This window comes from Cryptomeria japonica, chromosome 7 (assembly GCF_030272615.1).
Source record: "Cryptomeria japonica chromosome 7, Sugi_1.0, whole genome shotgun sequence".
NCBI classification, from domain to species: Eukaryota; Viridiplantae; Streptophyta; class Pinopsida; order Cupressales; family Cupressaceae; genus Cryptomeria; species Cryptomeria japonica.
This window is the reverse complement of record NC_081411.1, coordinates 379,161,561-379,233,649: the sequence shown is the minus strand read 5'-3', so window position 1 is coordinate 379,233,649 and position 72,089 is coordinate 379,161,561.

Below are 72,089 nucleotides of genomic sequence, written 5' to 3'. Positions count from 1 at the left end.
ACCCTAAGAGGGGGGTGAATCAGTGTTCTACAATTCTTAACTTTATTAACTTGTTCTTTCAACCACTTAATTCAAATGAATAAAGGAAAGATACAAAAACACAAAGCAATTAGCAACAACGCCATAACACCAAGATTTTTATACGTGGAAAAGCTGGTAGGGAAAAAATATTGGCATTAGGTTGTCATTGATGTCAACCAGTATGAAGGATGGAGTGTGTAAGTAGACAAATAAGGTATGTTACTAGTACACATGAAGTGCAACATCTACTAATAAAGGACCATGGAAAAGCAAGCAAAGAAGGAAACAAGAATGAATGGATGTGATCACCAGTAGATAAAGAGAAGTATAATACAATTGGTAAATGGACTCAATGGATGGACCAACATGTTTGATGGAAGTCTAAGTTGATCCACTAACAAAGAAGAGGTCAGTAGGTATGAAGATTCACTGGTGAAGTTAGGTTATACCGGTAAGGTAATTTGAATTGGTACTAAGTCTTGGTCGGTGAAGGATGTCAAACTGACTTTGCAGTTTGAGCATAGGTGGATATCGATAAGGATGATTGGCAAACACTAGGTGGCAAGCACATAGAGGTCGGTGAAGTGCTCATTGACGTGGTAGTTGACAAGCAGGTCGACATTAATGAAGAACCCGCAGATCATGGGATGATGGTAGGATGTTGTGGCTCAAGGAAGATAGAGAGACAAGATGATTGACCTAATTCTGTAGGACAATCCAATCCTTGTGGTCACTGGTCAAAGGAAACAACTAAAGCATTAATGGTGATGTACAAAGAAAGGCGGTGATGTACAGAGAAAGGCTGAAAAACAAGCCACAGAAATCTAAAAATAGAAAACATGCATTTGAAGGCAAGGATATGGTGGTGCTAATTGATATGATTTAGATGATCATTCTAGAAAAGAAGATCTGATTAGATTTGATACGGATTGAGTTGGTAGAGGAAAACCCTAGCACGCTAGTGTTTGAATTTTGCTTTTGGTGGGAACCCTCAAATATAGATAAGTGAACCCAAGACTGAAGATGGTGATGCTGAATGCTAGTGTGAGGAGAGAGTGTGTTTGAGAAAGCAGAGAAAAGTCAATTTGAGAAATATGTCACTGAAAATCAAAGTGTCTGAGTGTTAGCAAGATGAATCAGTGAGAGGTTCTAATTGACAGAGATAGAGTAACCGGTGAACTGTTATAGTCTAAATAGTCAAGCATACCAGTAGGGATTGAAAGGTCAGGAAGGAATCCAATTGTGGTATTGCATAGGGTGAGGTTTAGAGAAAGAGAAGAAAGGAAGAGAGTAATCGGTAAGTGATGAGAGAGAGAAATTTGATAACTAGTAGTGGAAGAACCAGTGAAATAGAGGAGGTTGGTAACCGGTAGATATCAGTTGATCAAGTGTTGCAAAACTCATTTGTAACAAAGTGCTATTATTGCATTAAATTGTATTTCATTGTATTACATCGAGTTGGCACTTGGTGTAGGGGTTGGTACCCTAAATTAGTAGGGGTTGGTGCTCCTTGGTCGGTGCCCTAAATCATTGTAATCTATTATTTTATTGTGAGATTGGATTGGAGCAGTAGACTCCAGCAGCATTTCTCACTGAGGTTTTTCCTATATTGGGTTTTCCTCATACATCTAGTGTTGTGAGTTGTGCTTTTGTGTGTTTTCCTTTTTGATATGCTCTCATATCTTACCGGTTTGATTTCTTAGTGCTTAGGGTGTTAATCGGTACTCAAAGCTTAGTTTAAAAGGTAAAGATTTATTAGGAACCACTAATTCACCCCCCTCTTAGTGGTACATTATGTTAAAAAATTGGTATCAAAGCCTAGGTTCCTAGTTGATCAAATATTTCTCTAGCTTGGGTAGATTCTGGTCAAAGAGCACAATGGCAAGAAATGAATCTGCCTCCTTAAAAGCCCCCATGTTTGATGGAACTAACTATATCTTCTAGAGCAAAAGAATGGAGACCTATCTCTCCTCTCTTGGTTTTGATGTGTGGATGTCTATCAAGAATGGGTATACTATCCCTAGTGTTCCTCTCATAGATCCGGATGCTAAGAAGGAGTATGAGATCAATACAAAGGCTAAGCATGCTATTCTAAGTGGGCTATCAGATAATGAGTTTGTTAAGGTTATGCACTACTCATCTGCTAAGGAAACTTGAGATAAAATGTATAGATTATTTGAAGGAGATGCCAAAGTCAAAGAGGCTAAGCTACAATCACTAAGAGGTCAGCTTGAAGGCTTGAAGATGAAAGATGAAGAAAATATTGCAGACTACCTTCACAGAGTTGATGAAAATGTGAACACCATCAGAGGACTTGGAAAGGAAATTTCTGATGAAGTTATTGTCAAAAAGGTACTTAGATCTCTCACATCTAAGTATGATAGTAAGTTTTCTTCCATAGAGGAAGCCAAGGATCTGAAAACCTTCACAATGGATGAGTTATTTGGCTATGTAATAGCCTATGAAATGAGGACAACCAGTGAAGCATCTTCAAGGAAAGAGGCAGCTTTCAACTCCATCAAAAAGGGCAAGGAAGAGGTTGCTCATAAAGGATCCATTGAAGACTCACTTGTAGAGGTAGAAAACTTTGTTAGAAAGCTCAAGAGAGGATCCAGTAAGTATAAAGGAAAGTTACCACTCAAATGCTTCAAATATGGTAAAGTTGCACACTTTGCTACAAAATATCCCTTTAATAAAAATGGTGGAGATGAGCAAAGAAGTTTTAGCAGATCTTCTGATAAAGATAGAAAGGAAAGTCAACCAGCAAGGAAGAAGAAGCTACCAGAAGAAGAACAATGTATATACCATTGAGGATGATGCCACATATGAAGAAAGTGCATCAGAAGATGACTACCATGAGGATGCAAGAGAAGTTAATCTCTTTATGGCACTCGATGAACCAGTTGGTGAAGATGAGGAAGAAGAAGATATTGAAGTTGAAGTGGATCTAGAAGGTGAGATCATAAGTTCTCTTGAGGAGTTAAGTAAGAAAAGAAGAGAACTCAAGAAGGTCAAACTTGTTGCATCAGAAGAACAAGATCTCTTGAAGCAATCCTTGGATGAGTCCAATCAAGTTATCTCTGACTTGAAACTCTAGTTAGAAGAAGCCAAGAGGATATATGAAGTTACATCCTTTGATTTGATGAATAAGGAAAGGGAGCATCAAGACTGGGAAGAAGAAATAGTGAAGCTTAGAATTGAGCTTGAAAAGAGTAAGGATGAACTAAAAATGAGGAGCCAATATGAGGGTAGTACAAAGGCCTTGGACAAGATGTTGAGCAAACAGAAGTAATATAAATATATTGGTGGCTTAGTATTTGAAGAAGGACAAAGTTCAAACAACAAAGATACATCCAGTAAGGAGATACAATTCACTTCTTTAATTGAAGGTGAAGAGAAGAATGATGAATACTAAGAGGGGGGGGGTGAATTAGTATGCCAAAACACACTACACTAGAACACTTAAATAGTCTAAAGATAAACTAGTAAAACAGTTTAATAGACAGACCGGTTATCACACATGCAAACCAAAATGCAAATAAAGCATTCACCCACAAAATAAATACAACCATAACACAAGATATTTGACATGGAAACCCAAATGGGAAAAACCATGGTGAGATGGAACTCACAAGTCACTACCTACAAAATAGAAACCAGACTAGTTAAGGTCAGACCGGTTAAGGTCTTACAATGTTCTTCACCAGAACAGATCCTATTAGGAATCTCAATCTCTGTTAGGAGATAAGTCCGATCAAGGATTACCTTGCTAGAGGATTTTAGATTCACAGAGGTGAACCACCTTGTTAGAGGATTTTACAAAAGGCTTTTGGGCCTACTTGGTTAAGGGCTACAGACTTGTCAAAGATGTGAGTAATCAACAAGTGTTTGATCTATCTAATAGCATAGACTACCCGGTTAGATCCTTGATAGCTCATTCTTAATACACTCCTGCATTACTTCAGTCTTCTATACATTCATATTCTTTCCAACTCCTCAACCTCCTTAAACCCTAGCCGCAACATTGACTATCGCAACAACAATAACAACAACACCCTAAAACCCTAGACATGATGTCCTTATAAAGGAAACTGATTTCATGTCAGTCCAATGGGATTGCATTACAATTTCCTTGGTTCAATGAACCTGGACATACTAGGTAGTACATCACAAAAAGAATCACTATAGTGTCGGCATCGTGAAACAATCTGTGGATTGGTAACACATCACAAAATGCCAGTTGGTAACTCATCACAGAGTATTACCAGTTCATACAAAATACCGGTTGCCGGTTTATCAAAAATGAAGACTGGTAGAAATGTGTTATGTCTCTTTGATCCCTCATACAGCTTGAGGTCAACATGCTGCTTTAGACCAGTAAACACATTGTGCAAAACATCAATAGTCTAATGACTATAATACAACATACTTGCAACATATCGGTTGGAACAAATACCAGTTGTGCTCTAACTCATACATATAAAGAGGATCTTAATGCAAGTGTGTGTCCATCAATGACAATCACAACATGAACATCAATAATGCCAACAATATCCCCCTGTGGCATTGATGGCAACACTTGGGAAAATAAAATTTTGACATCTAAGTGTTTTATAACAAAATTACGCCATTAGCAAAATTGCTCCCCCTAAGCATATACACTATCCCTTTAACAATACAATGAATAGCAATTTTGCATACAAAGCATAAACATTGAGATATTAGAGCAGATAGCATATATCAAAGCATATAGAAAATTTTTTAAATACCAGATACTGCTCCCCTTTACTTCTCCAAAAATAGAATACCAAATACTGCTCCCCTTTACTTCTCCAAAATAGAATACTTCTCCCCCTTTGCCAACAATGACAAAGTACCACTAAGCAACCCTGTGTCCATTTGATATATATAAATAATAAAAGTTTATGACAATAAGGAATAGTACTTGTCAAAAACATATTTACAGTCCTACAAGAATTGCTTCATTGATAGAGTATAGGACTCAAGTAGGGAGGAGGCCACTTCTTTCTTTGTTTGTAGCTGGGAGACCTGTTCTTCCATGGCATCAACTATTCTCATCTCCTGTGTAACTGTCAAGGCATCCAGGTTTAGATAACACTTCTGAAGAATTTGCAGACATGGAAGTAAAACCAGTTGTAGCTCTTGCAAATCTCTAGACCATGTGCTGATCTCTTGCTCCATTTTGGTTGACTGGATCTGAAACTGATGAACGGTTTGCCCATAAGTTGCAAAGGAATCATAAGGCAGCTTGAATGTGCTCAAGTAAGACTATAAGTTTGTTTGAAGCTTTTTCTTCTGAGCTAGCACATCATCATAAAATAGATGGGGTTGACAAATTTTTCTAAGTAGCATATTCCCCTCATCTAGAGCGTCCCTTATATCCTTTTGTTCTTTCTTCAGTTCAGACCGGAGCTCATTCAACTTTTTCACCAGAGCTATATTAAGAGCCTTTTGATGCTCCTTCTTGACAATAGCCTCTACTGCCTCTTCAAGACTCTGCACTTGATCATCTACTACTGTGCATAGGAGCTTTAGTCTAGCTAATGAAGAATAAGTGTTTGGAAGATTTGTACCAGGTATCAAACCGGTAAGTGTGTCCATAGCCGCTTGAATTATATCCTGCTCCTTCTTCCTTTGAATGATTTCAAGGTTCTCTTGAGCAACCTTGATGCTCTGCATTAGCTCTAATTCACTTGTAGACTAGAGATCGATAGGACTGGTTATCAGCCAGTTTGGCTTGACTCCCGGTTGCCTTCGGAGTATCCATCTGTGTGCTCTTCTCCGCTTCTCCTATCTTGTCCTTTTCTGCTTTCTTTTCTTCTTCCTTCTTCTTTTTCTCTGCTTCCTTCTTCTTTTCCTGTTCCTTGTCTTCTTCTTCCTTCTTCTTCCTTCTTCTTCCTCTCAGCTTCCTTCCTCTTTTCCTCTTCTTTCTTTTCCTCTTCCTTCTTCTTCTTTTCTTCTTCCTTCAACTTTTCCTCTTCTTTATCTTCCTCTTCCTCTTCCTTCTTCTTCTTTTCCTCATCCTTCCATTTCTTCTCCTCTTTATCCTCTTCTTCTTTCTTTTTCCTCTCATCTTCTTGCCTCTTCTTCTCTTCACCTTTTCTTTTCTCCTCTTCCTCTTTTCTCTTCTCTTCCTCTTTTCTCTTCTCTTCCTCTTTTTTCTTTACCTCATCTTCATCCCTCTTCTTCTTCTCTACCTATTCCCTAGCTGCTTCCTTTCTATCCTCGGCTTGCACATTGCCCTGTTCGGCCTATTGCTCTTGGCCTGTTCCCTCAGAAGGTATGTCTTGAGTGACATCTTCTACGTCCAAGGCATCGACATCAATAGTGTCGATTGGTTCTACAACTAGATTTCCTTCATCATCAACTGCTTCATCCGGTTTGGATATAACTGATTCTTCTTCTGCTTGTCGATTGGGCAGATGTGCTTTGTGAGTCTAGACAATGATTTACATAAACAGATGGGTGTCTTTTTTGACATCAGCAACTCTACCTTCTAACAGCCAGAGTCTTCTTTTTCTAGTGAAGAAGAGTCCTTTATTTAGATCAATAACATCATATAATTCAGAATTTGACAGGTCAGGAAAGTACTGTACAAAAACTTTCTCCCTAATTTCCTATTCTTTCTCTATAACAATGCACCATCTATTATCTAATGACATATATAAAGAATCTGGTGTCTGAGACTTAATCTCTGAGGGTGACTGGTCATTACTACACAGATACTGAATTATTTCCTTTTCAACCACTTCCTTTTCATCCTCATTGAAGTGATCAAAACACTCAAGTAAATCATTTAACACTTTTCTCCTAATATTATTTATTGTTCTTTGACAATGTGTCAAAGGTTTATAGGAGGAGATATCTATATTTACCGATGCAGAAGATGTCGGTTCATTCTTGGTCTTCTTCTTTGCTTGACATGTTTTCTTTGGCTTTTCCTCAGACAAGGTTTCTTCTGAGTCCGGAGAGTTGCTTCTCGTCTTCCTCTTTCTCTGGAACACTTTAGCTGGTGTAGCTTTCGGTTTCTTCTTAGTTGGTGACTGCTTGGTCACTTTTGGAGTTGCAGTAGTAACTGGTGCGGATGCTGTAGGCACTGCCTTTGCCTTCTTCTTTTCTGGTTCCTTTTCTTTCATTGCTGGTGGTTCCTCAGTCGGTGCTATCCTCTCTAGGTAGGTGCCAATTCTCTTTGCCTTAGGATCAACCGGTGAGGCAATAAGGGTATAGGCATACCCTTCCAGCATGTCATACATCACCTCATAGCCCATTGGCTCCACTTCTTCCATTCTAGGCTCAACAGCCTCCATTATGCATTTGTCCACCTGGATGGTGAAACAGATGTCATCTTCATATTTCTTGATGATGTCAACCGAGATCCTCACTCTTTGGCTCATCTTTCTTCTAAACTCATCAAAATACTTGTTCAAAATATCAGGGTAACTGGTTCCAAGTGCTTCAATGCTTTCCTTGATTTGCTTGGTTACCGGTTGGTCACTAGACCACTGAACATCTCCTACTCCTAGGAAGTATCCTTGAAAGTAAAAGAACAACCCAACCAATAGTTTTCCAAACTTGAACCTCAGTGCATTATCTTGTTTGATTGATTTTAGGTTCAATAGGAGTTGCCTCTGCATACCGATGAACAGATCAAATGATGCATCCTCCTTTATCATTCGGTAAGCGACATTTACTACTGCAGCAGATACAGAGTTGATTCTGCTGACTGAGAACGATTGGTGGCCTATCACCATCTAGGCATAATTAACTAGATCATCCTTGATTGAATTTACAATCATGCCCCGTGAGTCACTCATTGAAACGGTGAGCTTGGACATCTCAGTTTTGCTAGTTGTCCTTAGGGCTGGCACATCCCCTGTATTGCAGAAACCACTGACAGCATTAATTGCCTATGGCGTAATATCATGTGTTCTCTCCAAGTACATCTTGTCACCATGGACCCTGCTCAGAATAATCCTTATATGATCTTCTGTGAAATCCTCCAGGAAGTAAATAGCATTATGGAGTTTCTTCTTCTCCAGAATACTATACTCTGGTTTGATCATCTTATCTTGTCCACAAAACAAACCTAGCTGAGTATGGATAGCTAGACACCCTAGGTCTTCGAGTTTACAATCAATATAATCTGAGATTCCCTCTTCTACTATCACTCCAGTCGGAACTTGTGATAGGGCATTATATTTTGACTTCCATTGAATAAAACTTTCAGACTCAATAGATGCACTAGAACTGGTATGAGATGCGGAAGCCATTGTAGAGATTTTAAGAACTTGATAAATACCTTTCAAAACATGCAAATTTAGGGCTTTCTAATTCTCCTTCACTCCTCACTTCGTCAGTAGCTAAATCATTGCTTTGTGTTCTCCACTTGACCGATTGCTATTTGAATTTGAATCTCCTTCACGGTTTCTTAGTTTCTCCAAATCTCTGCTCAAATCACCTTTTCATCGCTCTCTTCTTTGAAAACCTCTTCTTTTCTCAGAAACTGATAGTGAGAAATGATTTCAAAAATGCTTTAAAACATAGTCCTCACCTACCGTCATTAATGCTCCTCCATTAGGGTATAAACTCTAATTTTCCTTTTTACCATTTTCAATCTACTGCCAAGTAACAGGTATCATATACCAGTTAAGGTCTTTTGCTAGTATAAACTAGGGGTTCGAAAACATTTTGCCATTTGCTCCCCCTAAGCCTTTTGAGGCTTAGTTTGCCAGTTCCAATATTTCCACACTAGGTGCAGATACCGGTTCCTCTTCCAACATTACTAGTTTCCTCCTCTGAGTTTTGTTCATGTCAGCTTGAACTATTTCAACATCAATTCCTCCTTCCTCAGTGACTGGTATATCATCAGATATACTCTTTCTGCTTCTCCAGAATCTTGCAATGTGACCCAGTTTGTTGCAGTGATAGCAAACCAATCCAGGTGCTCTCCAAGGTCCATTGTTCATGTTTCCATTCTTCCTTCTGCATGTTGCAGCAGTGTGACCATGACCATCATAGATCATACAATTTTCTCTCCATCCAGTTGCCGCTTGATGGCCACCACTTCTTGGCTGATGATTGAAGACATTAAATCGGTTGTGGTTCCGGTTCACAAAAGGTTCAGGACCAACTCCTTGGGTCCTTTGAGGATATCTTCCAATGTTATTCATCACGGACCTGCATTCAAATGCTCTATGCCCAAACTTGTTGCATGCATAACAATGACCATTGAACTTATTGGATCTAGGTACATTGTTAATAAAGTAAGGAAAATTATTGTAGGCTTTGCTCCTACATACATTGGCAGTGTGTCCATCTTTAAGACAGTTAAAGCAAACATGTTTGAATTTTTGCTTACCTTTTCCTTTGAATGTTGGTTGCTTCTTTGATGCATCAGTATTTGTTCCTAAGGATTCTCCTTCCTCATGTCCAGAGAAACCAAGTCCATTGGTATCCTTTACCGGTCTAGCCGACTCAAGCTTTTGCTCTAGCTTGATAGTACTTTTGCTGAACTTAGCAAGTATTTCCTTTGACTCAGAGAGTTCTTTGGAAATAGCAGCATTTGTTTCCAATAGGTTTTCATTCTCAGAGATGGCAGTGTTTAGTTCTCCTTGCATGTCTTCCTTTTCCACCTTGCTTGCATGGAGTTGAGCATTTAGGGCACTCATCTCTTGTTTCAACTTGGAAATCTCACAATCTCTTTCTTTCACTAGGTCTTCATTTTTTCTCTAGTTCTCAAGCTCTTGACACATCCGGATATTCAATCCTTCCAACTCCTTTCTCAGGTTGGAGTTTGATTCATTCAACTTATTTACTTTTGCAATTAGGGCTTCCATGTCTGCTTCATCAGTAGAACTATTTTTAGATAGCTCCATCAGCTTTTTTGCATGTTCTATCATTTTTGCTTGAGATGCCTTGTATTTGACCATAAGATCATCATAGGCTTGCTCAAACTAAGTGAGCCATTGAGTAAGTTCCCTCAAGGTGTATTCCCCCATATCTCTTTCCAAGTGGTTAAACTTATAGAAAGGTAGGCTCTGATACCAATTGATGAATACGAAGAAGGGGGGGGTGAATTAGTATGCCAAAACACACTGCACTGAAACACTAAAATAGTCTAAAGATAAACTGGTAAAACAGTTTAACAGACAGACTAGTTATCACACATGCAAACTAAAATGCAAATAAAGCATTCACCCACAAAAGCAATACAACCATAACACAAGATATTTGATGTGGAAACCCAAATGGGAAAAACCACGGTGAGATGGAACTCACAAGTCACTATCTGCAGAATAGAAACTAGACCGGTTAAGGTCTTACAATGTTCTTCACCAAAATAGATCCTGTTAGGAATCTCAATCTCTATTAGGAGATAAGTCCGATCAAGGAATTTCTTGCTAGAGGATTTTAGATTCACAGACATGAACCACCTTGTTAGAGGATTTTACAAAAGGCTTTTGGACCTACCCGGTTAAGGGCTACAAACTTGTCAAAGATGTGAGTAATCAACAAGTGTTTGATCTATCTAATAGCACAAACTGCTCAGTTAGATCCTTGATAGCTCATTCTTAATGCACTCTTGCATTACTTCAGTCTTCTATGCATTCATATTCTTTCCAACTCCTCAACCTCCTTAAACGCTATCCGCAACATCGACTATCGCAACAACAATAATGACAACACCCTAAAACCCTAGACATGATGTCCTTATAAAGGAAACTGATTTCATGTCGGTCCAATGGGATTGCATTACAATTTCCTAGGTTCAATGAACCTAGACATACTAGGTAGTACGTCACAAAAAGCATCGCTATAGTGTCGGCACCATCAAACAATCGGTGGATTGGTAACTCATCACAAAATGCCAGTTGGTAACTCATCACAGAGTATTACCGGTTCATACAAAATATTGGTTGCTGGTTTATCAAAAATGAAGACTGGTAGACATGTGTTATGCCACTTTGATCCCTCATACCACTTGAGGTCAACATGCCACTTTAGACCAGTAAACACATTGTGCAAAACATCAATAGTCTAATGACTATAATACAACATACTTGCAACATATCGGTTGGAACAAATACCAGTTGTGCTCTAACTCATACATATAAAGAGGATCTTAATGCAAGTGTGTGTCCATCAATGACAATCACAACATGAACATCAAGAATGCCAACAAAGAAAACATTCACAATAAGAAAGGATACTAACAAGAAGACTTATGCAAAAGTTGTTAGAAACCACCCCACAAACTGATATGCACAACTAATGAATCGGAGGGCACACTCAATGTACCAGAACACAGATCTTATGAGAAAAGAAAGGTTGATCATGAAGGGCTCACTAGAGTGAACAACATGAAAGGAAAACCCCCGGTGAGATAGATGTTTGTAGGACCAAGGAAACCAAACCGGTATGTACCAAAATTTCATGGCTATTGTTATCGGTGTAACAAGTTTGGTCATAGAATTGGTGATTGTAGATTGATGAACAAACCCCCTATTAGTTTTGCAAGTAGAAATCCATTTAATGCACTCTCGGATATGAATGTTGTCTATTATCAGTGCAATGGATTTAGTCATAGGAGTTTTGAATGTAGGAAAAGTAAACCAGTGTCCTACAATAGTTTTAAAGATTCATCTTTTAATGTAAATGTGAAATGCTATAACTATCAAGAGTTTGGACAAATTGCAAAGAATTGCAGGCATAGGAAAATCAAGTAGAAGAGGAGAACCCTTGATTAGGAACCGATAGCCAAACTGAAGCATAAGACTGCAGTTGACAAGAAGAAGGAAACTCAAGTGGTTTGGGTTGAGAAAGAAAAGGACAAAGAACAATCAAGTCTGATAGTGCAGACTTCCCTACATGCAGAAAGAAGAAACTTGTGGGTTGTAGACAATGGCTATTCTAACCACATGACCAGTGATAAAAAGAAATTTATCAAGCTTGAAGATTGGAATGGTGGCTCAGTGAGGTTTGGAGATAACTCCTTCATCAAGATAAAGGAAAAAGGTACTCTAAATATTGATGGCAAAATGAAAGAACATGATGTATATTATGTGGAAGGATTGGAGCACAATTTTATGAGTGTGAGTGAGATGTGTGACAAAGGTTATAAATTTACCTTTGACTCTACCGGTTGCCAGATAAAGAAGGAGAGTATCGGTCAAGTTGTAGCTGAAGGTAAGAGGATAGATGGAACAATATACAATTTGACATAATGTTTTGAATCCCAATGCATGTTGGGACAAGTGGATGAAAGCTGGTTGTGGCACAAAAGATTTGGCCACATAAATTTTGATAATCTAGTTTTGGTAAGCAAAAAGGGGTCTATGAGAACTATACCACTAATCGTCAAACCGGTAAGCATATTTTATGATGAATTTGTAAGAGGAAAGAAAGCTAAGGTTAGCTTCAAGACTAAGGAACATAACACCTCAAGACCACTTGAACTGGTACATACAGATTTGTGTGGTCCAACTAGGACAAGAGCTCTTGTTGGTGAGAGATACTTTATGCTCTTTACTAATGACCATTCAAAAATGACATGGGCCACCTTCTTATAGGATAAATCACAAGCATTTGACAGATTCAAGATCTTCTAGAAGATGGTAGAGAAGGAAAGTGGATGCAACCTGAAATGCCTAAGATCAGACTGGGGTGGTGAGTTCACATCAAATAAGTTTGAGGACTACTATAAAATCATGGAATCAGAAGACAATATTCAGCCCCCAGGACACCACAACAAAATGGTGTGGTAGAAAGGAAGAACATGATAGTCAAGGAGATAGATAGAACTATGTTGAATGAGGAAAGTTTACCGGATTTGTATTGGAAGGAAGCGGTTCATACTACAACATATACTTTGAACTGGGTTCAACTAAGAACAAACAACAAAATGACAACTTATGAGTTGTGGTATGACCGGAAACCATCAGTCAAGTACTTCAAGGTGTTTGGAAGAAAATGTTTTATCAAGAGAGACATGGATGGTTTAGGTAGTTTTGACTCCATGAGTGATGAAGGGATCTTCCTTGGTTACTCAACTAGCAGTAGAGCCTACAAATGCTACAAAAAAAGACTAAGAAGAGTCATCGAGAGTGTGCATGTAAGATTTGATGAGGATATGCATAAAGGAAGACAAGCACAAGTGAACTGGTACAATGATTCTAGTGATGAAGGTGATCAAGCTTAGTCAAACAATGAACCAAAAGAAGCATCCAATAAGGTCCCTAACTGGTATGTGAAGAAAAACCACCCAAAAGAGAAGATTTTAGGTAATAAGAGTGATGGTGTGTAGACTAGAAGAAGACTTACCCAGAATGACGAACAAGTCAATTTCTACCTCATGAATGAAATAGAACCTAAGACATTCAATGAGGCCAAGAAAAGTCAGAAATGGATGGATGCAATGGAAGAAGAGTTGCAGTAGATTGAGAAGAACAAGACTTGGGAATTAGTCCCTAGACCAGAAGACAAGAACATTATTGGCACCAAATGGGTCTACCGGAACAAGATGAATGAAGAAGGTAAAATTGTTAGGCATAAATCTAGACTTGTGTGCAACAGTTACTATCAAGTAGAGGGAATTGATTTTGAAGAAACATTTGCATCGGTAGCTAGACTAGAAGCAATTAGGATGTTTCTAGCTTTTTCAGCCTACAAGGGTTATAAGTTATATCAAATGGATGTAAAATCTGCCTTCCTCAATGGAAATTTGGAAGAATAAGTGTACATGGAGAAATCGGAAGGGTTTCTATTAAATGATGATGAAAATTTTGTGTGCCAGTTGAAGAAAGCCCTGTATGGTTTAAAGAAGTCTCCTAGAGCATGGTATTCAAGGATGGATAAGTTCCTGAAGGAGTAAGGATTCAAAAAGGGGAGTGCTGACAATAATCTATACATCAAGGAAAATGGAAACCACATGATCACTGTGGTTGTGTATGTAGATGACATCATATTTGGAGGCAAAAAGGACACTCTTTGTAAAGATTTTGCTGATCAGATATAGTAAGAGTTTGAGATGTCAATGCTTGGAGAGTTGACATACTTCTTGGTTTGTAGATATCTCAACTAGATAAGGGAATATTCATCTCACAAACCAAGTATGCAAAGGACATGCTAAAGAAGTTTCAAATGTAGGACTGCAAACCAGTGAGCACTCCCATGGTGACTGGAAGCAAATTGAGCAAGAATAATGAGTCATCGGTAGTGGATCAAACCTTGTATAGATCCTTGATTGGTAGCTTATTGTATCTAACTACCTCTAGATTGGATATAGTGCAGGAAGTATGCATGGTAGCTATATTTCAAGTAGTACCTAAGCAATCACATATGAATACAGTTAGCAGAATATTCAAGTATCTATAAGGGACACTCAATTATGGACCATGGTACCCTAAACAAGGGGAATTTACCTTGGAAGAATACATAGATGTTGATTGAGAAGTATGAATTGATGACTCGAAGAGTACAAGTGGTGGCGCATTCTTCCCAGGTGACTGGTTGGTCTCATGGCATAGCAAGAAGTAGGATTCAATCTCCCTATCAACTGCTGAAGAAAAATACATTGCTGCTATGACATGCTTCTCTCAAGTGCTTTGGATGAAGCAGACCCTTAAGGACATACAGGTGGATACCTATGATCCTCTTTCCATCTAATGTGATAACTCAAGTGCCATCAACATATCAAAGAACCCAATGATGCATTCAAGGACAAAGCATATAGCTATCAAGTATCATTTTCTCAGAGAGAAAGTTGAAGGACGGGAAGTAAAGATGGAATATGTCCCTACAGGAGAACAAGTGGTAGACATATTCATCAAACCATTACCGGTAAGCACTTTTGAGTACTTAAGACACAAGTTGGGAGTTGTGTCACCTTCCTCATGTACTTAAGTTTGTAAGGAGATATATGGTTCAGGGGAAGTTCATAGCAGTATCTATATCTCTTGAGCCACATGCTGATCTCATGGAGAGTTCAAGATTTTATTTCTCAGTATCGGTCGTAATCACAAAGAGGAGATTTGACTAAGGGGGAGTACGCATAGTCAAACCGGTTATGTATGAATCAAAGGGGGAGAATAAACCAGATAATGAAGTACCTTGACCCTTTGTCATTGTGTCAAATGGGGAGAAATCTACCAGTATGGAGACTTGCAAGTGTGTTGACATCAATGCCAAAGGGGAAGATTGTTTGCATTAGGTTTTCATTGATGTCAATTGGTATGAAGGATGGTATGGGTAAAGTAAGTGGTGATGTCAACTAGTATGAAGGATGGAGTGTGTAAGTAGACATAAAAGGTATGTTACCGATACACATGAAGTGCAACATCTATCGGTAAAGCAGGACCACCGACAAGCAAGCAAAGAAGAAAAGAAGAATGAAGGGATATGATCACTGGTAGACAAAGAGAAGTATAATACAATTGGTAAATGTACTCAGTGGATGAACCAACAGGTTTGATAGAAGGATAAGTTGATCCACCGACAAAGAAGAGGTCAGCAAGTATGAAGGTTCACCAGTGAAGTTAGGTTATACCATTAAGGTGAGTTGAACCGATAGTAAGTCTTGGTTAGTGAAGGATGTCAAACCAACTTTGTAGTCTAAGCATAGGTGGATGTCAACAAGGATGACAGGTGGACACCAGGTGGCGAGCACACAGAGGTTGGTGAAGTGTTGATTAATGTAATAGTCAACGAGCAAGTCAAATTTAATGAAGAACCCAGAAATCACGGGATGATGGCAGGATGTTGTGGATCGAGGAAGACAGAGAGGAAAGATGATTGATCTGATTTTGCAGGACAATCCGATCCTTGTGGTTGTTGGTCAAAGAAAATAACTGAAGCATTAATGGTAATGTACAGAGAAAGGCGGTGATGTATAGAGAAAGGCCAAAAAGCATGCTGCAAATATCTAAAAATAGAAAACATGCATTTGAAGGCAAGGATATGGCAGTGTTGATTGAGATGATGTAGATGATCATTCCAAAAAAGAAGATCTGATCAGATTTGATACAGATTGAGTTGGTAGAGGAAAACCCTAGCACACCACCATTTGAATATTGCTCTTGATAGGAACCCTCAAACATAAATATGTGAACTCGAGACTAAAGATGGTGATGATAAATGCGAGTGTGAGGAGAGTGAATGTCTGAGAAAGCAGAGAGAAGTCAATTTGAGAAATATCTCACTGAAAATCAAAGTGTTTGAGTGTTAGCAAGATGAATCGATGAGAGGTTCTAACCGAAAGAGACAGAGTAACCGGTGAACTATTAAAGTCTTAATAGTCAAGCGTACCGATTAGGATTGAAAGGTCAGGAAGGAATCCAAGTGTGGTATTGTGTAGGGTGAGGTTTAGAGAAAGAGAAGAAAGGCAGAGAGTAATCGGTAAGTGATTAGAGAGAGCAATCTGAGAACCGATAGTGGAAGAACCGGTGAAACAAAAGAGGATGGTAATTGACAGTCATCAGTTGATCAAGTGTTGTAAAACACATTTGCAACAAGGTTCTATTATTGTATTAATTTGTATTTCATTATATTACACTGAGTTGGTGTTGTGCCCTAAATCAGTAGGGGCCCTAAATCATTGTAATCCATTATTTTATTGTGAGGTTGGATTGGAGGAGAAGACTCCAACAACATTTCTCATAGAGGTTTTTCCCATATACGGTTTTCCTCATACATCTAGTGTTGTGAGTTGTGCTTTTGTATGTTTTCCTTTTTGATATCCTCTCATATCTTACCGGTTTGATTGCTTAGTGATTAGGTTGTTAACCGGTACTCAAATCTTAGTTTAAAAGGTAAAGATTTATTAGGAACCACTAAATCACCCCCCTCTCAGAGGTACATTATGTTCAACAAAAACCATAGTGGGGATGAGACCCACAATATAAATATATGCTACAGAAGTATAGAAATATTGCATTGGGAATGCACATGAATTCAGGAACACTTCCTAGAGCTCAATGCTTTAAATATCAAAGGCTACAACCCTAGGAAGAATCACTGTCTTACAATATCTTTTACAAAGGTATTTGGAATGTCTAAACTAAAAAAAAACATCTACAAATGCCAAAGTATAGTTCTGATTAAGCACAAAACACTTAATCTCACATGGTTCTGTTCCCCTGTTCTGCAATATTTTGGAGCACAAATCCTTTACTTGTGCATGTGAAACTGCACACAATCAATCCCAAAAAATTTCCACACATCCACCCATATATAAAATGAATATATCCATTGGTCTTATATATCCACAACATGAAATTAGATCTTCTACATGTTAGCTTTAAGAACACTATACAAATAATGAAACGTGCATACATAGTCAGTTCAATCTGAACTCCAATGCATATGAGGACCAAAAATAATTGTCCACACACTTCCCTAATGTTGGCTAAACATCTTTAATCACAAAAACAATCATCAACATTACTCCATCAATTCTGCACAATGATCAATTATCTAAGGCGTCCATACCACACTGTTCAACTCAAAAACTTGTACATTAGTTCTCCTAACATGCACATGAATTATCACCAGAGATTAAAATAATAGAATAAGGTAGTCCATACATCTAACTATCTTCCTCTAGCTCCACACACAAAATATTCAACCGAAATGAAATTCCAACCAAAATACTACACTCTGTCGGATGCACTGTTCTAACTCACCGGACTTAACCAAATCTTCATTCTGACTTTCGATTGGATCAAATCACACACTACAAATGGAATAACTGAATTGGGTTGCCATCAATGACAACACTAGATGACCTATATAGTGTCTCTTGCCAAAAATATCCCCCTTTGGCATTGATGGCAACACTTAGTGAAAAATGACTATGTCAAAGTTAGTCCTAACATATATACATTGAAAAAGTCAAAGTCTTAAAATTCCAAAATTTTGGAACTCCCCCTAAGATGAATACAACATTTTTCACTTCCCTACACTCCCCCTTTAGTATCAATAGAAAAGGTAGGGATCTGCATGCCAAAATGTTTCACAAAATTCTATATACAATGGCATATATACACACAAACCTTACTAACTTACATAAGCATGAAAATATCTGCAAAAGTGTTTTTCAATGAGCTCAATTGGTTGTCCCAACCCTTCTTGAGACACTCTAGAACTGATATAAGGCCACTAAAGAGATATGCTTGCATCTCTAGTGACTTAAGATTAGAGGGGTCACTTGTGGCCATGACATCCTGAGCATCCTTTAATGCACTGAGCATTGTTTCCATCTTGGGAGTGATGTTACTCTGAAGTTCACCAACTTTTCCAACAATATTCTCCTTGTCATGGATTAAGCTCTTGATTTTATCAAGTAAAGATATTACTTGGTCTTCTTGACTGGCCACAGAGACTGACAAGGGGTCAAATGACTAAGATATACCAGCTAATTTATTTTCAAGCTTCATGGACTGCTTCTCAATATTCTTAGTGAACTTTGATGGTGATAGACATGATTTGTAAATAATAAGTCCTTCAGATAATGCATCTTGAATTATCTTGACACAGGTTATTACAAGTCTTGTTATTGCACCAAAAGATTGACCTATTAATGCTTGATACAACCACTAGACTTATAGAATCCACAGGAGGTGGTTAAGCCATGCCACAAACCCAAGAATTGCACTCCACAAAACAAGGAGACCAAGGGAAAACACCTCACAGAAATCCCCCCTAGTGCAAGCGAGGGGCTTGAACCTGTGACCAATCTCTAATACCACTTGTTTGTCAACATATTCCTACGTCTTGGTGTTGTTGAGAGTTGTTTGGTGTTCTGGTGATTGCATTGAGTTGATATGGCTGGTTTATCTATTTGGGATACTATAATACCTCATTCTATATTGGTTTCAATGATCCAAAAGTTTACTTGATCATACTATTTGATCCAGATTGTAGTTCAGTCTTTCTGTGTAGTGGTTGGCAGAGTTTGGTATTTGATCCGATGACCTCCAATATGATCATATGTTTGGTTGTAGATTTGGGAGAATGTTTTGGATTTTCATTTGTATCTTTAGTTCAGATGGTTCATGATTTGGCACTCTACAAGCTATCCTTCTAGTCTGAATTGCTGTTGTTGAGTGTTCCTATGAGTTAGAGTGTCGATCAATGAAGATTTGAATAAGTGGTGTTAGTGCAGCTATTGCAGTTGGTTCTAATGTGCTTGTTGGCATTTCCTAATCATGTCCTATTTGTCTTCATGATCTACATTGATCTTTGTGTGCGTTCTTGGTGATTTTTCTGATCCGGTGATATTCTTCATGTTATGAAGTATTCTTGGTGTTATAGCATGTTGCGGTTGATCTTGGAAATATTTCCGGTGGTGATGCATATTTGGTGATTTGGTTTGGGTCCATGCTATGTCATATATGTTATTAGATTGGTATGGTGGTTGATTTATGTATCATGTGGTGTAATTGAGAGCTAAGGGTTTGGCCAACCTTGTCATCAAGGTTGATGAATTGTATAAATAGGTGGTATAGTCATGTCATTTATGTGTCAATGTTGTGTCTGCATTATCAGAGAGTGGTCTATATGTGCATCAGATAATTTATCCTTCGATGTGGTGTATTGAGAAGAGATTGTAGTAGGATAGATAAATGTGCTTAACCAGAACTATCATCAGGCATAAGGAGATACTATATTTGCAGTTCATGTAATCTAGATTGGAGTCTGAATCTTATTGTAAGGAAGTGAGGCTTCTCTAAGGGTTAGAGCCTTTTGGGTCATCTTATTTTGAGAAGTGAGCTCTACGAAGTGTGCCTAAATGCATGTGCATTCCCCATTGCAATATTTACACATACTACTGCAGAGTATCATCTTATTGTGGGTAGCTTCCCACCGTGGTTTTTTCCTTAATCGAGTTTTTAAAGTAATCACCAGTGAGGAGGGACCTCAAAGAGATGAATCCAAACTGGTTAGCAAGAGTAACACAATGGAAACACAAATATATGATGGAGGCAATGTAGAACAAATTGTTTTATTTCTTGAAAATTGATTACAACCAACCATTAACAACCAAGTTACAAAATAATCGACTCATAGGCCTGGTAGAACATACATAATAGGTAACAACCGGGACCTTGAATCTTAAGATCTATCTTCTACACATAGTCTCTCTATTTGATTCTTCTATTGATTATATTCTAATGTGCAATTACAATTATATATATTGATGCAAAGGATCCAGTCGGCCCAAAAGTGATCAAAACCTGAAGAACAAGACCTAACGTGTAAAATAACAAGGTCGACCTCTGCCAAGAGATTCCTCTGGAAAATCCAAAGGATGAAATATAGATCACTAGAAAAGGTCAGCCATACACCAAGGAACATCGAAATAAATGCTCAAGACTCTGCAAGATTGAGAAGGGGTTCCTGTAGATCACCAAAATAGGTCCAGGAAATCGGTAACAAGAACTATCAATCAGTAATAGTAATCTGTTAAGGAAACCGATAGCGATATCTTGTTGGAAAATGATCCAAATGCGATGCGGTCTAGAAATAAGAAAGATGATAAAGTATTCAATTAGAATCCAACTCCACAAGATCAGGTGAGCCAAAACCAGGACACATAGAAAGAAAAGATGAAATTGTAAACAAAAAGCAAAACATAAAGAAAATGCTTTTGGTTGATGCAAGATTGCTATGATTCGAGGATGCTCCTGCATCAGACATTCGATGTTATTAAAAAAATGAGCCTCTCACTTTTTTGGGGTCAGAGGAAAACCAAGGTGGTCTAACTGTTCCTGAGAAATCCAAGATGAATCTTCAATAGGTCTATCCTTCCACTTCAATATATACTCCTTAACTACGTCCAATCCTACTATCCAAAATTTCTTCAATCTGATTCAGTTCCTTCCAAGGCAACTATTTATCCAAGTTTGCAATATTGTCATCACTAAACTTTGGTTCATGATACTCATGAAGATCTGCAATGTTAAACATAGGTGAAATACTCAGACTATTGGGTCACTCCACTTCATATGCATTTCTAGAACTGAACTTCCTGAAAATCCTACAAGGTCCAAACTTCTTCACCTGCAACTTGTTATAAGTTCCAACTGGGAATCTCTCTTTTCTCAGATATACCATCACTTCATGGCCAACTTCAAATTCCTTATGTCTCCTCTTCTCATATTACTTCTCCTTATACTTGCTGTTCATGTCTTCCAAATGCTGCTTAACCTGAATATGCAAGGCTGCCATGTGATTTGCAAAGTTTTCTAATTCTGAACTTCTTCGATCTTCACTGCTAATATCTCTCAATTCTGATATACCTCTAGGATGCACTCTGGTAACAATCTCAAAAGGTGTTCTTTCAGCACTTCTATTCACTAAATTGTTGTAGGCAAACTCTTCTTATGCAAGGTGTCATGCCCAACTCTTGGGCACGAACGGAAATTTTTTTTTTAAAAATACTTAACTAATTATCGACTAACTAATATAAAATAATGCAACTTAATGCGATTAACTTAGATGAATAATTAATATCCCAAAATGGCGAATTAATCTCGACCATATACTTGTTAAAATTTAACTTATTTATCTATCTTAATCCACTAGGATTCCTAATTTAGTTATCCTGGTAATTTAAAACACCTTAATTAATTGAAGCCCCCATAGTCTAAAATCACTTTACTAAAATAAAGAACCTCTTGGAAGATTATACTTTATTAAATTTAGACCCCCATAATTTTAAACTGCGTTATAATCATTTACTTAATTTGGTCCTCTTTGGCCCTACAAAAATTTAGTGGCCACACCCCTATATTATTCTTTCTTTTTTAAAAATCTAATCCACCTAGGTATTTAAATCATTTTATATCGTTCCTCCTTCTTATGCCCAATATTAACAAGTGTACAAAACTTATCTTCACTTTTTATCAATTTTAATTCAGGTTAATTATCAATACAATTCTATTTACATATATATATATATATATGTGTGTGTGTGTGTGTGTGTGTGTGTGTGTGTGTATATATAAATATATATACATTTTATATACATTTTTACATAGTTATCTATTTAAATACCCTGATTATGGATGTATTCCCAAAAGAAGTGGGGGTTTAAATCCCACTTTTAAATTTCCCCTTTTTAAAACAATTTTTATTTTATTTTACGACTACTTATATATCTATATATATATGCATATATATGTATATATATCTAATTATATATACATGTATGCACATTTATATATATAAGTTTATATATAATCATCTATGCACATAGTTTATATATATATATATATATATATATATATATATATATATATATATATATATATATATATATATATATATATATATATATATATAACTATTTTTATATTATACTATTTAATAACTTGTTATAAACCCCATATAACAAAATACCTCACGTGCTTATTTGATTTGAGAGTGTTGCCCTAACCCGAAAATTAGGGTTAGGGCGAACACGTTAATGCCCCATTCTTATTCTTATTATTATTTTTTTTTATGTGCGGGTTGTGAGTAGGGGAAGGGGATCGGCGGCCGAGAGGAAGCGCGCGGGGCGACCGAATGCCAACCCCTCCCTCATTTCATTTCCCTGCAGTTTTTTTTTTTTTGTTGCGTTACACATGGTGTAAGGGGAAGACGGTGGTGCGGGGAAGCGCCGCACCGCCGGCTGCGGACGGCGCCGCTCGCGGGCTGCGGTTCCCACAGCCTGCGGACGTCGCCGCCCGCAGCCTGCGGGTGCCGCAGGCTGCGGCCGCCGCCGCCCGAGTACGGCGCCCCCTGCGAGTAACACTCTGCCCGTTCCCTTATCGTGCAGCATTCGTTTTATTTTGCTATGAAGTTTTTAACAGGGTTTAAACCCCCCCCCGAACACTTAGGGTTCGGTTACAAGGATTTTCTCGGGGTTTTTGTTTTATGCGAAAATTCTGTTGTTTTTATTTTTTAATAAATTTTTTTTTTATAAATATGAATATCTATATATAAATATATATATATATATATATGTATATATATATATATTTATATATGTATATATATATATATATTTTGTATATATATATATATATTTTGTATATATATATATATATATATATGTTCATTGGTAAGATAAAATGCATAATGGTTTTCTGTAACAAAACAGGCAGTTTTCTTATACAGGGTTATATATATATTTATATATATATATATTAAGGATATATATATATATATTTATATATATATATATGTATATATGAATGTGATTTGGTAAACTAACATGCTCAATGTTTACTGTATAAAAACAGGCAGATTTCTCTTTTTATATATATATATATATATATATATATATATATATATAAGTTTTTGAATAACCTGATTAATAAATCTACCAGGCCTGTTTTGTTTCTTTTTCCTTTTATTTAATATCATCAGAACTGTAAATAATCCCTTTTTTTAAAAAAAATCCTAAAGAACCATTCATTTATTCATAGCAGATTGTTTAATGAGAAAAGAACCTATATGCATCTATATTTTTTTTTTGTGTAATTCAGTTTGTTCAAACAACACTAAAACAAAATAAACATTGAAAGCTAAATGTTTTTCCCCTTTTTCTTTTGCAAGGAATAAACTAATTTAGTGAACTTCTTTTTCTGCAATAACCAAAAAAAAAAAGAGACTGTTTTCATTTAAATTTACAGCAACTTAGTTTTCATCTATTTGCAGAATACATGTGAAATAAAATCCATCTACTTTTCCTTTGTAACATAACAATTTTCATAAAATCTAATACATTACTTTTTCATTTGCAACTACTAGAAATAGGGATAGAAAACAACAAATATTTCATTATCAAGTAGATATCAAGTAATTTTATGGATATAAAATAATCATGAATACAAATGGGTTGAACACCCTACAATGTATTTTTCTACATAGTTACTTAAAAATAATACATCCCTTTCTCTTACTAGAAAGCAAATACTAGAATTTCTCACATTCTCCTTTTAGACACTACAACATTGAATCCTTCCATTTCTTCCCTATATTTTTTTTTAAAACATTTCTTTTTCTGCAACACAAAAAAAACAGCAACATAACCCTTTGATTCTTCTTTTCCCCTTCCTCATGCAACCTACAATGAAACATATTTTTGACCATGGGAAGCTCACCTCCCAGCCTAGGCTTACTAGAAGCCACCCCTGAGCTTGGAGAATCAAGCACTAGACGGGATACAAACATACAAACCCCACAACAAACATAGAAACACATTTACATACGAATATCCCTTCCCAAGCTACACATTCACCACTTTCATGGTGACTCTTCCATGGGTGGAAGTGGACCAAGTACCAATGGGGAGAATGCATGCCAAAAACATTACTACATTAGCCACCTCATGGCAACACAAATGCAACCCAAATACTTTCACAACCTTATGCCCCCCCAAAAAGGCTCAAGGCCATATATGCTCCCCTTATGACCCCCAAATGCATACACAAGGCTATGCATCAAGGGCCACCAAGGACTCCCTTGAGAACACTCTCCATAAGGAGAGCCTCTCATCCATGGCTGTCAAACTCCTTCCACCCCAAGATCTTCCTACCCTCCCAAGGATAGGAGATCTTGGACACTCCCAAAAACCACAAGAAACACAAACAAATACATAGAAAGGAAAACTACACATATTAACTTCAACCAAAAACTTCATAAGAACAATCTTACAAACAACTCTTTCATTTCACAAAACAACACAAATTATCATTTACAACATAATAAGAGAAAGAAGGGAGTAACCAACCTTATTCTGCCAAAAGGTTTGCTAACTTTAGTTGGGGATGAGCTGCCCAATTCCACACTAACTTTCTCCAAAATTCCACTAAAAAAATGCCAACTCCTACTAACTTTTTCCAAAACAAGCAAAATCTCCTAGAAAGGAGAGTGGGTGATTACTCACTAAGTTTCCAAAATCTTGCCTAAGAAGGCCTCTCACACACTTCCCAACCCCTTGGGTGAGGTGTGAGTTCCCATTGGTTGCCCTTCCCAAACTCTTGCACATTACTCAAATTGGAAAGGGAAAAGGTGGAAGAGGATGGGGAAGAGAGTTTAACTCCTAAAGGGAAGGTTCTCTATCCTAGGGAGAACTTTCTAAGTTCAATTTTCGTGCATCTTGGAATTACCACTTTTTGAAGTGACTTCATAGTCACATGGGAGAAGCCACATGTTGCAAAACACCCCTAACCCATAGGTATACCCTTAGGACCTTTGGAAAAGCCTAAAAACTTACCTTAGGAGTCCTTTAAACCCTTTGGAAACTCCACTGAAGTTTACCTACGGGTTAAACATGAGTTGACCACTCCCATGACTCCCTACCCAAGACAAATTTGGGACCACACTCATGTTTTTTGAATTGGCTTTGGTAGAAACAAAACTCCCTCCAAGAGACAAGTCAACATCAATGACACTTAATCAGCACATGTGTCAAGTGACACAACAAAATATAATATAAAAATCACACATGGAAAATTGGTCTCTTGGAGGATTACATAATTACATATAAATTAAATTTTACACTCAAGCATTATACACATCACAAATAAAATACATTACAAGGGGAGGGGTGTTGTCTCTCCAAATAGACAACTCCCGGCTTAACAAACGCACATTGGTCTAGGCTTGGTTCTCCATTAAATTCCATGGTCACATGGATAATTTTCCTGCGCATCTCAATTAACACATTAGTAACTCCAATTAATCACAATTATACATAATCAAATACATGGATTCCATTGCAAATCAAACACTCATACATTAGGCAACAATAATTCAATATCTCATTTGTTTTCAAATTCAATTTCACATAAACAATTAACATAATTTCCCAAAATTGAACCATTCATAAATATGCATCATTTTTCTTTCATCAAAATAAAACCCTGCAAATTTCCAATAATGACATTCACCATCATAATGTAATTCTATTCTAGAATCATATCTAAAGTTCCATAATCATCGTGCATGAAATAAAACATCAACAAATGTCAGTGTGATGAAATCACATAAGTTCTAAGTCCATAATGCATAAAATAAAGCATCCATAATAGTCTCAATATGCAAATAACTAAGAATGTCAAACTGAATCGGGGTAGGGCCTCACACAAGGATCAAATCCCAACTTCCGGTTTTATCTCCCACTAAACATCTCAATAAATTTCCCAAGCTCTGGTTAACTACTTCTGTTTGTCCATCAGTCTATGGATGAAAAGTAGAATTGAACTTCAAATCTATCTTCATATTTTTCCAAAGTGTTCTCCGAAAATAGCCAACAAACTTAGTATCTCTATTTGAAACTATGCTCTTAGGTAATCCATGCAATCTCACCACTTCCTTGAAAAATAGGTCTGCTACATGCAATGTATCTGATGTCTTCTTACAAGGTATGAAATGATCCATCTTCAAGAATCTATCCACTATCACAAATATAGAATCATTCCCTCTTAGTGTCTTAGGCAATCCAAGTACAAAATCAATGCTTATATCCTCCCAAGGTCTTATTGGTACTGTCAAAGGTTTATACAATCCCACATTCTGACTACTACCCTTTGCAACTTGACAAACTCTACAACTTTGCACATATCTCTTAACATCCTTATGAATTTGGGGCCAAAAGTACTACTCACTCACCAATGCTACTATTTTGTCAATACCAAAATGTCTAGCCAAACCTACACTATGTTTCTCCTTTATCATATTCTCCCTCAAAGAACTCTTAGGTATGCACAACTAAACTCCTCTGAATAACATCCCATCCTGAATGAAGTAATCCAACCACTTGCCTCTATCTACCACAATTGGTTCTCTACTTGCTTTCCAAGGTTCTACAAAATCCGAGTCATCATCATACAAGGTCTTCAAATCTTCAAATCCTAATATTGTCACTCTCATCTTTGTCAGAAAATTCCTTCTCCTACTCAATGCATCAACAACTTTGTTAGATTTCCCATTTCTATGCTTCAATACAAAGGTGTAACTCTAGAAGAATTCTACCCATCTCATATGTCTAATTCAACTTACTTTGACTGTTCAAATACTACAAAGCTTGATGATCTGTTTACAACACAAACTCCTTAGGCAACAAGTAATATCTCCACTTCTTCAAGGCTTGAACTATGGCATAAAACTTTTGATCATACATCGAATATCTCCTCTGGGAATCATTCAATTTCTCACTAAAATAAGCTATTGCTCTCCCATCGTGATTCAAGACTACTCCTATTGCTGTTCCACTTGCATCACAATCTACTTGAAATACTTTATTGAAATCAAGTAAAGCCAACACAGGCTTCTTAATCACTTTCTGATTCAACAATTCAAAACTTTTGTTTTCTTTGATGGTCCACTTGAATTCCTTTCGATCTCCTGTCATGGTCTTAGTCATAGGGTTACAAACTGAACGAAAATTTCTAATAAACTTCTAGTAAAAACTAGTGAATCCATGAAGTGATCTTACCTCTCCAATGCTTTTTGGTGTAGGCCACTCAACAATTGCTTTCACTTTCTCAGGGTCCATCTTCAAACCATTCTTATAAATCACAAATCCCAAATAGACTAACTCATCCTTCATGAAAGTACGCTTCTTGATATTTATAAACAAATTTTATTCTCTCAACCTCTACAAAACTTGTCTCAACTACAACAAATGTTCCTCTTTTGTCTTACTGAAAATTACAATGTAATCCAAATATGCAATAACAAACTTACCCAATAATTTCTTCAATACCTCATTCATTAGCCTCATGAAGGCACTCGGTGCATTAGTCAATCCAAAAGGCATCACCAACCATTCATACAGTCCTTCATTTGTCTTAAATGTTGTCTTCCACTCATCTCCTTCGTTGATCCTGATATGATGATATCCACTCTTCAAATCTATCTTTGTAAAGTATTTTGCTAAACAATCCATTATGTCATCCATCCTAGGCAAAGGAAACCAATATTTCACTGTGATCTTGTTTATTTCTCTTGAATCAATACACATTCTCCACTCCATTCTTCTTAGGTGCCAATAGTGCTCGTACTACACAAGGGCTTAGACTCTCCCTAATCAAACCTTTCTTCAATAGCTCATGCACTTGTCTATTCAGTTCTTCATTCTCTGTCGGTGTCAACCTATGTGCAACTTTGTTAGGCAAACTAGCTCTAGGAACCAAGTCCATACAATGAATAATACTTCTCATAGGTGGAAATCCATCAGGTACATTATCTGAAATGATGTCTTCATATTATATCAACAAATCTTTTATCTCTTCTGGTTGTTCTCCTCCTGGTTTTGGTTTCTCAGTCTTCTTAGGAATTAAGGCAAAACACACATTCTCATGTCTCAATCCATCCAGGATTTTCATTCCATCTACCAAATAGATTTTAGCATTCATATAGACTTCATTCTTCAAATGTTCCTCCAAAGGAAACAAGGTTTTCTTCATCCCATTGGCCACAATAGTGTATGTATTCTTCCTTCCATCATGTATTGCCTGCCTATCAAACTACGAAGGTCTACCCAACAAAAGATGACAAATATCCATAGGCATAATATCACACAAGACTTCATCATGATAATTACCAATTTTCAATTTCACCAAACACTGCTCACTTACTAACAACTTATGTTCATCCTAAATCCATGCTATTTGGTAAGGCTTAGGGTGTTTCAATCTTTTCAAATTCAACTTATTCACCATCTCTTCTAAAACAAGATTATCTAAACTACCACTATCAATAACAACTTTTCAATACTTACCAGATACCTTACACCTGGTCTTGAACAAATTCTTCCTCTGCAAGGGCTCTTCATCTCCTCCGGTATGACACAAAGCTCTCCTCATCACCAACAATTCTCCATCTTTTTGTTTATTGTTTGATCTAGTGGGGTTTTCTTCCACCACTGCTACTCTTCTGGTAGTTTCTATTGGCATATGATGAACTGATATGATGATATGATGATAATGTATGTTGCCATTGATGTCAATAAGTCCAAGTGAACTAGTATGAAGATTGGAAGAAGTTGGAGAACTGGTATGAAGTGAACCAGCGTCAGGGTTTCACTAAGTGCAACTACCGGTTGGTAGTCTCAACTCTAGGGTTTCTAGTTTGGCAATCTAGCTTGTGCGATGCAACCAGTGACATTCTGTGATGAGTTAGCTAAGAGATAAGGATGAGATTGAGATGCCACGTCATTTTGTGCATGTGAAGGATTTCCTTGAGGATCTTGCATGTGAAGATCAACTGCATTAAATGTCTACCTTGGGAATGAACATTTTTCTTATCCGTATGTGAAGAGAGCGTGATGGGTTACAGATTCTGATACGCGGTGGAGAATGAATGATGCAGAATGACTTGTGATATGTTTGAGATTGTTTTATTTTATGCAAAGTTTTTGGATGGTCAGGACTGGATTGCTTGTAATTGTAAACCTAAAATGCTTAGGGTTTAGGGTTTATGTTACCAACCTAATTGTTGTCTATAAGGTCTATGATGTTTGTTATTGTAAGTTGTTGTAAAATTTTGTGTTTGTATCAGAGTGATGAGATACTTTCCAGACTAGTGAGTGGAAAATTGTAGAGTGTGATTGCAGAGTAGAGGAGCTAAAAAGGATCTGCATTAGCATGTAGTGTTGTTATCATATCAGAGCTTTACTTGTTGTCTTCTAACCATTTCAATAGTAGGAAAATCCCTTTGTTGGGTAGCTTTAATAGGCTTATTGTAAAAAATCTAACTAGGTGACTCAAGTTCATTGAGTTCTTCAAATCATCTAGCAAGGTAACCTTTAACATGGTTTCAACCTTTAACAGGGTATATAGCCATCCCTTAATCGGGTGATCTTTAATAGGATCAGTTCCTAGCAGAACCTTATTGTAAAGTCTTTAATCGGACTAGGCTACTAATAGAATGAGCTTCAAAAGGGTTTAAAAATAACCTTATTGTGCATTTTTCATGTGATGATTGTGCAGTCTTTGTTTAAGTGATTATGCATGCAAAGATAATGGTTATGGTATTACTGATACAACACATGCATATGTGTATTGGTGAATTAGTTATCAAGTGTTGAATGATATTTCAAGTATTCTGTTTTACTAGTTTAAGCTATCTGAAGTCTTACTATATTTAACTGGTATTGCCATGGTTAAGTTTAGTGATGAAGACAATCAGTTAGCATTGTTTTAACTTGATAAGTTGTGGAGAATTTTTTGTATGTACTGATTCACCCCCCCTCTTAGTACCAATTAGGCTATTTTTTGTTCATCATTATTCATCAATTTCTATCTTCTTACACTCAAATGCATGATGTCCTTCTCCTCAACATTTAAAGCATGTTCCTTTGAATGTCCTCTTGTCTTGTCTTCCAAAATTTTCATTCTGGTAGCCATCTGGTTCTCTCCTCCGATAGAAATTTATATCAATCTTCCGATATGAATTACCTTATTTGTTCACTTTCTTGTTCTTGTTCTAATCTGTACTGGTTCCTCTACCTCCAATATATCATCTTCCTCCTTGAAATATTCCTCTGGTAAACCTTCCACCTCTGCCTCTTCTCATGTCTTTTGTTTAAGTTCTCTTCTGTATTTAGGTCTTAGTAAGCCTCTCCAACACTCTCCAATTTGATCAAACTAAGTTCATCTTGTATAGACATCCGCAATCCATTCAAATATCTTGCAACTTATTCAACTTCATCATCAACATGTCCAGATCTGATGTTCAACTTGTCAAATGCTTTGATGTACTCCTGCACACTAGATTCCTTCTATCTCAAATTTTGCAACTTCTGAAATAGATTCACTTGATAATCAGCTGGCTTAAACTTCAATTTCAACTTAGCAATCATCTGATCCCATGTCTTAATCTTCTCTTTACCTCTTCTTTGTCTATCAACTTGAAAATTCTCCCACCAAAGAGATGCATGACCTTTCAACTGGGTACATACATATTTCACCTTCATCTCTTCTGCAGTGCTTTCAAAATCGAAATACTTCTCCATCTCTGAGATCCAATCCATCAATTCATCTGAATCTAACTCCCCATCATATTACGGTGGGGTAAAATAATGTTTAGTATTCACCCTACTCAAAACCCTCAAAAGCCTTTCCTCATCCGGATCAACCACCAGTGGGTTTTCTTGTTATGTCAGGGCTTCTTCTCCTTCATCTTCACTTACATCTTCAATATGCCAGCCTCTTCTCTAGGCCGTCTCCATGGATTCCAACTGGGTTGCTATACCTCACAACATCTCCATCACAATAGGGTCTGCATTCCCATGAGCTCCAACATTCCTATCTCCTCTTCATGCCATCATTCATGTTGGTCCTCTGCAGATGCAGGTCGGATCTGCAATCTGCCACCCTACAACAAAATTTTAGGACATAGAATCTCCAACTTGAAACTTTGCTCTGATACCACTTTAAGCAATCACTAGTGAGAAGGGACCTCAAAGAGATCAATCTAGACCAGTCAACAAGAATAACACAACATAAATACAAAGATATGATGGAGGCAATGCAAAACAATTTTTTTTATTTCATGAAAATCGATTACAACCAACCGGTAACAACTGAGTTACATCATAACCGGCTTAGAGGCCCGGTAGAATATACAGAATAGGTCACAACTCTGACCTTGAATCTTAAGATATATCTTCTACACATAGTCTTGCTACTTGATTCTTCTATTGATTACATTCTAATACACAATTACAATTGTATATATTGATCCAAAGGTTCCAGTTTGCCCAAAAGGGATCAAAACTCAAAGAACAAAACCTAACATGTAAACTAACAAGGTCAGTCTCTGCCAAGAGATTCCTCTAGATAATACAAAGGATGAAACATAGATTGTGGAAAAAGGTCAGCCACATGCCAAGGAACATCGGAATCAATGCCCAAGGCTCTTTAAGCTTCGAAAGTGGTTCTGGTAGATCACCAAAAATAGGAAACTGCCAAGGAAACCGATAGCGATATCTTGCTAGAAAATGATCCAAATGCGATGTGGTCTGAAAATAAGAAAGATGATTAGGTCTTGAAGTAGAATCCAACTCCATAGGATCCGGTGACCCAAAACCGAGACACACAGAAAGAAAAGATGAAATTACAAATAGAAAGAAAAACAAAATGGAAATGTTTTTGGTTGATGCAAGATTGTTATGAATCGAGGATTCTCCCGCATCAGTTTTCCACGTCAAAAAATATTGGTTTTATATGTGTTGGTGCTATTATACTTATTTTTATTCTTGATGCAGTTGTTTAGATCTGAGATTGTGCTTAAATTGTATAATCTGGTGAAAACTGATTCACCCCCCCTCTCTATTTTCCTTCTTGATTGCTTCTAACAATTGGTGATAGAACTAGATCCTACGGAAGAAGCTTGGCCACTTAAGGAGATCCAGGATGAAAACTTATGTGTTCAAGATGGAGAGTCCTAGATTTGATGGAAGCAATTATACTATTTGGAAGGACCGGATGGAAGTTCACTTGAAATGTCTTGGAGATGAGTATTGGAAGATTACAAAGAATATGTACATGTTGGCAATATGCTGGATTTGGTTAAGTGTTGTCATTGATGTCAACATTATACCCTAGTTGGAGACTATCCTGGTTAGTCCTGGTGATCATCTTGGTTTTGGTTATGATTGTGATCTGGTATGCTCAGATCTCTGGAATAAGTTTTGGATCCTTACTCTAGATGGTTATTTGTTTGCCATATTATATTGGTTCATGATTTGGTGCTTTGGTTGTTATCACTTTTGGTATTTACCGGTACCAGCTAGCTTCTAGCTTTCCCAATTAGCTTTACCAATAAGTGATATTTGGTGTTTTGGTCAGGTGATTTTGGTTTGGCTTATGGAATCGGTATCTATCATGTTGAAGGTTCTACTTGATCATAATCCGAGTGTTCGGTGACTTTGCATTGGCTCGCGTGTTGTTATGGTGGTCCTATTTGGATTCAGTTAGACTTTCTATGTTACTTCACTAAGGGTTTCTACCGGTTGGTGAAGCATGTTGGATTTTAGTCTTAGTAGAATTTATGGTGGATGAAATTGTTTGGTTACTTGATATAGGTCCATGCTATGTAACGTAAATCATAATATTGGTCCGGTGATACCGTGTAATGTAATTTTTGTTATTTTGGGTTTATGGGTTTAGGGTTTAGCCGATCTTGTCAATAAGGTTGATGATCTGTATTTATAGGTGACTTATTCATGTAATTTGAATATGGATGGTTATGTCTACATTATCAAAGGAAGGTTTATGTGTGAATAAGTGATATATCATTCAGTGAAGGTTTTTGTATTGTAGGATAGACATCTGTGCTTAACAGGAATTGTATCAAGCATTAGGAGATGCTACTTTCATAGTTTATTCTTTCTGGATTGTAGTCTGATCCTTTTGTAAGTCAGTGAGATTTCTTTTTGTGATGAATAGTGTGCTCTAGGCTATTGGCCTTTCTGCAAGTGCAAGATCCCATTGTAATTGTTCACAATACTACTGCAGAGTATTATCTGATTGTGGCTAGGGTTTTCCACCGTAGTTTTTCCCTTTACCGAGTTTTCCACATCAAAATATTGGTGTTGTGTGTACTGAGCTTTGACGTTCTATTCTTCATTGTATTGGTTCCTTTGTGATCCAGTTTAATGGTTTTGATATGCATTAAGCTCTAATTTTTTATGGTAAATTGATTCACCCCCCTCACATTTTACTCTTGGTATCAGATATGTCTAACAATTGGTATCAGAGAAAGGTCCTCTCTGTAGAAGATTAACCTCTTGAGGAGATCTGATGGCAACTGCATCTAGTTCTACATTCAATCCCTATCAGAATGAGAGTCCCAGATTTAATGGTACTGTAGCATAGGAAATAGGGAATCATCACAAACAATATCAAAATACTAATCATTGTCTAATCACAAAAAGCTAGAATGCAATGATCTATCCTAAACACATTCAATAGAGACATAGAGATAAAACATTCAAAAAGATTATGCAAACTAGATGTAAATCCAAATGTTTCCTTCATGCGACTCCATTGTTCTTCTTTCTTCTCCAAATAGTTTTATTGTAGATCTCACCTTCAAGTGCATAAACCTAATTGTGAAAGCAAGATTGACATTGACACAAGAATACTTGAAGCATGATTTGACAAAGTGATTAGAAATTTGATAGTCTGATTAGGGATTAGGGGTTTGATTGAAGAAATTCATCCAATTTATAGAAGAATTGGAGAGATGAACAAATTAGCATGATAGTGATTCGAATGGAAATTCAAATCAAGAATAGAAAAATTATGACATGTCTATGACAAATTGCTATGCAAGGATTTATGACAATTTATGACAAATTTCTATGTCAAGAATTTATGACAATTTATGACAAATTTCTATGTCATTCCCATGAAATTAGGAGAGAAATAGGAGAGAATTGAAATTAAGAATTTAGAAAATTAGAAAAATAGGAAAAAGAGGAATTAAGAAATTAGGAATTTAAGAAATTGATGAAAATTAGAAATTAGGTAAATTAATTAATAATTTGTCATTTACTAATTAATTTACAAAGAGGAATAATTAGCCAATTAAATGGACATTGAATTGTGACAAAAAGACTTAGGATAAATAAATAATTTATTAATCCTAGAGGAAGAAATGACACACAAGGTTAAATGATTAAATCATGAAACCTTAGGAGATGAATTAGCAATGCGAAAATGACAATTAAGTCTTGATTGAAGATAATTGATATCGATCATGATTCAATAAATGACCAATGTGATAAAAGATTTGATTGATAAATATGCCAATTGACGAGGAACAATGACAAATTGATCCAAATTAATATAATTGAGACAGATAACAATCGATGACAAATCGATCGCAAAATGACAAGAGGACAAGAATTGATGACAAAATAGATTGCAAGACGACAAGATTAAAAATGACCATGATCGATGACAAATCGATCGCAAAATGACAAGATCGAACATGACAATGATCGATGACAAATCGATCGCAAAACAACAAGATTGAAAATGATAAAGATTGATGACAAATCGATAAGATTGATAAGAGGACAAAAACCTAATTAGGATTGACGATGTCCAAAATGATGACAAATTAGCACGCACATTGATGCGACGGGCTAAAATCGATCAAAATCATGATTGGATAGTGTTGTTGACAAGACCAAATTTGAGAGCGAGACGAATGAAGAATGTAGAAGAATGACTCGATGCTCGCAAATGATAAAGACCAAGTGCGAATCATAGGAGAAATGTTAATGCGACGCAAAAACCTAAAATGAGGCAATGCGCAAATGTTAAAGTATGACTCCACAAGCGTTGACCATTTTTAGGTGTCTACATTTTGCCCCTCTTTGAGACAATGCAATTCTAAGCGTTGTTTCAAAGAACCATAATGAAAATGCCCCAGACAATAACAATGACATATGCATGCCCCCTCAAGGAATTGACCGGAAACATGCAGAAAAGAGGCCAATTGATCGATAAAAATGATAGGATCGAATGGACTGACAATCGGAGACCGAATGCAGGAAGGACAAGCAATTTAAGATGCACAAGACCACGACCAACATAAGATGGAGAGGGTGCACATCCATCTATGTACTGAAAAAGATCTATAAATGAGACCAAGAGAGTGAAAATTGCTCATTTGCACTAGACAAAGAGGAGAATTTGTTGCTCTGGACAAGGACACTTGCAGATAGATGGCAAACATTCCAATGGCGGATCACCTTGGGGAACGTGTATGCACATTCAGACAACCAAACGACGTGGAAGCAGTGGTATGGATCTCAAAAACCCATGTTTTCAATTTGATGAATTTTGATTGCTTGCGGGACATTGCGGGGCCCACAGGGAGTGCAGAAACTGACTTCTGTGCGTGTGTAGGGTGAATCCTATGCTTGTGTGAGGTCTTCTATGCTTGTGTAGGGAGACACAGGTGCAGGTTACCTAACACGGGCGCAGGTGCCTTGACATAGGCGCAAGTGTGCATTGGAAACCCTAATTTTGGTCAAAACGGCATGCAAATGATCCAGAAAGGGGGGATAAGGGTAGGATAGGTCAGATTAGATGAAAAACACCCTAAGTTGGACATGAAAATGAGGAAATGCAAAATGTAGGAGAAAACCCTAAAACTGACAAAATGTGCCCCAATTTTTGATGCAAAGGCGACAGTATCCGTTGATCATGCGGGAGAACCGACCAGATTGCTTCATGCTACGACACAGACTCAGGAGCACAGAGAGAGATACATTAGCAGGACTGGGGATATACTATGTCACATTCATGCTCGAGATTAGGGAAAACATAGGACTGCTTACTGCATTGGCCGAGCGATGGCATTCAGAGACCTCGTTCCATCTGGCGACTGGAGAGGCGACGGTGACACTGGAGGATGTATGGCGTATCCTCCGCATTCTGATTCATGGAGAGATGGTAGAGTATGACCCAGTGATAGGTAGAGACGCATTGTGCAGATTGTTTGAGTGCGATGCAGATGAGCTAGATATCGTCGAGAGGGAGATTGGCTGGGAGACCATGGCATCAGAGTATGATCGATGATATGTGGTGATAGCCGTGGTGATAGCGTGTCTACTAGCAGGAGACAGACAAGGACATGGATTCCCTATTGGATGGGGAAGAGTACTAGAGCAGATGGCAATAGAGGGGACAGTGTATGCATGGGGACCATGTGTATTGGCTATGCTGTATTTTCAGTTGCATCAGATAGCATATCAGGGAGTTCAGACTTTGAGCTGTGGAGTCACATTGCTATAGGTATGGGCATTTGAGCACATAGCCATATGTCGATCGATTACAGAGAGACAAGTAGTACCACATCAACCATATGTGTACTGCTATGGGGGAGCACTGAGACAGGGTCCTTTTGAATACATATTGTACTGGCGACATGAGCTGGATAGACTGAGAGAGTTCACATGGAGACCATATCGTGATTGCCCTAGATGGTCAGATGATAGTGATGAGCTACCATATTGTAGATAGGAGAGGTACCTGATTGGGCGACTAGTGAACTGCCAGAGAGTGATTGAGATGTACCTGCCAGAGAGAGTCAGACGATAGTTTGGAGAGAGGCAGGATGTACCTAGGAGGACTGCACACTTTGCCTGATCTCACAGAGAGACGAGTCAGTGGGGGAGTATGATCCCGCCACACATAGCATATGCTGACTTCTCACAGCTACAACAGAGACCGTAGAATTGGAGATCAGATGTGGTAGATGTCGGGATAACAAAGGAGTATGAGAGATGGTTTGCATGACAGCGGCCAGTGCCATTGACAGATCCGGACATTCCAGTACCTAGGCGACAGTAGGACTTCCCACTCATAGGAGAGGAGGAGAGAGATGATGAGGATGAGGGTGAGGATGAGGATGATGGGGATGATGGGGATGATGAGGATAGAGATGCGGATGGTGGGGATGATGAGGATGGAGATGAGGATGGGGACGAGGAGGGAGATGAGGATGGGGACGAGGAGGGAGATGAGGATGGGGAGCAGAGGCATTACAGGACATACCCATAGAGCCAGAGACAGCTAGGACAGAGGAGATGGAGATGTGCAGGGCTATCATAGTGAGTCAGTAGGATCACATTGCGACTTTAGAGAGAGAGCATGAGCAGTTCAGAGCAGAGATAGCCAGACTCACAGCGGCTCGAGATACAGCGATAGCGCAGGCACAGCGAGAAGAACATAAAGTCACTGAGTATATTGGGTCGATTCAGGATGCCAGTGTACGAGAGCAATGACAAATGTTGGTAGAGATCGAAGAGGAGATACACCATTGGAGGACACTATATGAGAGTGCAGTTCCACTAGAGTAGAGAGCACCTTCATATCGGGCACGATCGAGGTCAGAGAGCAGGGCACGCTCTCGGAGGTCATTGAGCAGCATGGGGGTGAGTGGACCTATGAGACCACCACAGCCAGGACCAGGAGGGACATCATCAATGAGACAGTGCAAGGATGAGGAGGACAGAGGGAGCACCCAGTGACAGAGGCACGTGCTCCGTAGGACAGACAGTGGACATTATGTAGTTTGACATTTTGTAGTCAGCCTGCGGGCCATACTTAGGACAGAAAGTCCAATTTTGTACTCCGATATTATGTGGATATATGATATGATATGCATCGATATGATGGGATGCGATATGTTATGACTGATGTTATTTTCCATGTATGGATGACTTATGCATTGTTTATGTACCATTGTGGAACATGTATGGATGTATTTTTTTATGTGGTTTTTGATGCATTTATAATATGAAATGGATAAAATGCTTGATGGGATGCTCAATGTAATGTAAATGGACTAAGCGAATGGATGCAGGATGCAGCATGTATGTTTGGAGATCGGAGCACTAGACCGAACTGACTATCTAAACGGACGGAAGAAATGTTAGTAAGAAGAAAATGAAACAGAGGACAGTTAGAGATGAAGAAAAACTTGCTTTCAGTAATGCACTTTGTAGGTGAGAACCTTTATTTTTATGTAGAAAAATGGATGCGTAGCATCATGGCATTGAAGGCCAGAGCTAAAATGCAACCCTTTTTGCAAAAGACAGACACATCGTAGACAAACAACAATCACAACAAAAAAGAAAAAGACCATGATCCATCCCGGTCACTCTAAATCACTCAGTGACATCATCGAGCAACACAGGAACATGATCGAAGATAAATCAATAAATGATAAGACTCGCTAATTCCAACAAATCAAACAAACATCTTGATCTTTATTGTCAAAAGTTGAAAGTGCTGATAGGATGATCATGCTGTCTGGTTTCAGGACATGTGGTACCCCATCTAAGACAGGAAACAGTCTGGTTTCGAGTATACCACACCCTGTATAAGACCCATGTTAGTAGAGACAAGGACAAATGATATTGATGGTAACGTTCGATTGATATGACAATTGTGATTAGTTTGAATGTCTGGTTTGATGGAAAGAGTGCATCTGTTAATGCAATGATTTCATTAAATCGCAGCATTGGATTGCGAATCGTTGGATGTATACTTAGTGAGCTGTCTATGAGGGATTATTTATTTTTTGTTTTACCTTTTGAGATTTTACAATTTTTTTGTTTGTTTTTTCAGGTTTTTATTTGATTTTTTTGAAGATTTTTTTCAGGACATTTTTCAATTTTTTTGTTTTTATTTCAGGACATTTCTCAATTTTTTATGATTTTTTGCCCCCAGTGTCTAGCAAGGCAAGGAATATGATAGGTGAATAAATAGGCTTTCTGAAATGATGGTGGATAGAGGGAAGACAAAGGCTTTTTATTATAGAGACAATGGGACAAGCGGCTAGATATGACAATGTAAAGCAGGAACATGGCATGAGGGACATGTCAAGAGGTTTTTGAAACCATGTTTAAATTTTGTGTCCTTATGTCAGATCAAGATCAAGGAATGAAAAAGAGTGTATGGATAGTGATAAGATATGGATAGGATAAGTAAGACCAAGAATGGATAAGGGACATGGACTGAAGGTCAGGATTATCTAAGGGATAGTGGTAGAAAGTTGCAATAAGACAGGGAATATGGATGAAAGGATTTAATAAGCAAATGGACAAAGACCAAAAACTATGATGGACTAAAAGCTGCAAACAAGATGCATGATGCTCATGATGATCCTCAGCCTTGTCAAGATCAAAGGTGGAAAGAGAAAATGGACATGTGGGACAATAGGATAATGGAGGAGTATGACATGGTATGATAGGATAATGGAACAATGAAGGACAAAAGGATATGATAGGATAAAACCTGCCCCCAAGTGTAGTGTGTAAGAAGTTCATAAATTACGCATGATGCCTGTTTGCCAGGTTTTCATCACAGTACTTGCCCAAGGCCCCTGTTTACCAGGTTTTCACTAGAGGGCGAATTATTTTTGCTTTACTTTTTTTTTTTTTGTCTTTTTTTTTTTTTTACTTTTTTTTTTTTCAATTTTGACTTTTTCAATAGAAGATGGACACATGATAGGAGATGGAAGAAGGACTCAAGTGTCTTTTTGTTTGGATAGTAGCTTTAAAAAAAATGGATCATGACCTTAAAAGTATGCTCAAAGACGTTGGTAGGATAAGGACATGGAAAATGAGATGAAACTAAGGCAAGGATTTATGCAAAGGGTGGGATCAAAGGGATCGAAGGATGTAAAATATGAATTGGATAATGGATAGGGTATTGAAAGAATTGGGCTTCAGTGGATGGAAATGAAGGAAAGATCAACATTGGCACACACCTTGAGGGGTGATGGACTGATGGAGGAAAAATGGATTTTGGATATTGAGATTTGGATGGAGGAATAGCTTGGGATTTTGGGACATAAGGGCCCAAAATGGATGAAGAAGGTGATGAAGGAATAGACTTGGAAGGTTTGGATGGAGGAATAGAAATTTTGGATGCCAAGTTGGATGTTTCTTTTTGTGCTTCAAGGAGTTGCTTAGGGATCCACATGGTTTTTGATTTTTCATGCTTTTGTGGTTCCTTGGAGTGCATTTCTTGCACAAGGGATTTAGGAACCCATATAGATTTTAACTTTTCTTTATTTTTCTCAGTGGGCTTTTGTGGCCTTTTGGATATTTATTTTTCTTTATAGATCATATTGTTCTTTGTTTTGACATGCCAATTATATTGGACATGTTGATCCTTGAATACTTGTGGATTGCTAGACTTATGACTTTTATACTTGGCATCCAAATTGCTTGGAGGAGGAAAGGAATGCATGGATGGATATGAATGAAATGGAGTTCTTTTGGATGGATGAAATTTACTCAAGGACGTGTGCCTTTTCTGACCTTGCATAGAGGATGAAGGGATATAAGGACCTAAGATGGATGGAAGGGATGATGGGGAAGGTGTATGCTTGGATTTTGAAGGGATGTTGGATTTAGCAGGGGTACCAACGTCTTGAGGAATTTCACTGAGGCCATGACCCTTAATATTTTCTTTAACATGAAGGGATGCTTGCTTATGGTGATCTACTCCTTTGCCTTTATGAATATCTTGACTTGTAGGATACTCTTTTCTTTGGGAAGAAGACGCAAGTCCATTATGAGGTGGATATGATATGAGAGAAATAATGAGATCTTGGAGTGGATCAGATTTCACCAAAGTGGAAGAACCCATTATGCATGTCGAGGGTTCATGAAAATCTTGCACTGACACGTTAGAATCATAAAGGGGATCAAGATCATGAGGGGGACTAGGATTGTGTAGTGGACATGGTTCAATGATAGGCTCTTCAAGAGATGGAATGGGAGAAATAATGGGATCATCAAAAGAAATGTGATCTTGGAGTATATATGGAGCATTAAGACAAGGAGATGGAGGAACAAGTGGATCTTGTGGAGGATCTAAAGGAATAATTTGATCTTGACAAGGAGGAAGATCATTGGAATCCTCTTTAAAGGTGCTTTGCTCTTGACTTTCAATGGGATCATCATAAAGGATGGAAAGGATATCTTGATCTTTCTCAGGAAGTGGAATGTCAATGGGATTTGAAAGGACATTGTGTTCTTGAAATGGAAGGGGATCATTTGGGATTGGATGAACTGGGATATCTTGATCTTGCTCAGGGAATGGAGTGTCAATGGGATTTGAAAGGACATTGTGTTCTTGGATAGAATTGACAGGAATAAAAGAATCATTGTGAGTGTCTGGGGAAATGGGATCTTGGTCAACAATTGGATGGGATGATAAGGTTTCAGGATCTTGGTCTTGATTTTCTTTAGGACTCATTTCTTCGTGCTCTAAATTATCCTCTTGACATGGGGTTAGACTTTGGATATGAATGGGGGATTCTGACAAGGAATCAATGTTTTGGCATGAAGGAAATGCACTTTGAACATTTGTGATGGATTCTGGCAAGGAATCAATGCTTGAACATGAGGAAGAGGGACTTCGAATGGGGTCCTCTAAAATAGGTAATGGCAATAAAATGCATGGTGGCATTGAGTCTTGTATTTCTGAAACATGACAAGGATGTGCATCATGAATTGGATTATCGTGGCAATCAATTATGGATAGCCCTTGGGTAATTTTATCCTTGGGTGTATTGTTTGATGAGGACAATATGGAAGGTTCTTGTGAAACTTCTAGAGGTGTAGGGATAGACGCCACTGGAGAGTCAATTTGTTTGCAAGGGGATGAGGCATTGCTAGACATAAGTGTATTATTTTGATCTTCCTCAAAGAACTCACTTGGTAATTTCCTTAAGATCATTGCAATAAAGCCACCTTTCTTTTGAGGTTTTGACATGGTTGTATCTGGAATTTGAACTTGTTTGGCAAGGAGTTGGTCTTGGTTTAATGTCATGTTTTGATGTTGAACTTGGTTCAATTGTTTTGACATGTTTGAAACTTGGGTTTGTGTGTGCTGCAACCTTTGTTTTTGAATGTTTTGTTATGGTTGTTGACATTGATATTCCACCATTGGTTGAGCCATTTGTGGACATTGTATAGTTGGTTGGACATATTGTTGAAATTGGACCATTGGTTGTTTTGGTTGTATATGTTGAATAATTGGTTGAACCATTGGTTGTATTGGTTGAAAATCTGATTGATAGTAAACACCTTCTTGTTCTTGTTGTGGAGGCACATAATGTTGAAATTGATGTTGTCTCTTTTCTTGAAATTGTTTCATCATCTCTATTTGGGAGAGGAGAGCTGGTATGTCTGATCGTTCAAGAAGAGATCTTACATCAATTGGCTCAATCTTTAGATTTCGACCTAGAAATTTTTGAAACATTTTGGACATTTGTGATCTATTCTTCGCAATGTTTTTCACTCTTTGTTCCAATATCTCCTCTTCTTGAGCTAGCTTCTCCTCTAGTTTTTGTATTTGGAGACTTGTTTCATCATAAAAAGTTTGATCAATGTTGCTTTGTTGTTGTGTTGGATAGAATTGTGATTGCATTGTCAGTTGATACGTCAAACTTTGTTGCATCATTGGTGCTTGGAACCTTGTTTCAATAGACATGTCACTATGCAATGCAATATTTTTGGATTTTTTCAAGGATAATGTATGATATGCAACTAAATGCAAACTAAATAGATGAAAATGCAACCTATGGCAAGAATGCAATCTATGTTTTTGGTTGTTTTTGAAGATTTTGACAAACTTATGAATGCAAATCTAAAAGAGGGACCCTTAGGAAATTGGAATGATGTCTAGACCTCGAAGGACAAAAGGACCAAGTGACAAAAGGACAAGATGACAATGTCTCCCCTATATGCTTGGATACTAAGCTAGGTTTGATGAAATGACATTGATGACAAAAGGACAAAAGGTTTGATAAGGTCTAGACTTCCTAACAATGACTTAGGGTTTATCAAAGATTTGGATTACTCAAGTATGACAAAACCTAGTTTTGAGACTATATGCAAAGGGACAATTACTATGCAAATGACCCTAATATGATATGATAATGACTTAAGCTTAATGAAAAGACCTAGGGTATGCAAATATGAATGTATGATAATGGTATGACTTTAATGCAAGAGGACACATGCAAATGGATGACTCTTATTGATATGCAAAGGAGTATGACTTAGGTGAAACCTAACCTTGGTACTTGACAATGAATTTTGCAAAATGCAACCTAGGATGAACCTAAATGCAAGTGACATGAATGTTAAGACAAGATTTTGAACAATGTTTGATAATCATGTTCGAAGATGTGTTTTTGAACTTTGTTGAATGAAATGTTGGATGAATGTCTCTTGTATTTAACCTTGTGTTGGATCAATTTTCCTTGTTCTTGAAATGAGATACAATTCAACTTTTGACAAGCAAAGAAGAAAAGATATTACAACTTAGACTCAAGACAATCATGCTCATTCCCACATTTCTTATGGTAGGCAAGGACATTAGGTACTTGAGAGGTAGACTCATTATGGGATTCAAGGAGAATAAATAGATGCTTGACCCCACAGGCTCCCCTCCACGGCACTCACTTCTCAGGGCAGCCAAGCATCAGTCCCCATGGAAATCTCCCCATGGCGAACTTAGTATCTCTTCCAGGTATCTGAACTTGTCCTTCTCAAGCAACTAGAAGGATTTTTGGCCTCTAAATACAAGGTGTTTAGTAAGGATTTCTGTTAAGTGTTACTCCTTGATGTCACGCAAGCGTGATTGAGACATTAAGCCCACCAAGATACCAAACAAATGTAGTCGCGCAAGCATGATTTAGACCAAGAGGCCCTACTTAGATGTTGATATGAGAAAGAGTTCAAGGGTCATCACTTCCCAAGTAACTACAATTCCCACGTAACCCTTCCTTCAAAGCTTTCGCCCATTAGGTATTTGTTTATAGTGAGTTAGAATGCCAAGGTATTCTAGCTGTACTCACTTTGGGTCGTTCCCTTCTCACGATTATCACTTGCTTGCAAAAGCAAAGTGGTTGGGAAGGCAGGCCCTCTAAAGGTGACACACAATCAAAGATACGAGCATGGTATCGAAGATCTGGATTTTTGATCACCCTAAGAAGGATGAGAGCATACTCTCCTACTCCAATGTCACACTCAACAATAAAAGCAAAAAAATGTTCATTCCAACCTATTTAGAAATCACTAGGTGCCTAAAACATTAAAGACAAACACCAAGTTTAGTTGTTTCTCCAAGGCAACCTGCAAAACCCGAGTTAGAAGTTTGATTTGTTGTCTTTGACTATCGATTCTGCATAAAACATGTTAGTAATTTGATTTGTTGTCTTTTCCATGCATATGCCAAGATTCTGCACAGATAATTAGTACCAAAAACCAAAACACAGAAAACAAAATGCAAAAACTAAACAAATTTCAAGTAAAACACTACATTTTTACCTCTGTTCTGGACTTTACACAGGCCCAGAACTCAGGACATAGGTGCAGGTTGCATGACACAGGCGCAAAATGTCCTTAACATAGGCGCAGAATGCATACCACAGGCACAAGTTGCTTCACACAGGCACAGAAGTATCCATAAAACCCTGCACGACCTTGTTTTTGGGTTTTTGGCCTGCAAATCAACTCAAAACCACTCAAAAACACAATAAAGGGATTAGAAGGTTAGTGTTCACGTCGGGTTCACCAATTAATGTAGCATAGGAAATAGGGAATCATCACAAACAATATCAAAATACTAATCATTGTCTAATCACAAAAAGCTAGAATGCAATGATCTATCCTAAACACATTCAATAAAGACAAAGATAAAACATTCAAAAAGATTATGCAAACCAGATGTAAATCCAAATGTTTCCTTCATGCGGCTCCATTGTTCTTCTTTCTTCTCCAAATAGTTTTATTGTAGATCTCACCTTCAAGTGCATAAACCTAATTGTGAAAGCAAGATTGACATTGACACAAGAATACTTGAAGCATGATTTGACAAAGTGATTAGAAATTCGATAGTCTGATTAGGGATTAGGGGTTTGATTGAAGAAATTCATCCAATTTATAGAAGAATTGGAGAGATGAACAAATTAGCATGATAGTGATTCAAATGGAAATTCAAATCAAGAATAGCAAAATTATGACATGTCTATGACAAATTGCTATGCAAGGATTTATGACAATTTATGACAAATTTCTATGTCAAGAATTTATGACAATTTATGACAAATTTCTATGTCATTCCCATGAAATTAGGAGAGAAATAGGAGAGAATTGAAATTAAGAATTTAGAAAATTAGAAAAATAGGAAAAAGAGGAATTAAGAAATTAGGATTTAAGAAATTGATGAAAATTAGAAATTAGGTAAATTAATTAATAATTTGTCATTTACTAATTAATTTACAAAGAGGAATAATTAGCCAATTAAATGGACATTTAATTGTGACAAAAAGACTTAGGATAAATAAATAATTTATTAATCCTAGAGGAAGAAATGACACACAAGGTTAAATGATTAAATCATGAAACCCTAGGAGATGAATTAGCAATGCAAGAATGACAATTAAGTCTTGATTGAAGATAATTGATATCGATCATGATTCAATAAATGACCAGTGTGATAAAAGATTTGATTGATAAATATGCCAATTGATGAGGAACAATGACAAATTGATCCAAATTAACATAATTGAGATAGATAACGATCGATGACAAATCGATCGCAAAATGACAAGAGGACAAGAATCGATGACAAAATAGATTGCAAGACGACAAGATTAAAAATGACCACGATCGATGACAAATCGATCGCAAAATGACAAGATCGAACATGACAACGATCGATGACAAATCGATCGCAAAACAACAAGATTGAAAATGATAAAGATTGATGACAAATCAATAAGATTGATAAGAGGACAAAACCCTAATTAGGATTGACAATGTCCAAAATGATGACAAATTAGCACGCACATTGATGCAACGGGCTAAAATCGATCAAAATCATGATTGGATAGTGTTTTTGACAAGACCAAATTTGAGAGTGAGACGAATGAAGAATGTAGAAGAATGACTCGATGCTCGCAAATGATAAAGACCAAGTGCGAATCATAGGAGAAATGTTAATGCAATGCAAAAACCTAAAATGAGGCAATGCGCAAATGTTAAAGTATGACTCCACAAGCATTGACCATTTTTAGGTGTCTACAGGTACAAATTACAAAATATGGAAGGAGCGAATGAAGATTCACCTCAGATGTCTTGGAGCTAAAGTTTGGGAGATAGTGGAGAAAGGTTATATACCTCATGATCCTAATTTTGGAACATTGACACCTGCTGATGAATAGAAGAAGGCTGAAAATGATGTCAGAGAAAAAGAAGCATTATTAAGCGCCCTATCTGATGAAAAGCTATTGAGTGTCATAGAGTTGGAGAATGCAAAGCTAATCTGGACAAAGCTTGAAACTCTTTATGAGGGTGACTAGGTTGTGAAAACTGCAAAACTTGAAGGTTTCCGGGTAAGGTATGAAACTTTGAAGATGGAAGAAGATGAGAAGATAAGTTCTTTCATGGATAGAGTAAATGAGATTGTTATGGGAATCAAACGCTACAATGGATCGGTTAGTGAGGATGAGATAGTGTCAAAGGTTCTAAGAGTTCTACCTCTGACTTATAAGATGAAGGCTACTACAATCAATGAACTCCAGACAATGTCAATTACCCCTGCTACCAGAGATACACTTCTTGGGAAATTGACTGCTTTTGAGCTTGAGGAACTTGGAGATCAAAGTGCTACTAAAAATGAGGCTGCATTTAAAGCATCTGCTTCTGGTAAGCAAAATATAGATTGGAAGGACATGTATGCTAAAGATATGGAGGACATTGAAAGAGAAGAAAGAGAACTTGAAGAGATGGAAGCCTTGATTGCTAGAAGAATTCCTAAAGGACTAGCTAGAAGTAAGTATGAAGGAAAAGTCCCTTTTAAATATTTTTTATGCAATAAGATTGGTCATTTTTCTTCTAAATGCCTTGAAAGAGCTACTAGGAATCATGAAGGATTTGTGAAAAGTTATAAGCCTAATTCAAAATATCATAACAAACTTAGATTCAAAAGGAATAAGAATAAATCATGATATTATGCTAGTGATGATGATTTTGGTATTAATGATGATGATGATGATGAACCTGTGAGTGGAGCCGATAATGGAGCTGCCTCTAGTAAGGAATGAGTATTTATTGCTATCAAGGATGATTTTGTTGGCAATATGAAGGAATTGATTATGTGTTGCATTGATGTTTTGTCATTGATGTCAACACTAGCTATTATAATTGGTTACTAGCAGACAAATTTTGGTTACTAGTAGAAGAACTAGTGTTACTGACAAAAGGGACTATTAGTTGGATACTACCAACATGTTTGGGTCAATGGAATATGTTTGGCTTGATGTTTCTGGAGTATGTTTTGGTTAGTTGGTATTGACTTGATGATCTAATGCTATCATACATTCTAGTAAGCCTATACTGGTAAGGGTTTAAGGTTTTTGTGGCAGAGATTTTACTAAGAATCTTTGACAGGATGCATAAGTGGTGTTGGTGCGGCTTATAGATGGAATTAAGGATGCAAGAGGTAATATTTGTTTGTGCGTCAACCGATTGGAGACATATCTTTGGCATGGTGAATCTATTTGAGTCTAGGTTACAGATCGGTATCATGTTACCGAGATGATTTATGGATTGGTTAATGTTGTTTTAGTCTAAGCCCACATGGCATATCATTCTAATATGGATGTATGTAATGATCTTATTGTAATATCTTTTAGGTGGCCGGCCTAATTGGTTTAGGCCTAGGGTTTGTATAAATTGATGTAAGATCTCATTGTAGATCATGGTCGTGGTCATGGAATGAAATATCATATGCAAAGGAGATTTGGTCAATCATAGGTGATCGAATTGGGTTTATGTAAGAGGTCAAAGGCCTCTAGTATTGAGCTTAACCGAGACTATAATTAGACATGGTAGATGCTATCATTGATAGTTCATTCTTCTAGATTGTTGTCCAATTATATTTAGGTGGTTATAACCTCTCTGTAGTTAGTGAGACTCCCTTGTAATGAGAAGTATGCTCTAGGTAGTGTGCCTCCCTACATGTGCAGGCCCCTTATTGTATCACATAATTTCTGCAGAAGTATCATCTAACTGTGGGTAGGCTTCCCACTGTGGTTTTTCCCTTTACTGGGTTTTCCACTTACAAATCATGGTGTTATGTGGTATGGTTGCATTGTGTTGATTCTCTATTTCATTCTTAAGTTTTATTTCTTATCAGTATCTGTTTCTGCTATTCTGGTATTTTAATGTTTATGTGCTCCGGTTAAAGGTTATTAAGTGGTTTGAATAATATAATCTGTTGAAAACTGATACCCCCCCTTCTCAGTTGTCCACCGATTATTCTAACAGATTCTCCAAAATCTGTCATTGAAGCAATTCATACTAAGGAAAAGGCTTTAGCTTTTAAAATTGAAGAAAATTATGAAAGGGTTATAAACAGTGGATGCTCACATCACATGACTGGTGACAAGAGAAAATTTCTATCACCACAAGAATTTGATGGTGGATTAGTCAGATTTGAAGACAACAAGGCATGTAGGATCAAAGGCAAAGGAACAATATCATTGGATGGTAAGACTAACATTGATAATGTTTATTATGTTGAAGGCTTAAAGTATAATCTTTTAAGTCTAGGTCAGATGGTGGATAAAGGATTTCATTTACAATTCAATGATGGAAAATGTAAGATCATCAATAGATCTGGATTGGAAATAGCTTTCAGAACATAGACCAATGGAAACATCTTTGATTTGAACTCCGGTGAGAAATATTGCTTGATTGTGTTAGGATTCCCAAAGATACTAAGAGAGGGGGGGGGTTGAATTAGTATCTGACTGGTATTATAATTTTCTTAACTTATAACATGAGAAGCATATCAAAACTATGTACCGGTAAACCATAAATAATGTAGTAAATAAGAATAGCAACCACAACATAAGAGACACACCATAACACAATACTTTAATGAGGAAACCTGGTGTGGGAAAAACTTCGGTGGGATTTGTGACCCATAATATTCGCTTACTGGCCAATAAGAGAATATTACTGTTTAGAATAGGGGCCTGCACATGTAGGAAGGCCAAGTGCCTAGAGCTCACTGCTCAATTACAAAGAAGTCACACTAACTTACAAATGGATTATACAAATCCAATGTCTTGTACTACTTCAGATCAGCATCTACTATGCTAAATTCAGTACCGGTTTAAGCTCTGCTACATACATAAACCCTTATCCAATATCTACCTTACAATTCACATATTAGGTCTGTATTAATTCTTCCATCTCTCTCTTACTTAAATGATCTACAATGATCTCATACATATATGAGTCATATTACAATCCACCAAGTCAGCTTACAAAAGATTTTACAATTAATTATAAAATATATTTATACAAAATTCTTGTCAGTCAGGGTGCCGGTAATCTTTCTTTTGGTGTCGGTGATCTATATGCTAGTGTAGAGTCTGCCGGTGTCCGTGCCTGTGTCTACCTGCTGGTATCACATGATTGTAAGGTTGCCATCAATGACAATACCTTCAATCACCTACAATTTCTCATTGGAGTGTGCATTTGCCAACAGATTACTCATATTGATGAAATCTAGTTATGGCATAAGAGGACGTGTCATGTAAATTTTGATTGCATAGTGAAGATTAGTTCAACATAGGCTGTCAGAGATTTGCCCAAAATTGTCAAACCTCATAATTGGGTATGTAGAGAATGTCAAATGGGTAAACAAGTTAGACCTTCTTTTAGAAGCATACATGATAAATCTAATGAAATTATTGATCTTATTCATACTGATCTGTGTGGCCTAGCAAGGACTAAATTTTTTCAAGGTGACAGATACTTTATGTTACTTATTGATGATTATTCTAGAATGATGTGGGTAGCATTTTTGAAACAAAAATCTGAAGCTTTTGATAAATTCAAAATCTTTAAAGCTATGGTTGGGACTGAGACAAGACTGAAGATAAAGTTTTTGAGATCAGATCAAGGCAATGAGTTTACATTTAGTGAATTCAACAACTTTTGTGAGAAGAATGGAATTAGAAAACAACTTTATGCACCTAGGACTCCACAATAGAGTGGATTGGTGGAAAGGAAGAACATAACCATATTGGATGCAAAAAGGACTATGATGATAGAAGCTAAATTGTCTGATATTTATTGGAGGAAAGTTGTTAATACAACTGCATACACTTTAAAAAAAGTACACATAAAAGGTGATACCGATAAGACTCCTTATGAATTATGGTTTGGTCGTACTCCTACTTTTAGATATTTCAAAAAAATTGGAAGTAAATGTTACATTAGAAGAGATAATGCATTAGGAAAATTTGATCCTAGAAGTTATCAAGGAATATTTTTGGGTTATTCTACCAAGAGGAAAGCATATAGATGTTATAACAAAAGATTGAATAGGCTAACATAGAGCATAAATGTCAAGGTGGATGGACATGGTAGTAATCAAATCAGATCATATGACTATGGACTAGAAGATGAATTTATCAGACCTGAACCAGTAATGCATGAAGCTTCTCAAAACAGTGAACCTGTCACTCCGATAACATCAGAAAACTCAACTGTGACAGAGGAACAACAAAAAGAGTTAGTAAATCCAGAAAATTCAAAGACTCCCATGTATGTGAAACTAAATCATTCTGAAGATCAAATCATTGGAGATAAAAGAAAATGTGTGATGATTAGGAGAAGGCTAGCTACTAGAGAGGTATGTTTGATTTCTCAAATTGAACTGGAATCATTTATTGAAGCAAGTAAAGATGAAAATTGGATAAAAGCAATGGAAGAAGAATAAGACATGGAAACTAGTTCCTAGACCTAAAGACAAGAACATTATTGGAACTAAATAGGTTACAAGAATAAATTGAATGAGGAAGGTCAAATTGTGAGGAACAAGGCTAGATTGGTTTGAAAAGGTTATTCACAAGAAGAAGGAGTTGATTATGGTGATACTTATGCCCCGGTTGCAAGAATTGAAGCAGTAAGATTTTTTCTTGCTTATGTTGCACACAAGAACTACAAAGTATATTAGATGGATGTCAAATGCACATTTCTGAATGGAGATCTTGAAGAGGAAGTCTACATTGAGAAACCTGATGGAATTTCTTTATCAGAAGACAAGGACATGGATTGCAGATTGAAGAAAGCTATATATGGACTAAAACAAGCCCCTAGGGCATGGTATCCTAGATTAGACAAATATCTTTCTAAGCTTGGTTTTAACAAAGGTAATGCTGATAGTAACCTATATTACAAAATTGAGCATGATGACATATTGATCATTGAAGTCTTTGTGGATGATATCATTTTTGGAGGAGAAGATAGTCTATGCATGAAATTTATTGATGATATGAAGAAAGAATTTGAAATGTCTATGATTGGTGAGATGAAAATTTATTAGGTTTATAGATTACTTAGATTGATAAAGGTATTTTCATTTGTAAAACTAAGTATGTGAAGAAGTTACTTAAGAAATTTGGACTTGAGAATTCCAAACCTGTCGGTACTCCTATGATAACTGGTTGCAAATTGTCAAAGGATGATGAATCCCCTAAACTGAATCCAAGTAGATGCAAATCAATGATTGGTGGATTGTTGTACTTCACTCAGACTAGACTTGATATTATGAATGTTGTTTGTATTACCTCTAGATTTCAGTCAGATCCTAGAGAAACTCATGATATTTTTGTTAAGAGGATATTTAGGTATTTGGCACATATAACAGACCTTGGGTTATGGTATCCAAAGAATGATGACTTTATATTATGTACATATACAGTTTCTGATTGGGAAAGAGACGTGGATGAAAAGAAGAGCACTACCAGTGGTGCATTCTTTCTTGCGAAGAAGTTGGTTTCATGGCTTAGCAAGAAACAATCATGTAATTATCTACTGTTGAAGCAAAATGTGTAGCTGCTTCTACCAACCATACTCAAATTTTATGGATGAAACAAATGTTAAAAGATATAAGGGTAAGTTATGATGAGCCTATTGTTATTCAATATGATAATACTTTTGTTGTTTATATGTCAAAGAATCTGGTATTTCATTCTAAATCAAAACACATTCTATAAGGTACAATTTCTTGAAGGAAAAGGTTGAAGCAAAGGAAGTCAGATTGGTTTATGTGCCCACTAAGGAGAAGATTGCATATATTCTAACTAAACCATCACCTAAAGATAATTTTGAATATCTTAGAGATTAGTGGGGGGTTACCAACCCTCCAGAAGAGATTAGAGATGTAGGAATTCATCAATCTGGTAAGCTTAATCAGATATTTTATTTGATCTGGGTTGATGAGATGATGCTACTACTCAGGGGGAGTAGTCAATTGTTTGGTTTATTATTTTTGATTTGGTATCCATCCTTTTTCATTGATGTCAAAGGGGAAGAGGTGGTATTCATGTGAAAATCAGTCATATTTTTGAGGTGATATTTGGTGTTTTGGCTAGGTGATTTTGGTTCGGCTTATGGAATCAGTTTCTATCATGCTGAAGGTTCTAATTGATCATAATATGAGTGTTTGGTGACTTTGCATTGGCTCGCGTGTTGTTATGGTGGTCCTATTTGGATCCAGTTAGACTTTCTATGTTACTTCACTAAGGGTTTCTACCGGTTGGTGAAGCATGTTGGATTTTAGTCTTAGCAGAATTTCTGGCAGATTGAATTGTTTAGTTACTTGATATAGGTCCATGCTATGTAATGTAAATCATAATTTTTTTCCGGTGATACCGTTTAATATAATTTTTGTTATTTAGGGTTTATGGGTTTAGGGTTTAGCCAACCTTGTCAATAAGGTAGATGATATGTATTTATAGGTGACTTATTCATGTAATTTGAATATGGATAGTTATGTCTACATTATCAGAGGAAGGTTTATGTGAGAATAAGTGATATATCATTCAGTGAAGGTTTTTGTATTGTAAGGCAAACATCTGTGCTTAACCAGAACTATATAGAGTATTAGGAGATGCTACTTTCACAGTTCATTCTTTCTGGATTGTAGTCCGATGCTTTTGTAAGTCAGTGATGAGAAGTGCGCTCTAGGATATTAGCCTTTCTGCAAGTGTAGACCCCATTTTAATTGTTCACAATACTACTGCAGAGTATTAGCTGATTGTGGGTAGGGTTTCCCACCATGTTTTTTCCCTTTACCAGGGTTTCCACGTCAAAATATTGGTGTTGTGTGTACTGAGATTTCATGTTATATTCTTCATTGTATGGGTTCTTTTATCATCCAATTTAATTATTTTGATATGCATTAAGTTCTAATTTTCTATGGTAAACTGATTCACCCCCCCTCTTAGTTTACTCCCTGTATCAGATCTGTCTAATAGTACAATGTTCCTTAAAATGGACCAGTTATTGCTACTGAGATGAAGGATGTTGAACATAACATAAGATAAAAGGAAGCATTGCTGAGTGCCTTGACTAATTCAGAGATGACTAATGTGATGGGTTTGTAGACTATACATGAGATCTAGAAGAAGTTGAAGACCGTGTATGAAGTAGATGCACAAGCTAAAGTTTCTAAGTTGTAGAGTTTGAAAAGAAAGTATGAAGCCTTGAAGATGGGAGTAGATGAAAATATAACAACCTTTATGGATAAAGTGAATGATCTTGTCATGAATATCAAATGTTCCGGTGGAACCCTTGAAGAAGATGAGATTGTAGCTAAGGTGTTGAGATCATTGCCTCCTTACAAACATAATGTAGCTGCTATTGATGAGATCTAGAGTGTGACTTCAATGACTAGAGACATGTTGGTTGGAAACATTACTGCATTTGAGTTGAGAGAATTCAGAGAATCACATGGGAAATGAGAGACTGCATTCAAAGCCTCTATATCTGGGAAGTAGAAGTATGATCTGAGAGAAAGTTCATGTTGGGTATCGAGATTTGAAAGAGAGAAGAGAGAGATGGACGAACAAGAAAGAGATTTGGATGAGATTGAAGCCCTTATTTCTCGAAGATTGCCTAAAGAAGTCGATAAGTATGATGGAAATTTACCTTTGAAATGTTTCTCTTGTAATAAGATAGGGCATTTTGCTTCTAGGTGTCCTGAGAGAATGTCTAGATATGATAAGCATGAAAGGCATGATAGATCTGACAAGTATGATAGATTTGAGAAGCATGATAAGAGAGATAAGCCCTACAAGCCCTATCAAAAGTACACAAATTAGAAGAGATGCTACGATGTTGCTGACGAAGGTGTGACAGATGAGGAATTAGAAAATGGGAATTTAGAAGATGAATTTGTATTTATTTCTATCAAGATGATCTGGTATCAGTGAATCCTACAAGCTGCATTGTTGAGGAAAAATATTTAGCTACTAGGATTGAAGAAAAATATGAATGGGTGATTGACAGTGGTTGTTCAAATCATATGACAGATGATAAAATAAAATTTGTGAGTATGGAAAGGTATGATAGTGGAATAATGAGATTTGGAGATGACAAAGCTTGTGTAATTCATGGTAGATGTTCTATATCTTTCAATGGTAAGCATAATATTGATGTTGTCTTGTATGTTGAAGGTTTGAAGCATAATATTTTTAGTGTTGGACAAATGGTTGACAAGGGATATGATTGGGAATTCAAGAATGGTAAATATGAGATCCTAAATGCCTCCAAGCTAGAGTCTGCATCTGGTACTAAGACTAAAGGTAATATCTTTCACTTGAATGCTGGTGAGAAAAGTTGTTTGATTACTCAGATTGATGAAATTTGGCTATGGCATAGGAGAATGTGTCATTAATTTTGATTGCATGGTAAGGATAAGTTCTACTCAAGTTGTTATAGATTTGCCTAAGATTGTGAAGCCTGCTAATTCGGTATGTAAGGAATGTCAAATGGTAAAGAAAACAAGAACTTCAGTTAAGAGTAAGCTATATTAATCTAATGGATTGCTAGATCTTGTTCATACTAACTTATGTGGTCCTACTAGAGTAAGAAGCATGTAGGGAGATAGATATTTCATGTTGTTGATTGATGACTATTCAAGGATGATGTAGGTTACCTTCTTAAGGGAAATTTTAGAAGCATTGGAGAAATTCAAGATATTCAAAGCCAAAGTGGAAACAAAGACTAGATTGAAGCTAAAGTGCCTAAGATCTGACAGAGGAGGAGAATTTACATCAGGAGAGTTTGATACATTCTATGAGAGGAATGGAATTAGAAGACAATCATCTTCTCCTAAAACCCCTCAACAGAATGGAGTTGTTGAAAGTAAGAACAAAACTATCTTGGATGTTGTGAGGACTATGCTGTTTGAAGGAAATTTTGCACACAACTTTTGGAGAGAAGTTGTTAGCACTGTTGTTTACACATTCAACTGGGTGCATGTTAAAGGTAATTCAGGTAAGATTCCTTATGAGCTATGGTTTGGTCATGTTCCTATTAATAGATATTTCATAGTTTTTCGAAGTAAATGTTATATCAAGAGAGAATACGATATAGGAAAGTTTGATGCAAGATGTGATGAAGGAATATTCTTGGGATATTCTACTAAGAACAAGGCCTACTTGTGCTATAATAAAAGACTGAAAGATAGTTGAGAGTGCAAATGTGAAGGTAGATGAATGTCTTGGAAAGAAGATCAGAGCATGTAGATATGCTTTTGATGATGAAGATATTCCTAAGCCTGTGTAGACTGAGATCTTGAAGTAGAATGATCCAGTGGAGATAGTTAATCCACATATTGCTATTGCCGGTGAAGAAGTACAAGAGCCTAAAAATCAGAACAATCAGAAGACTTCGAGGTATGTAAGATTGAATCATTCAAAATATCAGATTATTGGTGACAAAAATAAAGGTGTGATGAATAGGAGAAGGGTTGCTACTGAAGAGATATTTGTTTTCAAATATTGAACCTAAGGATGTAGTAGAAGCATGTAAGGATGAGAATTGGATAAAAGCAATGGAAGAAGAGATGAATCAATTTGAAAAGAATAACACTTGGGAGCTTGTTTTGAGACCTAAAGACAAGAATGTGATTGGTACTAAATGGGTGTTCTGAAATAAACCAAATGAAGCCGGTGAAGGGGTCAGAAAAAAAGAAAGATTGGTATGTAAAGGGTGTTCTTAGATGGAAGGTATTGACTATGAAGATATTTTTTCTCCTGTAACCAAAATTAAAGCTGTTAGATTGTTGCTTGCATATGCTGCTTACAAAACTTTAAGGTGTATCAGATGGATGTCAAGTTAGCCTTTTTGAATGGTGATCTTGAAGAGGAAGTCTATATTGAGAAACTAGATGGTTTTTCTTTATCAGATGAAGGAGATATGGTATGCAAATTGAAGAAAGCTCTGTATGGACTAAAGAAAGCCCCCTAGAGCCTGGTATGTAAGATTGGATAAGTATTTGTTAAAGCTGGGATTTTGTAAAGGTACTACTAATAGTAATTTATACTTCAAAGTTGAGAATGATAACATTTTGATTGTTGAAGTCTTTGTTGATGATATCATTTTTGGTAGTGATGATGATTTGAGTATGAAGTTTGCTAATGATATGCAAAAGGAATTTGATATTTCTATGATAGGTGAGATGAAATTATTCTTAGGATTGCAAATTACTTAGACTAGTAAAGGTATTTTCATTTCTCAATCTAAATATGTGAAGGAATTATTGAAAAAGTTTGGGTTAGCTGATTCTAAGCTTGTTGGAACTCCTATGGTGACTGGATGCAAGTTGTCTAAGAATGTTGAATCTCAAAAAGTTAATCAGACTTTGTATAGATCTATGGTTGGTGGATTGTTGTACTTAACTCAGACTAGATTAGATATTATGCATGATGTTTGTCTTTGTGCTAGATTTCAAGAAGATCCTAAAGAGACTTATCTTACTGCTGTGAAGAGGATTTTTAGATACTTGAAAGGGGACTATTAACTATGGTTTGTGGTATCCAAAGAATGATGATTTTCTCTTGTGTTCCTATACTAACGCTGATTGGGCTGGATATGTTGATGACCGAAAGAGCACTACTGGTGGAGCATTATTTTTGGGAAAGAAGTTGATCTCATGGTCCAGTAAGAAACAAGATACTATATCTTTATCTATCGCTGAAGCTGAATACATTACTTACTATTATATATTGTGACAATTCAAGTGCTATCAATATTTCAAAGAATTCGGTGCTGCATTCTAAAACCAAGCATGTTTCAATAAAGTATCATTTCTTGAGGGAGAAAGTCAGTGATGAGGAAGTGAGATTGGAATATGTATCTACAAAGGATTAGATTGCAAATATTTTCACTAAGCCTTTGCTTGCAAATACATTTGTTTATTTGAGAGACAATTTAGGGGTCTTTGCCCCTCCCGTTGAGAACAAGATGCATGGAGTTGCATCAATCTAGTGGATTTCAAAGCCTTATCTTTTTGTTCGGGTTGATAAGTTGGTGTTGCTACTCAGCTGGAGTAGTTAGTGGTTTAGTTGATTGGTGGATTGAGTTTATCCTAAGGGGGGTTGATTGTCCTTAGAAGACTATTTTTGGAGAGAGCATAATTTGTATTTTGTCTTTGGCATTGTTGTCAAAGGGGGAGAGAGTCATGTGAAAAACTGCTTTATCTTTGGAGCTTAGTGTGCATGATTTTAGGGGGAGTTTGATTATGTTGATCTATTTCCTTTGCATTGATTTTTTTCCATATTCATGTTTCCATCAATGCCAAAGGGGGAGATTGTTGGATATTGATGCTGCTAGGATATGTTGTTGTCATTGATGTCAACATATTCCTGTGTCTTGGTGTTGCTGAGAGCTGTTTGGTGTTCTAGTGATTGAATTGAGTTGATATGGCTAGTTTATCTATTTGGGATGCTGGAATACCTCATTCTTTATTGGTTTCAGTGATATGGAAGTTTAGTTGATTATATTATTTGATCCAGTTTGTAGTTCAGTCTTTCTATGCAGTGGTTGGCAGAGTTTCGTATTTGATCTGGTGAGCTCTGGTATGATCATATCTTTGGTTGTGGATTTGGGAGAATGTTTTGTATGTTCATGTGTATCTTCCATTCAGATGGTTCATGATTTGGTGCTATGCAAGCTATCTTTCTAGTCCAAATTTCTGTTGTTGAGTGTTCCTGTGAGTTAGCGTGTTGATCGATGAAGATTTAAATAAGTGGTGTTGATGCAGCTATTGCGGATGGTTATAATGTGCTTGTTGGTATTTTCTAAGCATGTCCTATTTTCCTTGGTGGTTTGCATTGATTTTTTTGCATGTTCTTGGTGATATTCCTGATTCGATAATATTCTTCGTGTTATGCGGTATTCTTGGGGGTATAGTATGTTGCGGTTGATCTTGGCTAGATTTTTGGTGGTGATGTATGTTTGGTGATTTGATTTAGGTCCATGCTATGTCATATATGTCATTATATTGGTCTAGTGGTTGATTTATGTATCATGTGGTGTAATTGAGAGTTGAGGGTTTGGTTGACCTTGTAGTCAAGGTTGATGAATTGTATAAATAGGTGGTATAGTCATGTCATTTGTGTGTTGATGTTGTGTCTACATTATCAGAGAGTGGTGTATGTTTGCATAAGCAAATTTATCCTTCAATGTGGAGTATTGAGTAGATATTGTAGTAGGGAAGACAAATGTGCCTAACCACAATTGTCATCAGGCATGAGGAGATGCTATATTTTTAGTTCATGTAATTTAGATTGTAGTCTAAATCTTATTGTAAGGTGGTGAGGCTTCCTTGAGGGTTGGAGCCTTCTGGGTCATCTTATTTTGATCAGTGAGCTCTAGGCACTGTGTTTGAATGCATGTGCATTCCCCATTGTAATATTTACACATACTATTGCAAATTATCATCTTATTATGGATAGGTTCCTACCGTGCTTTTTTACTTAATTGGGTTTTCCACGTCCAAAAATCTTGGTGTTATGTGTTATAGTTTTATTATGTCTATCTTTATTCTTGTTGTAGTTGTTTAGATCTGAGATTGTTCTTAAATTGTATAATTTGGTGAAAATTGATTCACCCCGCCTCTTATTTTTTCTTCTTGGTTGTTGCTAACACGTATCTAACACAAATCTATCATTTGTGATCATTCTCTTTAATGTCTTGAGCCTCTTGGCATTAAATTCATTGCAGACCTTGGCCTCAACAGATTTCTCTAATGACTCAAAATGGGTACTTATAGAGTTGACAAGGCTTTTCAACTATCAGGAGGGAGTATCAGATGTATCCATAACATAAGAGGGCATTATCTTCTCAACAATACTAGATGCAAGAGTGAGCAATTCACTATCTTCAATGTGTAACTTTAGAAGGTCTTTACTTTGTCTTGGCTTGTGCAAATGAAGCTAACCACAGCTTCTAGATGGGAGATAGAGAGGCAAGGTTGATGGGACCTTGGACAAATCTTGGATCATCAAGAATCTTCTTATCTATAACTGCCTCTATAGTGTCTCTTGCTTCTAAAGTAGGTTCTTCCTTCACTTTAACCTTCTTCTCTTCTGCTACATTTTCTACATAATCCTTAATTGGGACTACATCCTTCTTAGTTGTCTTAATAGTGTCAACCAAAGGATTATGAGATTCCTCAACTGTATCCACATGCACTAACTCATCATTTATCTTTTGCTCTCCTTCTTCACCCTTATCCATCACATCTTCATTTTTAGCATCTTTCATAATAGGGGAAGCATCTACCTTAACTTGTTCAACTTGGGAATTCACTACTTGCACTTCCAAAACAAAAGGAGTGTCTATCTTAACCTGTTCACCTTAAGATGGCATACCTTGAGTTTCCATAATAGATGACTTAGCAATACTCATCATGAGCTTTCTCAGGAACAATTTCATATTGGTTTTGGAGCAATACTTTCCTCAAGATTTTCTTAGTGTCTTTCATGACTTCCTTAGTTCGCCCAATCATAAGCTTATTAGCCCTCTTTTTGCTTCAGAATTCCTTCCAAAAGATCTGCACTACAAAATACAGTTACTGACAATATGCTGATCTTTCGGCATCACTGCTAGCAGGGGAGAAAATGATTTACATGAAAACTCCCCTTAAGCCAGAGTCCTCAATCTAATTCCCAAAGGAATTTGCATCACCGAAATTAGGCGTGGACCCGCTCCCTACATCTGAATCACTATTTTTAAGCCATGTCTTCTTCATTTGATCTCTGATCTCCTCCACTTTCACTTTCCCTTTTTCATCCGCTTGCACATTCTTATTCTTGTCTGTTGAACCATTCCTATTCATATTTTTTCTTTTGCAAAATCTTGTAATGTGACTGGATTTGTTGCAATTGTAGCATACAACATTTTTTTGACTCGACATGTTATTCCCTTGATTTCTTCTTGATCTGCATTGGTTAGCAATATGTCAAAATCTACCACATGCATAACATCTGACATTCCTTCTATTTGGAAAGTTATTCATCATACTTCTACATTCATTTTACTTATGTCCATACTTATTGCAATTAAAACATTGACTAGAGAAAGATTGACCATTATGATTCAATTTATTTCTACATTGACTAGCCATATGACCAAATTTATTGCAAACAATATAGTTACCACTGAGCTTATGAGCATTATGTTTCCTTATCAGAGACTTTATAGCTTTGTTCTTCTAATGTTGAGACTTAGGATTACTTAGACAAGATCTAGACCTTTCTCCTTTCTCAAATCCAAGACCTCTTCTGTCATCTCAATCTTTTTGGCTTTTAAGCATCTATTAGTAGCAACCAAGAAGGAAAACTGAGAGGGGGGGGGGGGGGGGGTGAATCAGTTTTTGCCGGATTAATAAAATTAAGCACAATCTCAGATCTAATCTAAACAACAACAACAACAAAAATAAACACAATAGCACCAACACACATAACACCAAGATTTTGATGAGGAAAACCCAATTAAGGGAAAAACCATGGTGGGAACCTATCCACAATAAGATGATACTCTGCAGTACGGTAAGTGCACAAAGATGGTGTGCTGAAAAATGGACACACACCTAAAAAACTTGAAAAAATACGCATCATGTTCGTGATACTTAAAATTCAAATCACCCCATATGCGCTACGGTTTGTTGTCCCTGAGCTTAAAGGGACAAAAGTGCATATGAGGTTTCTTTAGAAAAATGACCGCGTACGCAGTTCTTTAGGACTTAGAACCCCATACATGGTTTTAAGTCATAAAGCACCGTGTATGTGGTACCTATCAATAATATTTTTTTTGGCCGACTGTATCTTATTTTTCATGTGGTCGCGAGTTGAGAATTTGGGTTCTTTTCTCACCCAAACGCCATGGATCAAGGTTGGTTTTGCTTGATTTTTATTTTTCTTTCGTATTTGTTCAATTTTTTTTATGTTTTGAATTTAAATTTATTTATTTTGATTAGTTTTTTAATTTTTTGTTATGCAAACCTGATTCTGAAAATCCACAACAACAACAACAAGATGCACCTCCTTAAAATCCCGAACAAAACCCATAGAATACACCTGCAACTACTCCTTTTGACTGTACACCTGATACACAGGAGCAATTTCTTAATTAGTTAGGGAAAAACAAAGCTAAAATAAATAGACTGATTAATAAATTAAAAACATTTGAGCTTCAGCATCATAAATCCCTCGCCACTAGCCTAGAAACATTAGCTAGTGGTGCCACTGTAGTTTCCACTCAAATTACAAAATGGAGAAACTATAGGGATAAGTGTCATCAATATTATGCTAGTGGGTTATCATATGAGGGAGTGAAAAACAAAAACATTAGTAAACAACAAATATGTGTCCTTTTTGTTGATCTTAGAACTATTGAGTCATTACCTCTTAATGCAAAGAGGTTTCCCATACATTGGTGTACCAATGTGCAGATGAAGAATCTTTTTTGGTAGAGGTGGTGGATGGTTTTAACGAACCACCTTGTAATAATTTTGAGGTGCCATTGTATTTTTTGAGGAAAGTATATTGTGAGTTTGTTCTCAATGAACTGCCTAATTATTTTGATGATGTCACGCTCTCAACGATCGATTTTGGCCTACAAGGCTATACGACATCACATTTTGTACACCTTATTTTATGTATTCTTTTGATGGAATATGAAAGTCATTTCATTTTAGATTTGTTAAAGTATGTTTTAAAGTATGTTTAATATTACCTATACTAATATCTCATGTTAATTTTTTTTTTTTAGGGTACCCCCCTCCGTGTCTAGGCCTCCTCCTCAGCAAAAGAAATCCTCAAGGATGCCAAAACGTGGGAAGAAGGTAATTGAACACATTTTTAGTTGTATAATTGTTTGAAATGGTTGAAATTGTCTTAGTTGGGATTTGTAGGTTGATTAGTGTTTTTTATATGTTTTATATGTACAACGACCATTGAGCTATGTAGATATGTTGAAAGTGCCTGATATGCCCAAGGATCGAGAGAGGGCAGAGGTATGTATCTCTACTTTATTTTCTTGATTTGATGATTATATGCACATGTACATGTGAACTTGTGATAAATTATAATCTTATCATTTTTTCATACAGGAAATATCCACAACTACTTCATCAATGGTGAGCCCTCCTCCGTGTACTGGAGAAGCATCTCAGGCTTCGATACACTTTTGTTTGATATATTACATTAATTTTTTTTAACCTACAATACTTATCATTATAGATTTTTAGTGTTTTTTAAGTATATATGTTAGTACATTGTATTAATTTGTATTACTTATCATTATAGATTTTTAGTGTTTTTTAAGTATATATGTTAGTACATTGTATTAATTGTACATTTAATCTACAATATCCCCCTTCGCGGTTCGGCTATAACTTGGATCCTTTGAAGTTTGTGTTCAAGAAAACTCTTAAGACTGACAAGGAGAGGAGAGCGAAGACATTAGATCTGAGATCAACTGATGAGGTAATCTACATTTCAATTGCAAAGAAATAATAGTTAAATGCATAGTTAGTTTGCAATTGTGAACTATTTTCTACAAAAGGATTCTAAATTGGTTTTTGAATTGTGGTTTTGCAACCATCTATAGAGCTGCGTACTGCATTGAAGAGGCTCGATTTTGATGATCCACTGCAAGTAGAGGATCATATAGTGTTAGTTGTGGTCATTGAATGACCAATACATGTAGCTATATTCTACATTTTTATTGTATATCGATTTGGACATGGCATATGCTACATTTTTGTAATACTTGTATTAACTTGGCATACATGCCTTTTTGATATATATAAATTTTGATATTTGATCCAATAAATGTGTATTGAGTTCATTATTGTGTATTCATTGTATTTGGTGGCTGCCCTTTTATAAAGTTAAATGATTATTTGCCTATGTAATCAACAATATGAATATAAACAACACAAATCTAGGATATAAAACATTGCAATTGTGGAATATGATTTGATAAACTTTCTAAAATGTTGAATTGACCTTATAAAACTCCTTGTGTTGAGTTCATTATTGTGTATTCGTTCTATTTGGTGGCTTCCCTTTTATAAAGTTAAATCAATATTTGCCTATGTAATCAATAATATGAATATAAACAACAAAAATATATGATATAAAACATCACAATCGTGGAATATGATTTGATAAACTTTCTAAAATGTTGAATTAACCCTACAAAACTCTTTGTTTCAATGAAAATGAAATTCAATGGTAATGGTCAGATTTGATCCATGGTAATGATCAATGGATGCTTTTGATTCTTTTCATTTATATTTGTCAATGTGTGTGGTGCGAGAGCACCCTCATGCTCACAATGGGGTTCTCGTCTTGTTTTACCATTTTTTAATCTAAATAAGGTAATTTGGGACCATTAATGATCATTTGAGGCCATTTGTGAAAGTTTGGGGTCATTTGGATAAAAGATGTTAAATTTCCTCAATTATTGTCAAAGTTGCTCAGTTGTTGTCAAAGTTGTCAAAGTTTGGGCTCATTTGGATAAAAGATGTAAAAGTTGCTTAGTTGTTGTCAATGTTGCTCAATTGTTGTAAAAGTTGTCTGAGTTGTCAAAGTTGTAAGATAGGCTAGAATTGATTCCATTCATTGCGTGCACAAACTAACGTCATGGGCGTATCTAGGTGGGAAGGTTTATGCTAGGCATGCTCATGTTGTGCCTCCCAAAGTGCTAAAACATCGAGAGCCAGACCCTATTGACACGATCTCTTAAGTGCCTTAAGTCCAAAAATTGTCAAACTTTGACGGACTATTTCTCTCAATCCAGGACACATATGTTCGATCTGTTTGAACCTGTAGGGTCACATGAGGCTCATCTACAATGGTTCATCTCAGTTTCTGACGACTTGGAGCCATTTTCAATTCGTAGCATTTTTTCGCCTGCTGCAAAAATTGTCAGTTGCATGCAATGCAAAGTTGCAAGATAGGCTAGAATTGATTATATTCATCATGTGCAAAAACCAACATCACGAGCGTGTCCGAGTTGGCATATTTATCACAATAGTTCTTTCGCTGTTGCTTTCAGATGATCTTAGGTAGAATTTTCATTGTCTCTCAAAAATTCAAATTTTTAATGATTTGAACAATTAATTGACATCTTGCGGTTTCATTTAAGTTTTTAAAATAGTTTTTCCATATTCTTTTAATCATTCTCCTACAAGTTCGTTCATTCATTTTATCAAGCATTGGCTTCAATATATTCTCATCAATGTCAATTAGATACTTTTGTTTCCTATGAATGATTCTATTAGGTGTTAATATCAGTGCATTACATACATTGGGTACATTCAATTAATCAAATAGAGTAGGTGTATTTTCATCATTTAATTGATTATTCAATGTGGTCTCTTCTTCAATTCCATTAGGTTCATATGGTAAATCAAATGTCTCTTCTTCAATTGCATTAGGTGCATTATGTTCATTTGGTAAATCAAATTGACATGTTGAGGATGACATACCTTCTTCTCCCATTATTCTTATGTCACGTAATTTATTCATACGCTGCCTTTGTCTTTCCTTTTTAGCCTCTTGTTGTTACATTGTTCCTTGTTCTTTTCCATGGTTGATATCGGTTGTCCTAAATAGAATCATATTACATATATATGTAAACAAAAGTTCATGAACAATCAAATAACCATAAATTGAGAATTATCATTGTCTTTTTTAATCAAAACTATTAAACAATCACAACAACATTGACAAAACTAACAAGAACAACAATTCAATCATTTGAAATCATTCAAAAACAAAAAATTAACTTACTTCTATGTATAAAACAGTCACAAAAGTGCATACACAATTGCAGTGGGGCCTTCAACGACCTCAAAAACTTCTTTTGAGGCTATTGAGGTGGTTGGGAAACTAAAAGTATATGTCCTAGTACCATGTATGTGGTCTTTTTAGTAACTTTGTGCGTGTTGTTAAGCCCTAAAAATGTTTGCAGACCAACGTTAATATTATCGGTATCCCGTATGTTCTTTTAACATATAAAGACCCCGTATGCATTATTAGGCCTTAAAAATGTTTATCAGACTAGCTAACTAATAGTCCTAGTACCTCATACAGACTTTTTGTAGTAAAGAAAATGTGAAGGAAAAGGGAGGGGGGAGAGGGAGAGGGAGAGGGAGAGGGAGAGGGAGAGGGAGTGGGAGGGAGAGGGCTAGAGGGAGAGAGATAGAGGGAGGGTGAGGGGGAGAGAGGGAGAGAGAGGGAAAGGGAGGGAGAGAGAATGGAAAAGGGAGAGAGAGAGGGTGGAAAAGGGAGAGAGGGAGAGGGGGAGAAAGGGAGAGAGGGAGAGAAAGGGAGAGGGGGGGAGAGGGAGAGAGCGAGAGAGAGAGGGAGAGTCAGGGAGAGGGGGAGAGAGCGAGAGAGGGAGATAGAGAGAGGGAGATGGAGGGAGAGAGAGGGAAGGAGAGAGAGAGAGGGTGAGGGAGGGAGAGAGAGAAAGGAAAAGAGAGAGAAGGGGTGGAAAATGGAGGGAGAGAGAGAGAGAATGGAAGATAGATAGAGAGAGAGAGAGAGAGAGAGAGAGAGAGAGAGAGAGAGAGAGAGAGAGAGAGAGAGAGAGAGAGGATGGAAATGTTGGGATCCAAGAACACTAAGAGGGGGGGTGAATCAGTGTTCTGCCGGTAACACAAGATTTTATCCTTTTATACCATACACATATAAACCAGTAAATAAATAAATAGATAACTTGAAGAAAATAAACCATCCACATAAATGAACACCATAACATACAAAATTTGTACGTGGACAACCACAAAGAGGAAAAACCACAGTGGGATTTGTGACCCACAATATCAGTTCACTGGCCATATGAAATGATATTACATATATTGGGGGCCTACACATGCAGGAAGGCACATTGCCTAGAGCATAATGCTCATCACTAAAGAGTCTCACCGACTACAAGTTTCTGCTGAAAAACAATAAAATTAAACTCAAAAATGCATCTACTATGCCAAATAGAGTTCCAGTTCTAGCTCTGCTCTATACTAGTTCATAAACCTTGAACACTACTACTAATATCTCTTCTCTATCTACAGATCATTGCATGATATAACACTTGCATACAAATAATCTACATACATATAATTCACATTATACAGTTCTGCTATATTCTTTTATGTCGCATCCTATGTTATATCCTCCTCACATCATTATCACACTTCAAAATGACCTAGCAGATTGACCTATATACCCATTACAAACAATATGCCTTATGTTGGCTTACAAAAATTTATTCAATGTCGACCTCGACAATAATTACAAAATGATTTACTAAATAAATCTCCCTTGATGTCGGCTTCCTTCAAGTACTAATGCTGGTGCTAGTGCCGGTGTAGCCTTGAATGCTCCAAATATGGTGTCTACCAGTATATGTCCCCTAATGCCAGTATATGACTTTCATCTAATCTTGTTGCCATCAATGACAAAAAAATGAATCCGATGAGTGTCAATTTCCAACAACCTCCCCCTTTGGCATTGATGGCAACACTCGTGTGAAAAATGGATTCCCTGCCGATTCAACTGAATTATGCTCCCCTTGAGAAATACACTCCTTTTGATATCCTAATATGCTTCCCATGTGATATTTTCTGATATTTTTCACATATATACATACTCCCCTTTCACATCAATGCCAAAGACCAATGAAAGAATAAATGAATATTGTTAATTTCACTAGAGCTTAACCAACTTCAAAATTTTTGGTTAAGCCTTATGCAACAACTGAAGATATGTATCCCAGCCAGATTTGAAAGTGTTAGATATGGATGCTAGTCCACTTAGTAAGTGGGAAAGTGTTTCCTTCTCCTTGACTTCTGCTGGTGTGGGTTTAGAAATCATGTCCATGCATTCTCTCTTATGAACACCCAATGAATCCAATCTGGGACTCACCAATCCTCTAAGACTCCTTGCTCTCCTAATGACTTTATCTCTCTTGTTCTCAAAAGCAAAAATTTGGTTCTTCAAGGACAAAATTTGTCCATCAACAGATGTGGTCAGTGCAATTAATCGATCAGAAGAGTTAGCAATACTAGCTACCTTATCATGTAGCTCCTTTAATCTGCTATTTACATTAGCTGTAAGAATTCCTATGTCACAATAGACCCTGTAGATATTTGTACCTTGTTTCAAACAATTCTCAATAAGAATTAGTTTTGCCTCAATTTTCTTTTTCTCTATTTCTATTGTCTAGTCAAAGGATGCTCTTTTAGTTGTAGTGAATCTTTCTAAAGCCTGTCGGTGTACAATCTACCTCAGAGATTGAAAATTGTTATAAAGATGCTCTATTAGAGTTTTGAGCTTGCTGAAAGGGCTTGCTCCATCTTCAATTTCACAATCAGGTGTCAATCAATGCAATACTATAACTGATTGATCAATTATTCCCTTGTCTGCAGTACCCTCCTTTAATAGTTTCTGAGTTTCCATCATCATCAACTCAGTGAGACTCATCTCAGTGATGGATTTGTTCTCAACCTAAGAAGTGTCAATTTCCAAAACCTTTGCCGGACAATCAGTTTTAATTATCGGTATAGATTCAGTTTCCTTTACCTTATCCTCTACAACCTCTTTTGCACCGATGGCTTCGCCACTTGGTGTAGTGTCAATTACTACTGGTGGAGTATTATCCACAGTATTTATAGTGTCCTATGTTGACATTATGGATGAATTTATTATGTGTTGCATTGATGTTTTGTCATTGATGTCAACACTAGCTATTATGGATGGTTACCGACAGATAGGTTTTGGTTATTGGTAGAAGATCTAGTGTTACTAGCAAAAGAGATTATCTATTGGACACTTTCAGCATGTTTGGATCTATGGAATGTGATTGGTTACATGAGCTACGTGCTTCTGGAGCATGTTTTGGTCAGTTGGTATTGGCTTGGTATTGGATACTATCATACGCTCTTGTAAACCCTTACCGACATTGGTTTAAGGCTTTGCCTGTAGAGCTTTCACTGAGGAATCATGACAAGATGCATAGGTGGTGTTGGTGCGACTTGTAGATGGATTTCAGGATGTTGAAGATGTTCTTTGATCATGCTTCAACTGGTTGAAGATATTTCTTTGGCATGGTGGACCCTGAATAGGTCCGGTGCCTATCTAGGTTATGGACTGGTATCATGATAACATGTACTCTACACATTATCGGGATGTTTTAGGAGGATTTATGGATTTGTTATTGTTGTTTTGGTCTTAAGACGACATGGCATATCATTGTAATATGGAATTATGTAATCATTTTATTTTAATATCTTTTAGGTGGCCAACCTAATTGGTTTAGGTCTTAGGGTTGGTATAAATGAATGTAAGATCTCATTGTAGATTGTGGTGTGGAAATAAAAGGTGTATCGTGGTCCTGAATTGTAATATCATATGTGAAGGATCAGGTCGATCATAGGTGATCAAATTGGGATTAAGGAAGAGGTCAAAGGCCTCTGGTATTGAGCTTAACCGAGATGTAATCAGGCATGGTAGATGCTATCTTTGGAAGTTCACTTTATTGGATTGTTGTCTATTTATCTTGAGGTGATTTTAACCTCTGTAGTCAATGAGACTCTTTTGTAATGAGCAATACACTCTAGGCAGTGTGCCTTCTTGCATGTGCAGGTCCCTCATTGTATCACATACTTTCTACACAAGTATCATCTGATTGTGGGTAGGCTTCCCACCATGGTTTTTCCCTTTCTGGGTTTCCCACATACAAATCATGGTGTTATGTGGTATGGTTGCTTTTCATTAATTATCTATTTAATTGTTGAGTTATATTGTTTACCGGTATCTATGTCTACTGACATATGTTTCTGCTTTACCGGTATTTGAATATTTATGTGGTTCGGTTTAAGGTTGTATTGTGGATTAAATGTTATAAACTGTTAACAACTAATTCACCCCCCCCTCTTAGTTGTTCACTGGTTATCCTAAAAATCGGTATCAAAGCTTTGGTCCTCTTTTGTAGAAGCTTAACCACTTGAAGTAGATCCTATGGAAATTAATACTTCTAATCCACTGGCAACTATTTTAAGAAGAGAAATCCCTAATCTTGATGGAACAAATTATGGGATATGGAAAATTCGAATGGAGACTCATCTTAGATGTTTTGACAAGGATATTTGTGAGATCACTGACAAAGGATACACACCTTATGATCTAACATCTGACAATACTGCTCCTACAAACTTGGATATATTGAAAATGATTGCAGAGCTAGAGAAGCTTGATGGTCTTGAAAAGCACTGAGAGGGAGGGTGAATCAGTGACACTATAACAAGAACAACTTTAAACACTAACCGGTAGATGAACTTAACCAAGTATTTGAACAAAATACATGCAATCCAAAATGAAATAACAACATCCACATAAAGTAGAACATCCACCATAACACAAGTGATTATACGTGGAAAACCCAAATAGCTAAAAACCACGGTGAGATGGAACTCACAAGTTAACTATATGTAAAAATAGATAACTGACTGGTTAAGGTCTTAGAAATTGGTCTGCTAGGAGCGAATATTGTTAGAGATCCCAAGCTTGATTAGAAGCTTATACCCTGTTAAGAGTATTACCCTATTAATAGTAACCTTGTTGGAGGATTTTAGAATCCAAACTAATGGATCACCTTGTTAGAGGATTTGTACAATGAAGCTTGTTAGAGCTTACCCAGCTAGGGGATTTGATTAAGTTGTAATGATTAGAAAACAACAAGAAAGATTTGATCTATTCTGAGTAGCACAAGACTTGCTTGATCAAATCATTTAAAGTACATTCAACACTGCTCTTCATCTAAACACTTATATCTCTTCAACAAAAGATTTCACTCTTTATGCATATCAATATTCGTATAAATGTCCTCTTCTATATCAGTTCTCTCTCTTTAAAATGATTCACTAAGATGTCTTTAAATAGACATACAAATCTTATGTCAGCCATAGGAACATAATTTCCTAGGTGCAGTGTATCTAGACAATTAAACATAACTCATCACAAAAATGGATACCGGTTAGAACAGTCAATACCGGTTGGAACACAATATGTGAACCGTTGTCTTGGAATCTTCTGCTTGATCTTCATCTTCATCTTTATCTTCATTTTGATGCCGACTTAATGTAACCATAGGTTATCTCTTAGGCACATACCAATTACCGGTTAGAGATAGACCTTAAACACACCGGCTAACAGTGTAAATCAATGAAGTTACATTGGTAGTCAATGTAATCATTTATGTGAGAGTGTTTCATTAATGACAACAAGTGATGAATACATGATAATCATCATCAAGCCAACAAAGCCCTCTTGTGTGCACTTACTGATCAACAGATCATGGGATTGACTGATAAATAATCGACAAAGGTTATGTGGGACAAATTACAAACTCTGAATGAAGGTGAACCTATTGTCAAAATTGCTGAACTTGATGGTTATCAGGTAAGATATGAAACTTGAAAATGGAAGATAATGAGAGAGTTGTTGTATTTATGGAAAGAGTAAATGAGATTATTGTGGGAATTCAATGTTGTGGAGGATTTATAAGTGAAGATGAAATAGTTTCCAAAGTCTTGAGAGCCCTTCCACCGGCTTACAAGATGAAGGCAACTACAATTAATGAGTTAAGAACAATGGAAAACACTTAAGTTAACAGAGACATTCTGATTGGAAAATTATCTACTTTTGAGCTTGAAGAATTTGGATCTTCTAGAGCTGTAAAGTCTGAACTTGCTTTTCATGCATCATCATCATCATCATCATCTACCAACAAAAGTGATTGAAAATACCTATATGCAAAAGAATTGGAATACATGAGGAAAGAAGATGAAGAACTTGAGCAACTTGAAGCCTTATTTACTAGAAGAGTACCTGAAGGAACAACTGGAAGTAAGTATGAAGGAAAAGAACCTTTTAAATGTTTTGCATGTAATAAAATCAGTCATTTTGCATCTAGATGTCCTGAAAAGAATGCAAGGTTTGAGGAAAGAGTCAAGAAATATTTTAAGCCTAACCATAACAGATATAGATTCAAGAAAAGTAAGCAATGCTACATAGCAGATGAGGAAGGAGTGACTGATGAATCTAGA